This window comes from Ascaphus truei, chromosome 2, assembly GCF_040206685.1.
Source record: "Ascaphus truei isolate aAscTru1 chromosome 2, aAscTru1.hap1, whole genome shotgun sequence".
NCBI classification, from domain to species: Eukaryota; Metazoa; Chordata; class Amphibia; order Anura; family Ascaphidae; genus Ascaphus; species Ascaphus truei.
Window position 1 is genome coordinate 378,552,374 of NC_134484.1, and position 72,089 is coordinate 378,624,462.

The window sequence follows — 72,089 nt, forward strand, 5'->3', positions numbered from 1 at the left end:
CAAAGCACCCAAGCCCTGTAGGCCAATAGGAGGCTGTGACGTCATCAGGTTTAGCTTCCTGTTGGCCCATGTGACTGGGGGGCTCACTTTGGGAGGTAAGTATATCCAGAAGCAGGGGGTTCCCGGAGCTGAAATTAATGGGGTTCAGCTATGGAGACCCCCCACTTCAATATGGTATTTTAAAAAACCAAGTAGAAAAACTGCTTTATTGCTCCTTTAAAAAAAATTTTTTTTTAAAAAGAGCCAAGTACAGTAATAGTTAAACCATTGCATTTCATATTCAAGGATTCTATTTCCACAGGCTCAGTACCACAAGACTGGCATAAAGCAGACTACATTTAGCTCTGCTCCTATCAGTGACAGATTTGTGGAGCTCCAACAAAAGCAGCTGTCATAGTCCTCACGGGCTAATGATCTGTGTCAAAATGCAAGAACATGAATTGGTTTCCATGCTGAGGAGGGCCATGTTTCCAAAGCCTTTTGGTTACATTATATTCACATAAGTATTAGCCACTAACGCTCACTCATTGGAATGGCTGGTCATTGTTAATGAATGATAATTACTATCAGACGTTGCAGAATATACCCCATAGACTCAATTGTTCTGAACTAAAATAAAAAGAAATCTGGCAAAATAGCATTGTTCCCCATTTTAGATATTTTTTTTTTTAATAAAAAAAATATATATATATAAGGAAGGCGACAAAAATAAAATTTAACTACAAATAGACCCAGAACAACGCTCAAGCTCAATGTGCCCCAAGCCATTATGCAAAATATGTGGATACTCTTTTCTAGACCATCGTCAGATGGATTTGCCTAACCAATTGTCAATCATAATAACATAGAGAAACTTTCCATTTTCAAATACAGATTATTGAAGTCTCTCATGGCGCTTTAGTAGTTATTATTATTATTAATAGCATGTTCTTGTATGCTGCTAGTTTTACGTAGCGCTTTGCAGAGACAGTGCCAGTCAGTATCTTTACTCACTGAGCCACCCCTTGAGAAAATCAGGAGATAAATCAGATCTTTATGGACCAAAAGACCTGAAACTTCTCCTAAAAGTGGCTATTATCTGGTGATAAGCCACATCCCAATAAAAAAATTAAAAAACAAAGATTTTAAGATCCTATTATAAAACCTACGGAATACATTTCCAGTCAACAATAATAACAAAACCAGATTGTTCAGGCTTTGCACTTCATCAGCATCACTAAAATCCACTATTGATACGTACGTAGCCTCATGGACCAAATTTCTGAGCAATAAATATTGACTTTTAGTAACCTACATTTTGAAGGCTGACTTAATCACATCATCAAAACAGAGGGGGAAGGGGGGAAATCTTTACATTTACATGCTTTGTAAACAAGCCCCTATATAAATGCAGTTGTCTTGATAAACTAGTCATTTCCAGAAGGAATTCTGCGTTTGGCATGCTGTAGATACCAATGTTCTATGCTACAAAATACATTTTAAAAATAGTCTGAACACTCGGTAACAACCTAGAATTTTACCTTAACCAGATGACTAATATTTACAAAGAATAATTAACTTGTCTTTCACTTTAATAACAACTGCACAAAAAAATTCACCTTGTAAATCTAGCCGTTCTTCTGATGTACACATTGTTTTTATAATGTGTAGTGTAAACTTGGATATGTATCAAGCACCCAAACTGGTCGTTCTCAATGCATCCGAGTATCTTGCTTTTGTTGCATCAGCATGCAATAGGAGGAGTGATTTCACGAGGCAATAGGAACAGTAAACGAAGAGACACATAATAAAGAACACGCACTGACACTTATCTGCCCCTGTATGTCATTAATGGAGTTCACTTGTTTGTACATTTTTATAGCTCCAACCAAGTCCATAATGCTTAATTTTTAGAAAATAGAAATACCACTTGTGGTACATTTGCATGTCTCAGACAGGTCTGCAACCCTGTCTTTCGTCATTATCGCTTAGCAAATAGTGCTTCAACTGCAGCCAGGGATTCTGGGTAATGACATGCAGATGAGCACAGTGTCACTAACAATTTTTACAAACATTATGATTTCAGTACAGGGAATGTAATATTGCAGAAGGGATAATAAATGCATCATTGGTAGAAATTAGTCCCTTCCCCAAAGAGCTTACAATCTTATTGATGCAGTGTGATATACATTTGCTTAGATACAAAAAAAAGTGTATGTCTAAAGGCACTAGTCTATTAATAAATGCAGAGCACTTGAGAAGGATCAAGCACTGGCCTTTAATTTCACAATGAAAAATTACTTATCCCAAGTACAGCTAGTAAAATGAATAGTGAGTTCAATCAGGAATACAAGAGCAAAGCCATAATTTAAAAGATTGACACTTGCAGTGGAGTTCATTTAGTTCCATGTCACCGTGAGACTTGGTTTATTCCTGGTTTTCCCATAGTGTGGAGGACCCCAATAGACTGGCATCAAATGGAATCGGAACCTCATAATACTGTACCCAAGTTTAGTGATTAACTCAAACTGAAACACTTAGCTGCATTAAATAAAGGCAGCATATGTTTGGACTGGCACATGTAATCACTTGGTCCTTTATAAGCAAGTCATTTTCCTGCACCTCGGACACAAAAATAGATTGTAAGCTCTTGGGAGAGGAATTATATGTTTAAAGGCTCTTAGATCTAGCACTAATACCACTATACAATAGACAGTTTTGTTTTGAGTGAGGTAATACACACAAGTGCCATTTCTAAATGTGCAGGAATGAGTAAATTAAAGATAACATCACAGCTTTTGAAGTGGGTGAACGGGACTGGCCACGTCTGGTGACCTTGGTAAAGTCACTTTCTCTCATTGTGCCTCAGGACCAAAAAGTCATTGCAAGGTACAAAGGACAGGTGCACTGTCAGTGCTATGCAAGAGAAGAGGTTTCATTATTAAACTATACTTTGAAGTATACAAGATTGATGCTTAGTCAATGAGAAAAATGCATCCAAATTGCCAATTTAGCAAATCGTGTTATTCATCTGATCTTTAATGAGGGGATTACATTCCAGAAAACACCAGGGTGCAAATTTAAAAAAAGTGAAATGATATAAACGGCGATACACCTGGATGAAGAGCCGTGCTCAGACCGAAACGTCGGTTTTGGTACATTAATAGTTTTTTTTATTTTAGAGTGCACAACTTGACATGTAACTTATAAATCATATAAACAAACATAAAATTAGATGGTGTTCTTGACTGAGAATGATCTTATATTAAATTGAGGTGATATGAGACAAAACACACACAAAATAAGTTAGTTATGGAAAGTGCACAACGTGCAGCTTTGTTTTGATGTCTGTACCAAGTAACAGAAAACTCCCCCAAATCAGCATCGCATTTGGAAGACCCCCCCCTCCTCTTTCCAAACATCCCTTTTACCTGATGACTCAAAACCCCTTCAATGCAAGAAGATCAGCAAATCTCTGGCAGGCATCCCCAACATTACATGGGGAAGGGTTTTCCTTCCTGGCTGCCCTGGGAAGGTGTCCTTACTTGCCTTCTTTCTCTGGGTGTTGCCCTCAGACTGCCTCTTCCTGACATGTCTGTGTCACTGCTCCAAGTGTTGCTGCTCCACTGTATCTGTGCCTGCTCCTAAACACACCACGCTGAACAATGACAAGAACATTGCTCATAAGCTGATAAGAGAGCCTCTTCCTGGGGAAGCGATGAAAGCTGCTTTGCGATTGGTTTTACTGCCCAGCCTTAGAGAGTTACATTTGTATGGCCCCTTGCAATTGGGCAATACTTATCTCCCCCCCTCCACAGCGCCTCTACTCTTCCTGTTCGTGAATGCGAGTACTATAACTATATGACCTGGGTTCTACTGCCCGATAGAAAGAATTGCATATGATCCATGGATAAGGCTTATACACCCCTTCTTTAAAAAGAAAGCCCTGGTATGGGGGTGACTGGTTTGGGGAGAGAAGTACACAACAAAATACATTTTGCCATATCAGTTGGTATATGTGCGATGATTTACATTCATTTTGATTTACTTCCTACATGAACCTTTTCCATTTATTAGCATATTAGTGTGATCACTTGTCTCTGTCATCAAGAAAGGCTTCATTTTTCAGAGGATACAAATGAGTAGGTATGATTGAATCTTAAGGATGTCAATTACATTGATAAGTTGCTTAATTTTGTTGTTTGCCTACTATATGGAAATGCCCGTTTCAAACACCACCACACTGTTAAAGCAGCTAACTACTTTTTGTTGGCCCCTTTTTTATATACCATGGGAACCAATTTATTTAAAAAATATTTTACCAGGAAGTAATACATTGAGAGTTACCTCTCGTTTTCAAGTATGTCCTGGGCACAGAGTTAAGACAAATAATACATGGTTACAGATACAGTTACATAAATGAGCAGGTTATACATTATATACAAGACATTGCGTGCACAGTTAAAGATAATAAATATTATGGGCGTATGAAACAGTTACAGACCAGGTTAAAATGTGTGACAGCCTTAGATTTGAAAGAACTTAAACTGGTGGTGGATGTGAGAGTCTGGTAGGTTGTTCCAGTTTTGGGGTGCACGGTAAGAGAAGGAGGAACGTCCGGATACCTTTGTTGAGCCTTCGGACCATGAACAGTCTTTTGGAGTCTGATCTCCTCTGGGGTCCTCTGCTGCTGAATCCACTGTTACCTGGGGTTGTTGTGCTGCTCACCTACTAGGCTTACAGGATACCGAGTGTCGTAGTGGGGACGAACAGGACAGGCTTTAGGGTTCTCCTCAGATCTTTCCAGCAGAACTGGGTGCAGTCCCTGCAGGAAAACCCTCCGGTACTCACCCTGATTAACTGCACTCTCAGGCAGGAGTATAAAACAGGAACAGTTCTTTATTTCTTTAACTGCACACAGCATACAACAGGTACACTTCTTCAAAGGTCCCTGGAATCAACTCCTAGGGCTTGAGGCCCTAAAGGTCTATCCTTAGCTCCCTTATTCCCTGGTGGAATATGGGGTAGTATCCCACTCCCCTGAGGGAGGGGAAGGAAGGTGAACCAGAGCCCTGGCTCCACACTTCCAACACAACTCAGAACTTCCAGAACCATTACATTTAGACTCTGCAGTCCCTTATGTACCCAAGGGGAAGCCTTAAGTATGAACCCCTGATTGGGCAGAACACAGACCCTAAGCCCACCCTGCCTTGTTAATCAAGGGAGCTGCTTACTGCAGGTGAAATCCCAGATTAACCCTAACACTGCCTGAACTGGTATCAGGGTTTATGTTTTAGGCAGGGCAGATTAGTAGCTTAGGGGATACATGGCTACACATGTAACCTATCCAGAGAATAGAGGAGAAATAAGTTAACAATAAACTGATTCTAGGCAATACACTACAAATTATTGCTTTACCGTTAAATACCAAGACATATTTTTACCCTCCCTATTTGAGGAACACTAAATTAGTACTTACACACAAGAGTCTATCCAAATTGAGGGACTGTAGTGGTTAACAATATAGGTTAATTATATATTGCTTTTTAGAAGCTAGGAATCAAGTTAGAGGTTGATTTCTAATTGAATGTGTTTACACCATAATGCTATAGATCTCTGTATATGCTTTACTATTTACTTGGTGGTATTAGAATTAATTGTCTTTAACTGTTTGAATCAACATAAATACAATTCCTAATAGAGGACTTTTTGTTGCATAGTACAATTATCAAGTATAATTAATATGTGAATCCTGCAATTCTTCAATTTACTGGGCAGCCAGTCATGTAATGGAGGAGGGTATTTATACCCAGGATTAGGGACAGATAGTGAGATCAGCCCCTGACGAAGCCGAAAGGAGAAACGCGTAGGGCGTGGTTTTGAGACAACTGAGAGTGAACACAGGACATTCGGGAGTAACAGACAGCAGTTAACAGCTGTTTGGCAGTGATTTGTACCGGTATACTTCCACGGTACATGTTTTTATCAAGGAGGATTGGGACGCAGATCCACACAGTGAGCCGGGGGATTTGGACGTAAATCTCGCGAGACGGAGTGACGTCATCACGCCATCACGTGCTGCCGGACGGCCACGGAGGACGAGAGCAGCCAGAGGAGCGGGGAAGTCCACAGACGGTCGGGACTGACATCAACAGAAGGGGAAATAATACTCTGTACCCCTGAAGTAGCGTGAGTACTACTGGCACATTAGGTGCAGTTAAAGAGACGCACGGCCCCTTACTACGGGTCTCAAAACAACGGAGCTAATACCCTGCCCTTAGAGGCTTTGGACAGTATTTGGAGTGCACTGTAAAAGTGTATCTTTACCTCTGGCAGCCGGCCATAACACCATAAGTGGTCAAAAGGACATCGTATAGGAAAACAACAAAGACTGTTTATAGATCCACGGATACCCACCCTTGAGTGTGAGATGCTCTAAATTCTAAAAAGTTTTTATGATAACTCACAAAGTGTGAGTATTTTACCTATTGTCATTTTTTATCTAATTTTACAATAAACTGTGTTACACTATGTGTGTGTCCCACTTCTCTTCCTACATGTGACACTACGCACGAGAATACGCTTCCTGCGGATGAGATGCTGCTGGATGTTCCAGACTCTTCATAATTGTTCCAGATCCCAGAGTGGATACAAGGCCTGATTATATCTGACACACTGTAAGTGCATATCTTACCCTCTGGCGGTGAAATTGCTAGAACGTATTACCCTATGTTTGTTTTTCTTGTCTTCACTTGCGCCTAGGTCATTCTTGTTGGGATATCTTTCTGTTACCAGCCCGTGGAGCGGTAGACCTTTTGGCTGCAGACTAAGTCAGGGAAAGTTAGATTGTGAGGTAATATACCCTCCAGTATATGTGGTAATTATATCATTTGTTAATCTTTGTGTGATTGCGCTTATTGTATTTTTCTGTTTTATATATTTTTAGAGCTTAAAAAATAAGCACCCAGCAGTATGCCAACGTCTGCTCAGATTTCCCCAGACTTGGGTGCTGTGTTTTACTATATTAAAAGACTTCTCAAAATATTTGCACTATGATCAACCTTTTATATTCAATCATTTAGCATGCTCAATCCTTGTGTTCTTGGTATGCAATAAAAACAGAAATGTGTGTACAGTCGCATGTAATCCCATGGTCCCCAATCAATGAGGAGCCCTGGTAATGATATGCAATTGAGTAAAATGAGTGTGTCACGTTTTGCAACCCACCGTGTATCTGCTTTGTTCTGTTACGGCAGTAGTAGGCAACATGCTATACTTCAAAGGAGCTGCACATTGCCCACATATATATATATATATATGGTGCAGAGGCAGAAGGGATGTTGTAGCCATTGGTAGGACCTTCTACCCACCCCCTCCAGTCAGTTTCTTAATACCGACATACTTAGGAACACTGTCCCTCACCCTGCACTGGGAACAAGTGATGAGCACGGTCATTAGGCAGCTGAGAGAGCAGGAAGACGCCACGATTCACAGCATCAACATCTCCACTCCCTCTGCACAGGAGAGAGGGAGAGTGGATTGCTGGGGTGGAAGCGGCCACATGCGACCCCTGGCTGCCTGGTGCCCACCAATGCATTATGGGTTCTGTGTTTTCCGGGCAAGGTTACTTATTTAAAGGGCCCCCACATTTTTGTTTTTACAAGGACACATTAACATTCCTTTACATGGGTAAAGTCCCCCTAGTTTGCTTTCCTTTTTCCATTTTTGTGATTTTTTTCCTTTTCTTTCATGTTTTTTTCCCCTTCTCCTCCTTTCCCCTCTACCCCCTTTAATTTTTGATTTTCTCTATGGTGATATTTATTCTTGCATTGGCGTATTGGCTATTGTTGCTATATTTTCAGTTTATTATTAGTGTCATTAAATTATTCATATTCCCTACACTGGTATTTGCCTATATCTATAGCTGTGAGACAGAGAGTGCTGGTACTATCTTTTGGTTTGTTAGTACTTCTGAAGGGAATTAGGGTCCCTTCCTGTTCCGTGCACCCTGCAACCTTGCTGAGTCATTTTGTCAGAGTGCTGTCTATCACTGGTATTTGCCTATATCTATAGCTGTGAGATATTTAAAACAATGGTTTCAGGCACAACCCTACTGTGGAAGTGACAAGAAATTTGTAAAACCATACAAAACCGTTGGTATGTTGCGTATGCTGCTATAGTGACAGAGTGGCTCAGCCCTCCCAAGAACTAGAGACAAAAGACAAAAAACAAGCGCAAAACGCAAATGGTGAAGTATATCAAAACATATTTAGTGTTAAAAAAGGGTAAGTATTCTGCGTACATCAAAACAATAGAACATAAGCATTTCGTGTATCAATACATGAGTTACCACACAGCTGACATCAGGGTAGGCGATTGAAGGAGATTCTCCAGGTAAGTGGACCTCAGCACTCTCCAGATGTCATCTGACTCCGTGGCTGTAGTTCGTCACCAGCGTCCAGGTCGTCTCCAGGTCACGTGTTACAGGAACTCCGTTGCCGTCTCCGTGGTAGTAGTGAAGAAGTTCTTACTCCAATAAGACACACTATGTGTGCATCGGGACAGAGTTTCTAAGTCCACTCAACAGAGTAGCAATGCTACAAGATACAGTTGCGTCTTTAGACGTCTGTGCCTGAGAGTCCGTCAGCTGACAGTGACGTTCCGCTACGCGCATACGTGTGACGTCACACAAGGGGCGTACCTCCAACGGGAGACACCCGAGCGGTATAGCATAGATGCACGACAGAAAAAAGTGTAGCTCGATAACTAACCAACACAACTGTTAAAGGATAAAGATAATAGGCATAAAAGGTACCAATAAAAGCAATAATCCAAAGCGTTTCGTAGCTAGATGCTACTTCTTCAGGGATAAATTCATTACCATTACCCATGAGCACTATATACAGGCACATCTTCCCTCATTGGTCAGCTAATTAAGACCAGGATCCAATCAAGTATACTGAAATAGTGACCGGGGTATGGTATTGAATTACATGGAAATACAACTGATTACATAACATATCTTTATTAAAATACAAACAAAATCTGTGGAAAAAGAAGAGAAAGAACATAATATTAAATATATAAACTTATCAAAATCAACCACTTGCTAAATGACAATATTAGATCGCTATGCTTGTTCAATGGAACTAAATAGCCAAAAAGGCCAGGAACTATACCACATTCCACATACAACTTAATAGAAAGCCCAGACATCCAGGTCTTCATTTAACCCCTTAGGGGCCATGCAATCTAATTTATGAATCCAATATGATTCTTGAGCAGATAAATCCTTAATTCTATCCCCTCCTCTTCTATTACAAGGAATATGTTTTATACCCTTGAATGTTAATGAAGAGGGATCTTTTTGGTGATATTTCAAAAAATGTCGTGACACACTATGATTCTCATAGCCGTTCTTAATATTACGGACATGTTCTTGAGAGAAGCCGTACGATTAAGAGTTTAGAGAAAGATATTCTTGAGACCATTGAAACTCTAGAGCCACTAGTTGTGGATAATGATTGTTCAGAGTTAGAACATGATCTCAAGAGTAAACTTGAAAATGAAGAAGAAGAACTTCTGAAAGCAAAGCATAGGAAATTTATGCGTGACAAGAGTGACTATATAAATAATAGACAGAGGGACTGGGCTAAAAAAGAAGATAGAGGGAGGGTAGTGGGTCATGCCTACATCCCCAAGACAAGAGATAAATCCATGAAATGCGTAGGATTATTGCTTTTATTGGTACCTTTTATGCCTATTATCTTTATCCTTTAACAGTTGTGTTGGTTAGTTATCGAGCTACACTTTTTTCTGCCGTGCATCTATGTTATACCGCTCGGGTGTCTCCCGTTGGAGGTACGCCCCTTGTGTGATGTCACACGTATGCGCGTAGCGGAACGTCACTGTCAGCTGACGGACTCTCAGGCACAGACGTCTAAAGACGCAACTGTATCTTGTAGCATTGCTACTCTGTTGAGTGGACTTAGAAACTCTGTCCCGATGCACACATAGTGTGTCTTATTGGAGTAAGAACTTCTTCACTACTACCACGGAGGCGGCAACGGAGTTCCTGTAACACGTGACCTGGAGACGACCTGGACGCTGGTGACGAACTACAGCCACGGAGTCAGATGACATCTGGAGAGTGCTGAGGTCCACTTACCTGGAGAATCTCCTTCTATCGCCTACCCTGATGTCAGCTGTGTGGTAACTCGTGTATTGATACACGAAATGCTTATGTTCTATTGTTTTGATGTACGCAGAATACTTACCCTTTTTTAACACTAAATATGTTTTGATATACTTCACCATTTGCGTTTTGCGCTTGTTTTTTGTCTTTTAGCACACATATGGATATACTGAAGCTGGATGAGGCTTGCGAAACTACCCAGACTGTGGGACGGATCACACGGCCCCAATACTGAGAGTCAGTCGAGTTCGTCCTCTACAACCAGCTAAGGACTTTTTCTATTTGATGTCTTTGCACCCGCTCCCTACAGTGTTCATTCTCATGATCTCACATTAAGTTTTATCTGCTTTTAACTTGTTTTAAATGACCTTTATACTGATACTAGTTGTGCTTGTCTATTTTTTTCTTTCTTATCTTTATTCAAGGATCCCCTGCCTGGGGGAAGAAGGACATTAGTACCCAAGTTCACACAGACTGAGCACACCAGTTATCTTTTTGTGGCATTATTCCAATAAGGAAGTTAAGTAGAGCACGGTTATAGCTTTTTATGGATTACCTTGACTCAGGGTGCTGGATTCAGGCGGCTGGGTAATGAGGAAGTGTCACGCTGCGCTCACCACAAACAAGACTAGACCGCGGCGCTGAGGTGGGGATGTATATAACCGCCGCACTACAACCACGGGGCCGGGTCCGGAGTGCGTAGTCAGAGTCGGGAAGCTGGGTCAGGGTAGTAGAGTTCGGGTATGTCGTGGTACTTGCCGTGGTCCGGGGTTGGAGAGAGAAGAACGGTTGATATCCGTAAACCGTGGTCAGGGAGAGGAGAGAGCAGGAATCCAAAGACAAGCTGAAGTTCCAGATTAGAGAAGAGACGGGTCCGGGTACAAGCAAGGGTCAAGGCACATGTTCAGACAAAGCACTGGAACAGACAGACAGACTTAAAGCAGCGAGCACAGCACATAAGCCTCACTTTATGCTTAGCAAAGGGCAAGGAAAACAGGAAGGCATTTAAAGGGTGTGACAGAAACCAGGGGATGGTAATAAATTCCGTATATAGGGCTCCCAGGATACTAGACAGTTTCTATCCTGTTTGGCCTGGGAGTGCAGCCTTATAATACATACACTCCATCCCACAGTTTGGCAAGCGCTGGAACTGAGGGATGAGAGATCCAGACCAGAGTTTGTCTGCTGCCTGATTTCTGTCACCTGTCATGCTAATTAGGAATCAGGTATGAAAGACTGATTTCCTGTTTGCTCTGGTCTCCCCACAAGAGCCAGGAGGCTGGAAGGCTGCTGAACTACAGAGGGGAGAAGCCTCTTCCCCAAACAGGTTCAATCTTTCTGTTCATTTGTGTAAGACTGCAAAAGTACCGTGTTTTGATGTTGGAAGTGGAAAAGCCACTTCCAACCCTGAGTCAGGGATATCTAAGTTAAGTTATCGCTCAGGTGAGCAGCTTTTGTTTTGATCTGTTTTCTGTTGTATGCACTGTGGCAGTCTCAGTGCCTGGGACTGAATAAACCAGGCATAGCCTGTTTAAAGGAACAGTACGTGACGCCTCATCATTTAACCTACCCTAAAAGACCGTGTTCTAAACAGTCCCGGACAAACGACGGAGCCCCGGAGTAAGCCGTTTGTCACAAGGGGAAAGCACCAATCAGGAGGGGTAGACAGAATGACATCACCGGATAGCAGGAGACTGATAGGATGAGCCAGGATTGGACTCAGGTGAGAGGCAGCCGATGATCCTCCTCTGTTTGGTTGTCGCGCGGGCGTAGGTGGTGCGCAGCGTGGAGCAGGCACGTCATTGATGGATGTGGACGCAGCACGACCGCGCCACGGGTGCGCTACCCCAGATACCCTCCTCCGCACGCATGGAGGTTGAGTGGCGCACGCACCGCTGACGTTGTCGCGTGACGCGTCCAAGGGGCGGAGCCTAGCGGCGATCCTCACAGGTAGCAAGGATGTATAAAAACAGGCGCCATGAACTTTTGTAATACAACTGTCATTTACCCGTATCCCCAAACACAGGAACCGCTCATACACATCGACAATGTTGTACTGTATTTTATAGTAGACATACATGAATACAGCTATTCCATCAGTGCCCAATCTTACACTCTAATGGAGGTACATTGACTTAGTTGTGCTCAGGGTCGCAGACAGATTTTCTGGGGACCAAGACTACAGTTCTGACGGCCCCGTTGGCAGTGTTGCTAGCCACATTTCACACCTCAAAAACCCCCTCTTATTTCCCTCCCCCTTCCCATGTATTCCTCTTCCCTCTGTCTCACATCTCACTCTCCCCCCTCCATCAATTACCCCACTCTCACTTAATCCCTGCCCCCTCGTCTCACATGTCTTACTCTTACTCCCTCTTTTCTTCACTCACCCATCGCTTCTGTCACTCTCCACCCCCTCCATCAATTACCCCACTCTCACTCAATCCCCCTCACACAATTCCCCCCCCCCACAAAATATATATATATATATATAATAAAAAAACCACCCCCTATGCAAAAAACTTGCCACCCCCAAATACATACAATGAAAAATCCCCACCCCCAAATATATACAACCCCCCCAAATACATACAAAAAAAACCCACCAATACATATAAGAAAAAAACAATACGTATGTGTTGCAGCGTACATGCAACTACACACGCGGGTTCTTTGGATAAGGCTTATTTATTTTAGCCTTAAAACATACAACACACCAAAACAAATAGCTTCTCATCAGCAAACAAAAGAAAAATGTCTTTTTCTTCAGCAGACAAAACAAAATAGTTTCTCTTTAGCAGACAGAGTAAAAATAAGGCAGCTACTCTTTTCTATGCAGGAGACAGACAGTTCATAAACCATGTACTTTGTTAACAGACCTTGTATCAAGCTGTTCTCTCCAGAGTTTCAGGGGATTTCCCTGCTTCAGACAGCATACAAAAAGACAGACCTTCTATCAGTAATCTCCTCTCTCCTGAACAGCTAGGCAGCATGTGTCTACAGCCTGGGGTTTTAACACACCTTGATTAGGCAGCTGGGATCCAACTAATTGTCCTAAGGTTCCCAGCTAAAGTTAACCTAGTCACTGCTGCACTGCAGACTAAACATATGTCTGCCAGGCATATAGCTGGTGGCTTTTATTTACCCTGTCACATTCCTCCCCTGTTAGTGTGTGGCTGGGGCTACGCACGGCTGAAGCCCGACCATCCACCCCTTCTCTAGAAAAGAAGTCAGCATTTGCGTTCTCTTTTCCCGGCCTGTGCTGAATCTCAAATGAGAAGGGTTGGAGGGCCATATATCACCTAGTCAATCTAGCATTGGAATCCTTCATACTATTTAACCACTTCAGTAGAGCATGGTCCGTCACAAAGTAAAATGGACTGCCAGGTAATGCCTCAAAGCCTCGATTACCCACTTTACTGCGAGGCACTCCTTCTCAATCACTGAGTAGTTTTTTTTCCCTCAGGAACAATTTCCTACTCAGGAAAAGGATAGGGTGTTCAACTCCCTCAAACTGTTGTGACAACACTGCCCCTAGCCCTATCTCTGATGCATCTGTTTGCACTACAAAAGGGCTGTTTAAGTCCGGGCTTTTAAGGATGGGACCCTCTGATAGACACCTTTTTATGTCCTCCAAGGCTCTCTGACAATCCCTTGACCATACCACTTGTGTAGGGGCACACTTTTTAGTGAGGTCCGTTAAAGGGGCTGCCACTTCCGAATAGTTGGGGATGAACCGCCGGTAGTACCCTGCTAAACCCAGCAGAGAGCGTACCTGCGTTTTTGTTTGGGGGGTCGGAACTTCTTTCAGGGCAACTACCTTGTCGGCTAGTGGCCTTACTTTTCCACCTCCCACTGCATACCCTAAGTATTTGGTTTCCGCCTTACCCAAGGCACATTTCTTAGGGTTGGCTGTGAGCCCTGCCTCTCTTAGAGATTTGAGGACTGCTTTCAGCCTATTTAGCTGGGCCCGCCAGTGTTTACTATAAATGACAATGTCATCTAGGTAGGCTGCAGCATAAGTCCTATGGGTTCTCAGTACCTTATCCATGAGTCTCTGAAATGTGGCTGGAGCTCCATGCAGTCCAAATGGCATTGTCACAAACTGGTATAAACCCATGGGAGTGGCAAAGGCTGTTTTGCACTTGGACTTTTCCTCTAAGGGTATTTGCCAGTATCCTTTTGTCAAGTCCAGCGTGGATATATATTTTGCGTTACCAAGGGCGTCAATTAATTCATCCACCCTTGGCATCGGATATGCGTCAAACTTGGATACCGCATTGACCTTTCGGAGGTCCACACAAAATCTTACCTTCCCATCGGGTTTAGGGACCATGAATAGTGGACTACACCACTCACTGCATGATTCCTCAATCACTCCTAAGTGTAACATTTCTTGTACCTCCTTCTCTACCAGAGCCCTACGACTTTCAGGCAACCTATAAGGACGGGAACGTACTTTTACCCCAGATGCTGTCTCGATCGCATGTGAAATTAAGTTAGTTTGCCCTGGTAAATCAGAAAAAACATCATGGAATTGTGTAATTATTGCTAACAAGTCCCCTTTTTGTTCAGAGGACAACTGTTTACCCATTGGGATTTTATCGTTACTCGCGATGTTCTCCCGTGGAGGCTGAGGACCCAAGTCCGTTTCCTCCTCTACCGGGTGGATGAATAGAGACCGCTGCATCTTCTAGGGTTTCAGCAAGTTCACATGGTAAATTTGTTTACCCTTCCTGGACCCTGGTTGAGCGATCTTGTAATCCACATCACCCGTATGGCGGAGTACTTCGAATGGGCCCTGCCATTTGGCCAAGAGTTTACTCTCGCAACTGGGTAACAATAACATCACCTGGTCTCCTGGGTCAAACACTCTCATGCGAGCATTCTGATTGTAATGTCTCTCCTGACTGTCCTGGGCTGATCTAAGATTCTCCCTAGCAAAATGGCCGACCACATCTAGGCGCTTCCTAAGGTCTAGTACATATTGCAGGTATTCTTAGAAGGGGACCGCTGTTCCTCCCAGGACTCCTTTAGGAGGTCTAGGATACCCCGGACTTGGCGGCCATAGAGCAATTCAAATGGAGAGAATCCCGTGGAGGCCTGGGGAACTTCCCGCACTGCAAACAGCAGAAAAGGGAGAAGTTCATCCCAGGCTCTCTTCTCTGAATCTCCAAATTTCCTCAGCATCCCTTTTAGAGTTCGGTTAAATCTTTCCACCAATCCGTTAGTCTGTGGATGGTAGACCGATGTCCGAACAGACTTGACCTCTAGTAACTTTAAGACATCCTGCATCAGTTTAGCCATGAAATTTGTACCTTGGTCTGTCAACATAACCTGGGGAAGTCCAACCCGTGAAAACAGCTCCAACAATTTGTTGGCTACTTGCTTCGCCTTTGCTGTTCTCAGGGGGAACGCCTCAGGATATCTTGTTGCATAATCAACTATTACAAGAATAAACCTGTGTCCTTTCGCAGAAGGTTCTAGAGGTCCTACCAAGTCTACCCCAATCCTCTCAAAGGGAACTGACACCGAGGGTAGAGGAAACAAAGGGTCTGGTTTTTGTCCTTTTGGACTAGTTAGCTGTCACTCCGGACATGCCGCACATAGCTTAGCAATATCACTATGCATCCCTGGCCAATAGAATCGGGATGAAATACGATCCAATGTTTTATCCCTGCCCAGGTGACCACCCCAAGGGACAGTATGGGCTAGAGTGAACACAGATTTAACAAACGCCTTGGGAACCAATATCTGTCTGGTGACCTCCCCTGTTTGTGTCTGCCTATTCACCCTATACAGGATATCATTTGATAGCTCAAAATGGGGGAATACTATCACCCACTGTGCATTTAAAATCTGCTCATCAATTTTCACCACCTTGTCATACTGTCTCGCAAGAACTGGGTCTTCCCTTTGCTTCTGGTGAAAGTCAGGGAGGTACAGGTCTGGTAAATCTCCAGAGCCCATATCCCCCTCCCTCTGGCCATCCCCAGCCATCACTTGTGACCTCTGACTACTAGAATGGTCACCTTGAGACCCAGATTTCTGCAACTAGTCCTGTTTGTCAGAGCGTCTTTGCTTCCGAGTCTTTTGAACCCGGTGTCTACTGGGAAAAAGGTCTGCCGAGAAGGGGAACAGTTTGCCAGGGTTCTCCTGAGCCTTAGAATGAGGCTCCTCATGAGAGACTGGAGCCATTAGGTCCGAAAAGAAAGGCCAGTCCCGGCCGAGCACAACGGGGGCAGGGAGCCAAGGAGCGACTCCTACTTCGAGGTAAGCCTCCTGACCTTTTACCTGTAGCCAGATTTTGGCTGTCGGATAGCGTTTTACATCGCCGTGTATACATTCTATACTCCATGGGGAGTCAAAAGAACACACGTAGGCGGTAACAATTACCTGGAGGACCAGAGTTTTTCCAGAGCCTGAATCTAGAATGGCCTGGGCGTTTTTTCCCCCAATCAGGGCTGGAAGTAGCCAGGGCTTGTAATTTTCTCCAGTGAAGGCCGAGGCGACGGTCCTGCTGAATGAACACTCCATCAGTGGACAGTCCACGTGCCGGTGGCCTTGTTCTCCGCAGGCGGAACATGGAGAGGGTTCCCTCGCAGGACGGGGCTGTGGATAGCGCTCCGCTGGACCGGATACTGGAGACCAGGCATCTGGTGGGTCCTGTGGGCGACGTCCTCGGAAGTTCCTCTCAATTTGCGATGAGCCGACATCAGGAAGGAGATGAGGGTCTCGGCGGGGACCAGCATTTGGACTCCGCCCTTGCTGGAACGACTGCTCCTTCCGTTGGACTTGGCGGTTGCGTATGGATGGGCCGTAGGTTCCCCGTTGATCCGATCTCCCTCTTTGGGCGTAAGCAAGTGCCAGTGGAGTCGGGTCCAGGACACTCGCCTGCTGCTCAGCCCCAAGGAAGTTCTCCACGAGTCGGACCGCCAAAGCTAGGGTTTTAGCAGCGTGGCGTTTTACCAACGAGCGTGCGGAAGGGGGTATTATTTGTAGAAATTATTCCAAAACTACCTGCTCAAGAATTGCCTCCTTAGTGCACTCTTTGGGTTGTATCCAGCGCGTACACAAGTCCAATAACCGCTGAGCGAGGACCCGGGGTCTCATCTTAGCGGTGTACTTCATATTCCGGAACTGCTGCCGGTAGGTCTCTGGGGTCAGACCTAAGTGATCCAGTATGGCGGCTTTTACTTGTCGGTAGTCCATTGCCTGATCTGCAGGGAGGCCCTGATATGAGGCCTGGGCTTCTCCTATGAAGAGTGGGGCCAAAGCAGTTGCTCAGCGATCTGCAGCCCAGCCCTGAGCTTCGGCAACCCTTTCAAATGTCAGTAAAAAAGCCTCTGGATCTTCGTTCGGAGCCATTTTCCTCAGGAGTATCGGGGGTTTGTTTGCAAGTTCTGGACTGGCAGACCCCTGGAATTGGGTCAGCAGCTTGACCATCCGCTCCTCCTGTGCTGAATGCTGCTGGGCTAGGAGCTGGGTTTGCTGCTGCAATAGTCTTTCATCTCTCTCTGCTTGTAGCCGGGCCTGCTCCTGCATTAACTGTCCCTGCTGTCTGGTCTGCTCGCACAGAAACTCTTTAAAAAATTCTTCCATTTTTTCCATTCTTGTGTGTGTGTGTGTGTGTGTGTGTGTGGCCCTTTAACTGCAGGGGCCTTTCAAAATCCCGGCACTTCTTGACACCATATGTTGCAGCGTACATGCAACTACACACGCGGATTCTTTGGATAAGGCTTATTTATTTTAGCCTTAAAACATACAACACACCAAAACAAATAGCTTCTCATCAGCAAACAAAAGAAAAAATTATTTTTCTTCAGCAGACAAAACAAAATAGTTTCTCTTTAGCAGACAGAGTAAAAATAACTCAGCTACTCTTTTCTATGCAGGAGACAGACAGTTCATAAACCATGTACTTTGTTAACAGACCTTGTATCAAGCTTTTCTCTCTCCAGAGTTTCAGGGGATTTCCCTGCTTCAGAGAGCATACAAAAAGACAGGCCTTCTATCAGTAATCTCCTCTCTCCTGAACAGCTAGGCACCATGTGTCTACAGCCTGGGGTTTTTAACACACCTTGATTAGGCAGCTGGGATCCAACTAATTGTCCTGAGGTTCCCAGCTGAAGTTAACCTAGTCACTGCTGCACTGCAGACTAAACATATGTCTGCCAGGCATATAGCTGGTGGATTTTATTTACCCTGTCACAGTATGACACCCCAATACATATATAAAAAAACTATATATATGTATATATATATATATATATATATATATATATATATATATATATATATATATATATATATATATATATATATATATATATGGAAAATTAAGAAAGAGTAAAAGACAGCGCCTTTCTCAGACAACACCCAAATTGCTGCAACTCTGATCCAATAAAGCAAGATTACACACCCAGCACAGATGCCTAATAGCAATAAGAAGTATAAAAATACTGGTGGTTAGGAACAGGTGGTAATATAATACCTCATGTATGAATAACAATTGTGCCAAAATGAATATTAAAAAATGGTGAAAAAGTGTGTGACAAAAAATATGTTAAAAGTGAAAAAAGAAGGTAAAACAGTTGTATGATCACAAAAAACAATGTGATGACATATGGAACAAAAAAAATAAAAAAATATAAAAATAAAGAAAAAAATAAATTTTATATATAAAAAATGAAAAAATAAATGAACACCATAAAATATGAATGAATCAATACTTAAGTCCACATGCATCCTTTTGTGTGACAAATAGAAGGTCCGGGCAGCTTCTTCTTGGGCTCACCAACCTCCCAACGAACCTAATAGAAAAGATAAAGAAAAAGCGCCCGATCCTTGTATAAAATCAGATATATAAGGTTTAATATTCCATGGACAGACAAATGCACACTCACACTTTGTCAATAAAATAAAGGCATGTTATGGGACCAGCCCATGCACCAGATGGACGTGAGAATTCACAGCCGTCCTTCGTTTGAATGCGGTGGAAGTAACTGCAAATAGATGTTGCTGCTGCTATAGTCACCGAAAAGGGCTTTTTCCTTTCAAACCGGAACACCTCTGTTCAGTGCGGCCGCCATTTGCCTCTCACAACTCAGGGACCAGGGAAATCCTTCACTGACGTCCTCACTCTGGCGTCTGGGCTGCTCGACCACCGTAGTTCCTATGCCACGTGACCCTACGCGTTTCATCCGTCTCAGCGGATTTCATCAGGGGATGAACTCCAATTGGATTGACTTGTAATTTATAGTCCCATAGTCCAATAGATCGTGCAATACAAGAATGGGTTCAATTCAATTAGAGTCCTAAAGGTCATCTGTGCTAGATGTGGCTGATTGTTATAATGAATAAATAAATGATTAAGAATAAAATAAATAATTAATTAAGGATAAAAGGACAGTATTGGGATTAGCAGTAATAGTGTAATGAATACTTGAAATAAATCAATACACACAAAACAATAAATACATAATTACATAATTAGCACTATAAATAAATGGTAAATAAATGGAATCTCATTGCATTTGTGGATGCTTGATCACATACAGATAATTACAAAGCTGTACCACCTGTGGCTAGTAAAAATAAAGTAGATTCTTAACATAAGTTAACATGATACCTCTATTCAATATCAATGCTTCATATTATAAAAATCATCAATGTTAACAATTAACTATATCAATGTATGTATAATAATGAATGCAATGGATCTAACTAGATGTTACAATTACACTACTAAAACAAATATCAAATATATGGAATTAAAAATGAATTATGATTATAACAACCTTGAAGTAATCACACAGAGTCCAAAATTAAATTGCGCTCTGTGTGATTTGAGGAAGAGATGAGGCTATGATCTATCATAGTGTGTTTGGAGAATCAACTCCTAAATGGACTGACAATGCTGAATAGGGATGGGAAACGATACAATATAATTACTTGTATATACCATCCTGAATAAATTACACAGATAAATAGTACCTTTCCTGTCAATATGGAAATGATGCAGAGACAGATGCAAAACATCACACTATTCATCACGAATTGATGATAGGTACTAAGTGTAACATATACACCTGAATTGTTTATAACCAAAAAAATTGAAATGAATAAGAAATACAAAAATGATCAAAATTGTATAAGGAAAAATTGCGTGAAAAAATATATATAAAAAAACATATAGAATAAAATAAAATAAAATGAAAATACCATGTGAGGTCTTATCTCAAAAAATAATGAGAGTACCCTGTGAGGACATAAACCAAAGAGTTAGGAAAAAATATTGTATATAGTATACATACTGTAGGTATATGGTAGATACAAACTCCACAGTGAAGGGAGAGATAAATATAGCGAGCAACCCTGAAGAGAAAGGGTTTGTATCTTGAGACGTAATGTCAGAGAGCCAGCAATCCATGATTGTGAAAATATTATTAATAATGATGTGCTAGTGTGTATAACACAAAGTATGTGTTGTAATAAAAGTGATTGTTTGGTTGTGCTAAAATTGTGTTAGACTAAATGTGAAAATGTGAATTAAATATTATGTGAATGGATGGCTAGTGTGTATGTTGACACTATGTGTCAATCAAAAAATTATGTTGTGAATATAAATGTGTGCTGTTATAATCAAAATAAATGTTGTGTAAATACATGTGTGATTACTTATGCATACAGTGTGTATTATAATTATTATAAAATACTTAAATGCAATCCCGACCAGGGGTCCCTCACTAAGTCCACCACCTGGGAAACAGAGGGAACATGCTACACACGTTCAACCCAGACCTCTGAGATCCCACCGGTGAGCTAGAAAGAGAAGGCTATACAATAGTACTAGTATCGATACAGTCATTGAGATCACCCGGGCTCAATGTATCCAACATGTATATCCAGTAGGTCTCTCTTAAATTCAGTCTCTTGACTCTATCACCACTGAGTAATGTTGAAGGTACTATTTCTAGACCCATCACCACCAGGGAAGATGGATCCTTGTTGTGCTTTTCCAAAAAGTGTCGAGACAGGTTATGAGTAGTGATTCCATGAATGATATTTCGTCTGTGCTCCAAAAACCTTGTGCTCAAAGTCCGTGTAGTACTCCCCACATACTGATAACCACACGGACATGTGATGATATAGATGACAAATGTAGATAAACAGTTGATCTGACCTTTTATTGTATGAATGGATTTGTTATGGTAGGAGATAACTTGGTTACCCTTACTTATGTGTCTACATGTTAGGCATCTATTGCGTCCACAGGTAGAATTGCCCTTTTCTGTTATCCTAGATGTGGGAAAACCAATAGTCTGCTTTAGGCGACTGGGGGCCAACAGAGTTTTTAAATTTCTAGCTTTCTTGTAGATGATAGGAATATTAGGTGGCAACTTCTGACCAATAATAGGATCCCTTAACATAATGCTCCAATGTTTGTTTAAAATGGATGCAATACCCTTCGCTGAGTTGTTATATGTAGTAATGAATAAGGGTGATTTGACAGATCTACCTATTGTGTCAACATTGGCCGGTCTATCTTTCAAATAGTTTTTCTTAGATTTGTTGAGCAAAGCCACACGATCCAAAGCACTCACTTGTCTGAATATCTCCAAAATGGTATGAATGTTATAACCTTTGGCTAAAAACCTTTTGACCAATAATTCCCCCTGGGCCAAAAAGTCAGAATCAAGAGAACAATTTCTCCTGATTCTGAGAAATTGGCCCCTGGGGATATTGTCCAACCATCTTTTGTAATGGTTACTTCTTTTGTGCAAATAACTGTTTGTTGCGACCGTTTTGAAATGAGTTTTGGTGATGATCTCACCATTGTCACTAGCCTCCAAATCTAAATCCAGAAACACTATACTTTTTTTGTTGAGATTAAATGTGAATTTTAGATCCATGTCATTATCGTTGAAAGAATTTAATTTACTCTCCAAATGTTCCAAATGTCCATCCCAAATTAGAATAATGTCGTCTATGTAACGGCCATAGAACACCAGGACAGCCCCAAGATCTGCATTACCCCAAACATGGAGTTCCTCCCACAAACCCATGTAGAGGTTCGCATAGCTGGGGGCGAACCTGGTGGCCATGGCCGTCCCACAGACCTGTAAATAATAAGAGTTCTCAAACAAAAAATAATTGTGCTCTAGAATGAAAGAAATAGCCTGTAAAATAAAAGTGGATTGTAAATTGCATATGTTAACTTCCATGTCCAAAAAATGTTTAATAGCCTGTACACCCTTACTATGCTTGATACATGTGTATAGGGATATTATATCACATGTGGCCCAAATGTATGTGGGCTTCCATTTAATTCCAGAGATGGAGTCAAGGACATGCAGCGTGTCCCTGAGATAAGATTTTAATTTGCTCACTAAAGGTTGTAAAAAATAGTCCACATATTGGGACACGCTGGATGTCATCGACTCCACCCCTGAAACAATGGGTCTACCAGGAGGAGTAGAAATATGTTTATGCAGTTTAGGGATATGATAAAATATTGGAGTTCTGGGAGAACGTATGAAAAGAAAGCCAAACTCTGCTTTACTAATAATATTCATAACAAGGGCCTTAGTGAGAAAGTCCTTATATTGAACATGGAAATCTTCCATAGGATCTTTACCCAGAACAAGATAGGAGGTATGATCGCCTAATAATCGATAGGCTTCAGTGAGATAATCAGCTCTATCTTTCAGGACTATGCCCCCTCCCTTGTCTGCTTGTCTGATGACAAGATTATTCATATTGCTCAGTTCTTTAAGTGCAATATTCTCCTCTTTTGATAGATTCCTATTTTGTATAGTGGTGGTATTTTGACACATGGATTCAAAATCTTTAAGTACCATAGCATAAAATGTTTCTATAAATGCTCCTTTTGATTGGTATGGAAAAAATGTGGACTTAGCTGAAAATGGGGAATGTACTATTCTTTCATTGTTAGTTTTGTGAAAAGCGTAAATAAAAAACACAGTCTGAGGTTATTTTGAAAACAGAATAACACGTGAATTTATTCAAGTCAAGTGCACAACAGAGACAGCTTCAAAACAAAAGCTCTCCCCACAATAAACATGGTATGCCATATGAAGTCTGTGTAGGGAGATGGTGGAGCACTGCAAAGAATTAGGGCTGGAGGCAAATCCGTGAAAAGTAAAAATGCTTTATTCCAGATGCATGGTAGCAACAGCTACATTAAAAAGGGTCCTCTAACGCGTTTCGCGCTATGACAGCGCTTTATCAAAGAGTGACTCCTGTCTCCCCTGATCCCCCTTATATGCTGTTCCCCACGGAGGTGATTTCGCGCCAAAAATCAGTCAAAACTCTGACTGAAGCTGAAACCACGTAAGAAACTACGGTGGCCTCATAGGGTAAAAACACCTCCGTGCTGAAAAAGCAAAGGCGGAAATACAAAAAACTGCATACATAGCCAGATTGATAAGTCTGGTGACAACACATAATACAGACATTATACAAGAGTAAAAAAATGAGATAAATGGATTATAACATACTGAATAAGGAGATGTAAAGTACATAAAGTAAAAAAGCAGCACATATAAAGAAATATAAAATAAATATTTAACTCTCATTAGATAACTGGGAACATGAAGAAATATACCCATCAATAGACCCATCACTCTGATAATAGTGTATCTATTATCACTAAATATAATAATAAACATGAATGTTTAGGTTAACTCAAAATAAATAAATAAACTAGTCTCAATACAAAAATAATGGCAATAATAATAAAGTTAAAGAGATACATATGTATAGTTATCATCTTAAAACAGAAAATTTGAAAAATACATTTATAAAGATCATAATGCTGTTATCACCTAGTAATAGGCTATTGGATTAACTTCATCCTATCAGAGTCACGGATATCAGAAAAAAACTAAGAATAAAGTATATTGATACAAATATTGATTCAATAGAAAAATATATTAGATTGAAATGTATATAATATTAATCATTTCTGTACCTTATAATGAACATATATATTATTGATAAGAGATTAATATGAAAAAATGGAGGTAAAGTCAGTACATATAATGGTTTTATAAAAAATGATTTTATAAAAAATGTATCAGTTCCCAATCTTGATTGATCCCATTTGGGTATAGGGAATCCATGGTGAAGATCCAGAACATCTCACGTCTATTGAGCATGTTCAATCTGTCACCACCACGAATGGGTGGAGGAACATGCTCAATAGCCGAAAAAGAGAAGTTCTGGATACCTCCATGTGGGCAATGGGCAAAATGACGTGACACCGGATGTGTGGTAGTAAGATTTTTTATAGCTCTGACATGCTCCATTATCCTAATTTTCAGAGGTCTTATAGTGCGTCCAATGTAGTGTTTACCACACCCACACTTAAGTATGTACACAATGAAGCTGGAATTACAATTAATAAATGTGGATATTTTTATCGTTTTTTTGGGTTTTAAAGCATTGATGCATTTGAGTGGCGTTGCATATTGACAGACCACACAATGGGCACATTTAAAAAAACCTTTAGGTATATTAGAAATGTGATGTGGACGATCGGAGTGAAACAGGCTTGGTGACAGAAAACCTGCCAATGACTTCGCTTTTTTGAAAACAAATTTTGGTCCCTCTTTAACTACATTTTGCAAATCTTTGTCCAATTTAAGGGTATCCCAATGTTTGTAAATGATGCGTCTAATGGAGTCTGCCTGTTTACACTGTTGCGTTACAAAAAAAGGGGGCCTATTGTCCATTTCCTTTGTCATCATGGTTCTTTTATCCTTATTTTTATAATTCTTACCACTAGTGAAGAGATCTGTGCGATCTAGAGTTTTTACAACATCAAGGGATTCCAAAATATGAACTTTATTATATCCTCTCTTGAGGAACCTCTGAACCAGATCCTCAGATTGTGTATTAAAGGATTCCTCAGTAGAGCAAAGCCTTCTCAGTCGCAAAAATTGCCCTTTCAAAATCCCCTTTTTGAGAGGCCTGGAGTGATTGCTGCTTGCCATCAAGAACGCATTGCGTGAATTGGGCTTCCTATGGACGTCCGTCTGAATAACTTTATTGACATCTATGTACAACACCATGTCCAAATATGCAATGTGTTGAATATTAAAATCATAAGTGAATTTGAGATTGTATTGGTTAATATTAAGAGTGTTAAAGAAAGCTTCAAATAAAAGAAAATCACCATCCCAAATAAAGAACAGATCGTCGATATAACGCCTGTAAAAGATAATGTGCTCTCTAAAAGGGTTCTGATCACTAAAAATAAAAATAGATTCCCAGAAACCCATGAACAAATTAGCATAAGATGGTGCAAATGAAGTCCCCATAGCGGTGCCCTTAAGTTGTAAGAAAAATTGTGAATCAAACGTAAAATAATTGTGTGTTAATAAAAATGTGATACATTCAATCAGAAACGTGCAAAGTGTAATAGGTAGTTTGGATAGATGAAGATAATGTTGTACAGCAGAAATCCCTTGGTTGTGTTGTATAATGCTATAAAGTGACGTGACGTCCATAGTAGCCCAACTGTAAGAGGTTTTGTGACGTCACGTCACTTTATAGCATTATACAACACAACCAAGGGATTTCTGCTGTACAACATTATCTTCATCTATCCAAACTACCTATTACACTTTGCACGTTTCTGATTGAATGTATCACATTTTTATTAACACACAATTATTTTACGTTTGATTCACAATTTTTCTTACAACTTAAGGGCACCGCTATGGGGACTTCATTTGCACCATCTTATGCTAATTTGTTCATGGGTTTCTGGGAATCTATTTTTATTTTTAGTGATCAGAACCCTTTTAGAGAGCACATTATCTTTTACAGGCGTTATATCGACGATCTGTTCTTTATTTGGGATGGTGATTTTCTTTTATTTGAAGCTTTCTTTAACACTCTTAATATTAACCAATACAATCTCAAATTCACTTATGATTTTAATATTCAACACATTACATATTTGGACATGGTGTTGTACATAGATGTCAATAAAGTTATTCAGACGGACGTCCATAGGAAGCCCAATTCACGCAATGCGTTCTTGATGGCAAGCAGCAATCACTCCAGGCCTCTCAAAAAGGGGATTTTGAAAGGGCAATTTTTGCGACTGAGAAGGCTTTGCTCTACTGAGGAATCCTTTAATACACAATCTGAGGATCTGGTTCAGAGGTTCCTCAAGAGAGGATATAATAAAGTTCATATTTTGGAATCCCTTGATGTTGTAAAAACTCTAGATCGCACAGATCTCTTCACTAGTGGTAAGAATTATAAAAATAAGGATAAAAGAACCATGATGACAAAGGAAATGGACAATAGGCCCCCTTTTTTTGTAACGCAACAGTGTAAACAGGCAGACTCCATTAGACGCATCATTTACAAACATTGGGATACCCTTAAATTGGACAAAGATTTGCAAAATGTAGTTAAAGAGGGACCAAAATTTGTTTTCAAAAAAGCGAAGTCATTGGCAGGTTTTCTGTCACCAAGCCTGTTTCACTCCGATCGTCCACATCACATTTCTAATATACCTAAAGGTTTTTTTAAATGTGCCCATTGTGTGGTCTGTCAATATGCAACGCCACTCAAATGCATCAATGCTTTAAAACCCAAAAAAACGATAAAAATATCCACATTTATTAATTGTAATTCCAGCTTCATTGTGTACATACTTAAGTGTGGGTGTGGTAAACACTACATTGGACGCACTATAAGACCTCTGAAAATTAGGATAATGGAGCATGTCAGAGCTATAAAAAATCTTACTACCACACATCCGGTGTCACGTCATTTTGCCCATTGCCCACATGGAGGTATCCAGAACTTCTCTTTTTCGGCTATTGAGCATGTTCCTCCACCCATTCGTGGTGGTGACAGATTGAACATGCTCAATAGACGTGAGATGTTCTGGATCTTCACCATGGATTCCCTATACCCAAATGGGATCAATCAAGATTGGGAACTGATACATTTTTTATAAAATCATTTTTTATAAAACCATTATATGTACTGACTTTACCTCCATTTTTTCATATTAATCTCTTATCAATAATATATATGTTCATTATAAGGTACAGAAATGATTAATATTATATACATTTCAATCTAATATATTTTTCTATTGAATCAATATTTGTATCAATATACTTTATTCTTAGGTTTTTTCTGATATCCGTGACTCTGATAGGATGAAGTTAATCCAATAGCCTATTACTAGGTGATAACAGCATTATGATCTTTATAAATGTATTTTTCAAATTTTCTGTTTTAAGATGATAACTATACATATGTATCTCTTTAACTTTATTATTATTGCCATTATTTTTGTATTGAGACTAGTTTATTTATTTATTTTGAGTTAACCTAAACATTCATGTTTATTATTATATTTAGTGATAATAGATACACTATTATCAGAGTGATGGGTCTATTGATGGGTATATTTCTTCATGTTCCCAGTTATCTAATGAGAGTTAAATATTTATTTTATATTTCTTTATATGTGCTGCTTTTTTACTTTATGTACTTTACATCTCCTTATTCAGTATGTTATAATCCATTTATCTCATTTTTTTACTCTTGTATAATGTCTGTATTATGTGTTGTCACCAGACTTATCAATCTGGCTATGTATGCAGTTTTTTGTATTTCCGCCTTTGCTTTTTCAGCACGGAGGTGTTTTTACCCTATGAGGCCACCGTAGTTTCTTACGTGGTTTCAGCTTCAGTCAGAGTTTTGACTGATTTTTGGCGCGAAATCACCTCCGTGGGGAACAGCATATAAGGGGGATCAGGGGAGACAGGAGTCACTCTTTGATAAAGCGCTGTCATAGCGCGAAACGCGTTAGAGGACCCTTTTTAATGTAGCTGTTGCTACCATGCATCTGGAATAAAGCATTTTTACTTTTCACGGATTTGCCTCCAGCCCTAATTCTTTGCAGTGCTCCACCATCTCCCTACACAGACTTCATCTACAAAACGGAACGGATGCACGCAGTTATGGAGCAGAAGGGGTTAATAAGTGAGTGACTTACTATTTTTTATAGCTATTGTGACTATAGGGTATGTGCAGGGCTCCAGCCTATGATACAGGATATGATTATCCACATAGTGATTGCACTGGGAGTTTCTTTATATAGGGGCTTCCTTGTGGTTTCACTTTTAAAGTGGTTAGGTTTACTCTGTCCATGTTAAGCTTCATATGGTGAGCCATATACCCTGTCACACATTCATAAATTTATATTATTCATATACCCCGGACTCCTAGGCATTATGGCCAACATTGCACAATCTTGGATTTAGAAGCACCATCAGGAGATTCACTTCTCATTTTTTGCTGATGGTATGCCATATATTTATACCCTAAATCCTAAAGCTCCACCCCATTATGGGGGGGCTTGCACGTCACTAAACATTACCTCATTTTGTAATACATAACAATACTAAAGCTGATGTCATTTTGTAATACATAACAATACTGGATAACTGTCTGTCAGCTAAAAATCATTATGGGGTTAAATGTGATGTCAGTTCTGCCACTTGGCACACTGTGTGAGAAACAGTTTATCTTAGACTACTAACAAGGCTTTCTCATAATATCTAGCCTGTTTACACTTTTAATTTGAAGCTGATTGGATGAGGAAGGGTCAATAAATTCAGCTAGGAGCGAAAATATTCCCTTCTCTGCTTCACACATTTGTTTATACAGAAATGAAACACAGAAATTAAGACTCACAGAGACAAGACAAGATGGCGGATTGAAATATTCACACAAAATGGCTTCATCCTAAATGCTGTTATGTTGTTATGCCAGACCCCCTAATATCTCATCTTTGTCAGTCCCTCCTCTGATTCTTTAAAACATTGTTTTTTTAGAATTATTGGTATGATGTTAGTCCAGAAACACGTTGGGAGGCACAAGGGTGCTCCATCATCTCATAATGCTGCTTGAGGGGATAGGACAGTGCACGAGGGTGCCTGCCAAATGTAGTCATAGTCTCGTATGGCGTTGCAGCCAAATTCTTTTCCAGAGTTAGAACATTGTACTTGGCATCTTCTTTCTTCAAGGGACTGCTGTAGATTGGTTCTGCAAACAATGGCATTATGTCTGCAGATGGGGTTGCATATTTGTGGATCATGCCTTTGACAAACGTAACACAAACATGGATGACAACGAGTATCACAATCACACACATTACTGCATTCAAAAATTTCGCTCCTAGTGATCCTACCAATCCAGTCAGCCCCAAAGGGTCCCAGTCTGTGAACTTCTCTTCCTAAGTCTTTCTTGAATTTCTCCTATCTTATCTAACTCATGTTGTACCTTGCCACTCTGATCTTGGATGAAAACACAACATTGTTCTTTAATTAGGGCACATACACCTCCTTTTGATGCTAAAATGTAATCTAAAGCCATTCTGTTTTGTAAGGCCATAAGCCTGATCTGAACCTGTTCTTGGTTTAATGACGAAATTAAAAACTGCAAAATTAAGGCCACATCCTTCCTGTAAATTGTTATCTGACTGAACATACATTTTTACACAGGTTTCATTGGTTGGTGGAGACACTTGACCCATAAATTGATTCTTGTTCCTAGTGTGTGATACACCCTTTAAAGAGGTTCCCTTAAAAAATGGAAAAATACATACATTATACACATAATACTAAAAACCTTATTTTATGCAAGCAACCTTTCTTTGGATATGCAGTTGCTAGATAAAGGAAATGGCATCTATCTCTATCATCATATATTTTCAGCTATTACTGAGAATTGAAGGGGTTTGGTATCTGTGGAAGCAAAATGCATGATCCTCACCCCTGCATGCATTATATACATCATTCACTCAGAATATCAGAACAGACAATGTCTGCGATGGTCAACATGGCTGACTTATGATCCTTTCCTTGTGGCTGACACACCCCCTGGGTGACCTCCTCCTCTCGTTGGAGGTGCAACACACTTCTGGATCAAAGTTTTGCTGCATATGACACATACATAGAGAGTGATGGGTACTGCCAAAACACATACAAGAGCTTTCACAAGCCACGCTTCCAGGAAACCAATCCTCCCATCAAGGCTCAATTGTACATACACCTTAAATTTCTAACTTAAACACACTCTAAAGAATAAAAAATATTGAGTCTCTGAAAAATAAAATGTTCTGATAGAAATCAGGAATATTGAGTCTCTGAAAAAATAGAATGTTTTGAGTCTTTGAAAAAATGAAATGTTCCTGATAAGATCAGGCCTCTGCCTGGTATCTTATTTTCTTCGTTGGTTAACGGTCAAAGTTTATGTCTCGTCAAAACGTTAACTTGATGCGGCTGTGCTTTAGGTGCCTTTGGTCTTTGGTGGAGCTGGAATGAGCTTTACTGTACTTTGGGTCCAGGGAAAGAACTCTTCCACTTTAATTGCTGTATTGGTGGTTAGTACGGGCCCTTTCATCTGGGATGAGGAGCATGCTTGTTTAGGAACTACTTGACCTTTAACTCCGTCTCGTGTAGGTGCACTTTTATCATACCTTATGCCTAGAGACTCAAAAAATGTATTAGTGGCATACAATACTTATTAATTGTTTTATTACCAATAGATGGTCCTTAATTTGTTCCTTTGAACTACTGATAGTCATAAGTCATCCCATAAGTGTCTCATAGGGAGATAATTTATACCCAAGAACAAATTCTTGTATCAATGTGTTTACTACTGTCTTAACATCCGCATATAGACAGAGGTATCTCCTATTAATGCTCCTCATATTTAAAACTAAGCAGCTAATGTGGACTTGACTGTACTACAATCTAAGTTCCTAAGGCTTTGGGCCTCAGCCATTGTCAAATCAATTGCTTCCATAATCAACTCTATCCTGTTTACAGGCCATGCCCCTAAGACCTGGAAAACTACCAGAGCTGTGCCAATCTTCAAAAGTGGGGACAAAAACACTGTCTCAAACTACAGACCAATCTCTCTTCTCCCCATACACACTTGCTCTCATTCATGCCTCACTGTCATCTCCTCTGATGCAAATGGTATCAACCTTTTCATAAAATACTAACTAACCTTAAAACTTGCCCCACAAATTAAACATCCCAATAGCCTGCACTCATGGCTATTATTTCACACACAGTCACTCCTACCACACCCATTGTGGCCAAGCACTACCATCTACAGCACTTATTCCCTCACCTGCTATCTCTGTAAATTTCCCTTAAACCTTAGATTGTAAGCTCTTAAGAGCAGGGATTTATTTTCCTATTGTCTGATTTTGCTGCACTTACTATTCTATTATAATTCCCTCTACTGTATTCTTTATGAAGTGCTGAGAACATTTTTGACGCTATATATATAAAGTCATACACTGCAATACACTACTATCCAAAGTCATGGACAAAAATGTGTTCACTCCCAATTAAATAATTACTATACTAAGACAAATGCCCCAAGCCAATTCCAGTCAGGCCTCCACCCCAAACACTTCATTGTAACTATTCTGCAAAAAATGTGAAATGCCTTGCATATAATATATACCCTGCTCACTTATGTAACTGTATTTGCCACTATATATTACCTGTCCTTTAACTCTATACCTAAAACATATCCAAAAACGAGAGGTGACTCCCAATGCACCATTTTGGCAAAACATTCTACAAATATTTTAACAATAACTACTGCTTATAATAAAATTGTACACCTATGGAAAAAATAAATGGTTAGAAGTTATAAAATACATCACATATTCATATAATAGTCAAATGCTTTTGTATAGGACTTCACACTAAATTTCTTGTAATATAAGCTCTTTGCACAGTGCCGTACACACTGACAGCGTTATTTTTTTAAAGACACTCAGAGAAAAATTTCAGAGCTTGTTTATCTTGGGCAGTTTGCCAGCCCGGGCGTTTCGCCAAAAAAGACCTTGAAAGTGCAAAACAGATAACAAAACAGTTTCTCCGTCTTCTAAATATTAATTACTGGATTGAAACTTCAGCTCAAAGTTAAAAATGGAGCTCTCTACACAGTAATAAAACCGAAAAAATGTATGGCCTCTCAAAAATAAAAATATGGCCTCTCAAAAATAAAAATATGGCCTCTCAAAAATAAAAATATGGCCTCTCAAAAATAAAAAATATGACCTTTCAAAAAAATAAAAAATGGGACAATGAACTAAACTGAGGTTAGATCAACTTATGAACACACCCTATATAATTTAAACAATACGTGCAAGCTTAAAATCTCTCCAACATATCCTAATCCTATAGAAATGCAATTGACATGTTTTTACTGGTTTACACACAATACAGAAACCACAATACAGACACACAAAGAACATAGACACAAACTTCTCTCCTACACAGCGAATCAGCTTCTCATATAAATAACCTGCTTTTATTCTCTTTCTAGTTGCCATTAGAACAGAAGGAAAAAGAATATTATCTGGTTCAAAAGACCTATTCGTGTGGCCAGTACGAACAAACCTTTTAAATTCCATTCTTTTTCTTCTACTGTCTCTCTTAGGGCTGCTCTGCAATTACTGGCAACATGTCCTACCTTTTTACACTTATAACACGTTATGTCCCTTCCAAACAATATACACACAGTCTCTAATTTTATCCCAATTTCTGCCTATAAACCTGTCATAAAAATAACCCTCAATATCTACTTCCTCAACAACACATATGCCTTAATTATCTATCGGCAAATTCACTTGCTATTTCTTTCCTATTCACTTTCTTTTTCACTTGTTATTATATTAACTTCTGTCCTGGCAATGGTAAAAATTAATGCAGCGGGACCCTTCTGTCCCTCAACATAATTCTTTTGACCCATATTAACGTAAGGTATGTTTCCCTGTGGGATTCAAAAACACACGAGACGGCGCTCCCTGAGCTTATCAATCCCACAGAAAAAGACCCCTCTTTCATTTAAACATCTGCGCAATTAGTTGATAATAGTACAAACAGTGCCATTCACTGGCCAACAAAATATATTTATATTGTCTCTTTTCGTTCTCTGTATTCATTCTTTATTATCTTTGTCTGCAGACACACAATCCTTTGAGAATTTTTGGTTTCCCATTATTCCCTGTTACAGAAATCAAATTTAATTGACCTGTACAATACTTCTTCGGTTACAGAAATCAAATTTAATTGACCTGTACAATACTTCGGCTACAGCAATCAACTGTTAATTGACCTGTACAATTTAGCGTTACAATAATCAGTGCAAGCTGATTACGTACAACTCTTTTGGCATGTTATTGTTCTGAATAGTGTAAATATGCAGATAAGGACCTGTCACAAGACTGTTCCCCAATCACATTTTCTCACCATAACTATACCAAAGAAAAACTTGAATCACTTCAGCGGGTCCAACCCAGTCCTGATAAACCTTATACTTTTATAACATGGATACAGATAAGACTTTCTAACCAGATATCCATGAACTCACTTGGTATGTAAATGCTAAAACAGAGCAAATGTACAATCAGGGACCCGTCCTGCTCAGACAACAAAAATATTTTATCATAACCCAGGACGGTCTGAAAACAATCACTTTAAGCATACAAACACTCACTTTCATCACCAAAACACCAAAATTTTTAACGGGACTCTTACCTTAGCCCCTACAACTCTTAACAACTCTTACACTTTAAAATGAATACAGGAACAGAGAATAATAAATTCACGTGAAACTGCTAGGGATTCTTACTCGTCACATCAGATAAGACACCGTTCAAAAATCAGCTCCACGCACCACTCAAAACAATTTAATCAGGCTGTTTGTCTAAAAAATGCAGGTAGCCTTACCTTGATTCATATGAGCGCTCAGGTTTGAGTGATGGAGGAGTGATTCATCCGGGTGCTCGATTCCGATGATATTGAGTCCCTATGAGGATTGCGCCATCTGTGAAAAGCGTAAATAAAAAACACAGTCTGAGGTTATTTTGAAAACAGAATAACACGTGAATTTATTCAAGTCAAGTGCACAACGGAGACAGCTTCAAAACAAAAGCTCTCCCCACAATAAACATGGTATGCCATATATTTATACCCTAAATCCTAAAGCTCCACCCCATTATGGGGGGGCTTGCACGTCACTAAACATTACCTCATTTTGTAATACATAACAATACTGGATAACTGTCTGTCAGCTAAAAATCATTATGGGGTTAAATGTGATGTCAGTTCTGCCACTTGGCACACTGTGTGAGAAACAGTTTATCTTAGACTACTAACAAGGCTTTCTCATAATATCTAGCCTGTTTACACTTTTAATTTGAAGCTGATTGGATGAGGAAGGGTCAATAAATTCAGCTAGGAGCGAAAATATTCCCTTCTCTGCTTCACACATTTGTTTATACAGAAATGAAACACAGAAATTAAGACTCACAGAGACAAGACAAGATGGCGGATTGAAATATTCACACAAAATGGCTTCATCCTAAATGCTGTTATGTTGTTATGCCAGACCCCCTAATATCTCATCTTTGTCAGTTTGAGCAACATCAAATGGACTCTGGAAAGTGTCTTCAATTGCTCGATTTGAAGTTGTCACCAATTGTGATGCAACATGGTCATTATTAATATTGGATGGCACTAGACAGTCCGACTCATAGGTTGATAATTGGCTTAGATTTTGTAAGTGTGTTAAATTATCCGCCTGTGTGTTTTCCATAAGCAATGCAGTCATTGCATCAATACAAGCAATTTCTCGTGCATTGAATACATCATGTTGTTCTCTATTCTGCATTGAGAAATGTCTCATTAATGTAATCTTCCTAATATACTTATTCAGATCTACAAATTGATCAAATCTATTAGGAAGACTACTAGGTGCAAATGAAAGGCCCCTGGTCACGAGCGATATGTGATTACTAGATAAAATAAACGTGGATAGATTGAATATACCGTGTGCTTCTGGAATGCTGACTCTTAACTTACTCTCCTTCTTTCTTTGCTCGCGCCTCCCTCCCCGGGTTCCTCGCTGCTTCTCTTTCTTCGTTGAGGGGTGTTTGAATGATACGTTGGTTTCCGATCCCACAGAGGATAAGATTTCTCCCTCTCTCTTTTTTCTTGTTGTGTCACTAGCTCTAAAAAAGAAGCAGTATGAGATTTTGTAGTGGAAGCATTACTATCTGAATTGTTTTTGATAGAATCTCTATTTTGGGTTTTTGGTATAGTACCACGACTTTTATCCATTTCTTTCTTTTCTACCAAAACCTCCTCACATGGTTCCCCCCTGTCTTGTAAGACCTCAAATTTGTTTTCTGTAGGACAAGAGAACTGAGATTTATGTGTTTTCTTTTCAGTTCTGTTGGTATTTTTGTCCTTTTCATTGGGTGTCAAATAAGTATTTCCATGATCTCTACTATTGTCTCTGTATCTATCAGTTTTGTTTTTCTTGTAGTATTTGTTAGGAGTATAATGTTTTGATCTGTCTCTCCTATCGTGTCGTCTCCAGTCTCTAACTTTATCTGTAGCATAATCAGTTTGATCTCTCACATACTTATTGCTCTTACGTTCACTAATATCTTTCTCATATTTGAGTACCCTAGAGTCAACCAATTTGTCTAGTTCTAAAAATTCCTCACTCTCTACAAATGGACTCATTGTATGTTGTATTTCCTCTATTTCCTTTGCAATATCATTCAATTTGTCTTCCCTATAGGTGATTAGTAGCTTTATTAGAGTGAATGAACAAGATTCCATTGCATCATTCCATTTTGTTTTAAAATCAATATTTGTGTCAAATGTGTTTTTTTTGTAAACCTCAATCCTCTAGGGACTATTTTAGCGTCTAGATAATTTTGTAGTGATAAAAGATCAAGCCAATGCTTCATATCTTCCTTTGCCAACCTCTCAAGCTTAAAAAAGTTGGTCTTTAGATCAATACTGTCCTCATTAAGTTCTGACATATCTATTTCTGCAGATTCAGCATATTGTTGTCTCCTAATGAGCCTTTCCTTACTAGTTTTCATCATCTTGCTGAATGAACCAGAGCAACAATTGCAGGATGGGTGTAGACGAAATTAGGTAGCTATCAGGTTAGGATGAATGGATATTAAGAAAGAGTAAAAGACAGCGCCTTTCTCAGACAACACCCAAATTGCTGCAACCCTGATCCAATAAAGCAAGATGACACACCCAGCACAGATGCCTAATAGCAATAAGAAGTATAAAAATACTGGTGGTTATATAATACCTCATGTATGAATAAAAATTGTGCCAAAATGAATATTAAAAAATGGTGAAAAAGTGTGTGTGTGACAAAAAATATGTTAAAAGTGAAAAAAGAAGGTAAAACAGTTGTATGATCACAAAAAACAATGTGATGACATATGGAACAAGAAAAAATAAAAAAATATAAAAATAAAGAAAAAAATTAATTTTATATAAAAAAATGAAAAAATAAATGAACACCATAAAATATGAATGAATCAATACTTAAGTCCATATGCGTCCTTTTGTGTGACAAATAGAAGGTCCAGGCAGCTTCTTCTTGGGCTCACCAACCTCCCAACGAACCTAATAGAAAAGATAAAGAAAAAGCGCCCGATCCTTGTATAAAATCAGATATATAAGGTTTAATATTCCATGGACAGACAAATGCACACTCACACTTTGTCAATAAAATAAAGGCATGTTATGGGACCAGCCCATGCACAAGATGGACGTGAGAATTCACAGCCGTCCTCCGTTTGAATGCGGTGGAAGTAACTGCAAATAGATGTTGCTGCTGCTGTAGTCACCGAAAAGGGCTTTTTCCTTTCAAACCGGAACACCTCTGTTCAGTGCGGCCGCCATTTGCCTCTCACAACTCAGGGACCAGGGAAATCCTTCACTGACGTCCTCACTCTGGCGTCTGGACTGCTCGACCACCGTAGTTCCTATGCCACGTGACCTTACGCGTTTCATCCGTCTCAGCGGAATTCATCAGGGGATGAACTCCAATTGGATTGACTTGTAATTTATAGTCCCATAGTCCAATAGATCGTGCAATACAAGAATGGGTTCAATTCAATTAGAGTCCTGAAGGTCATCTGTGCTAGATGTGTCTGATTGTTATAATGAATGCTGCTGGGCTAGGAGCTGGGTTTGCTGCTGCAATAGTCTTTCATCTCTCTCTGCTTGTAGCCGGGCCTGCTCCTGCATTAACTGTCCCTGCTGTCTGGACTGCTCTTTAAAAAATTCTTCCATTTTTTCCATTCTTGTGTGTGTGTGTGTGTGTGTGTGTGTGTGTGTGTGTGTGTGTGTGTGTGTGTGTGTGTGTCCCTTTAACTGCAGGGGCCTTTCAAAATCCCGGCACTTCTTGACACCATATGTTGCAGCGTACATGCAACTACACACGCGGGTTCTTTGGATAAGGCTTATTTATTTTAGCCTTAAAACATACAACACACCAAAACAAATAGCTTCTCATCAGCAAACAAAAGAAAAATGTCTTTTTCTTCAGCAGACAAAACAAAATAATTTCTCTTTAGCAGACAGAGTAAAAATAAGACAGCTACTCTTTTCTATGCAGGAGACAGACAGTTCATAAACCATGTACTTTGTTAACAGACCTTGTATCAAGCTGTTCTCTCTCCAGAGTTTCAGGGGATTTCCCTGCTTCAGACAGCATACAAAAAGACAGACCTTCTATCAGTAATCTCCTCTCTCCTGAACAGCTAGGCAGCATGTGTCTACAGCCTGGGGTTTTTAACACACCTTGATTAGGCAACTGGGATCCAACTAATTGTCCTGAGGTTCCCAGCTGAAGTTAGCCTAGTCACTGCTGCACTGCAGACTAAACATATGTCTGCCAGGCATATAGCTGGTGGCTTTTATTTACCCTGTCACAGTATGACACCCCAATACATATAAAAAAAACTATATATATATATATATATATATATATATATATAAACCCACCCCCAATACATACATAAAAACAATACATATAAAACCAACTCAAATACATAGAACCCCCCCCAATACATATTAAAAAAACAATACATATAAATAATACCCCAATACATGTAAAAAAAAGACCCCAATGCATACAAATACACCTCAATGCATATATAAAAATATATATATTTAAAAAAAACAATACATATCAAAAAGACACCCAATACATATAAAAAAAAAAGACCCAATGGCATATAAAAACAACAATACATATAAAAAAGCCCCGATACATATATATAAAAAAAATAATGCAATATAATTTATTCTGCTGGGGAGAGGTCAGGCCCAACTGCTTTGTCTGGCCGCCGGGCTCCCCACAGCCCAGACAGGGACTTAGCTGTCCCCTCCAGGCGGCCTTGGTTGCGCTAAGAAGGTGTGGGACCCGGCCCCCTTCGTTGCTCGGGATCATCATCAGCAGGTCTCGACAAATTAGGGCAAAACCCAATTGCCTTCCCCCCACCAAAGTAACTCCCCCCCCCCCCAAAGTAACTCCCTCACGACTTTTACCTGTGCGGGGTCCGGCGTGGGATCCGGCGGCGTGGTGCGGTGATCTAACCTGCAAATTGTAATGTTTCCTCTGAAGGTCCTGAAAAAATGGCCACGCGGGGTCAAATGACACTGCGTTGCCATGACAAAGGGATGCCGTGAAGTCATGCAACGTGGCGCCGCGGGATGTCACAGTGTCACGTAGCGTTCCATTGCCAAGGCAACGCGGCGTCATTTGGCACCACGGCCATTTTTTCAGTTACTGCAGGGGAAACATTACAATTTGTAGGGGAGAAGACGGAGATTGCCGCACCACGCCGGACCCCGCCGCAGGTCAGCACTCAACAGCGGCCAAAATGCTCCTGCGTGTGGCCTGCAGGCAAATGCATTTGTCGAGCCCTGATCATCAGTATTAATCCGATTACTCTAGGCCCCTACGAGAATCCTGCTGGGCCTTTTGTAACGTGACCCAATACATTTGACCTTTAATTGGAACTGCCACTTCCATACAGACTGATGAGGAATATTTATGCTGATCTGCTGACACCCGGGAGCCTTCTTTCCTGAGGTCCTACATGGCGTGCCTTACATCTTTTCCTTTAGTATTTAGGATTCCATTCCTTCTTTTGGGGATCCTAACTTAAAGGGTAATTTCTCTATCTACAATATAATAAACAGGAGGGCCTGGTCTATGGTATTAGGCTGTGCTTATAGTGCCGGCGACAGTGACGCAACAAATGCATTACCGCCGTCGCGTGCGCTTATAGTAAGCACGGCGCGACGGATTGGTCGCGATCGCTGGAAGTCATCTCTATTTGATTTTCCAGCGACCATCGCGTCGCCAGCACTGTACTTTATAAACATTACTTATCTACTCTCCCCAAGGCTCCTCTACTCTTGTCCTTCTGGAACTTAACCTTCTCGAATCTTCTCCCTGATTTAAATACTCTACCATGATATCAGAATCCCCATGGCAACACAGGGTGTGGCCTGACATATACTAACCTGCTAGTAACCCTCTAGGAGGGGAGTTACACTAACATAACACAAACTCTTGATTGTAGCAAAATGACAGTTTGGTTTATATTAATAAATTGTTTAATTCGCGTTTACCAATATATTTTAAAATGATTACTCTTTGATATGATTGATCGGATAAAGACATGCAGTTTTTATTTTTATGGTTTTAAGCATTTTATTTGAGTCCAAACAGGAAAAAGCTAAAAACTGGGACATTTGAAAGATTTGGAGAATATATAGTGACATAGTCCCAGGATAGTGGGCAGCTTTCTGTCGGATTTATAGAAGAAAGTGCAGACTTAGTATGGAAGTGATCCGCTCCACAGATTCACAGTCACTAAGGCTGGTGGATAGGAAATCCATACCTAACTTTACAATGGTTCTGGTTTCCCTCACCTGCTCTCCTAATTGAGGAAAAGGATATATATTGCAGTTAGGTTTGCTGCTTCACTCTCTCTCTCTCTTAGCGCCTGGAGGCTGGGAGGACGCTGCTCCCCAGGATCCAGTTTGGTGTAGACTGCCCCCCCATGTGTTGCAGCATTGCAGATAGGGATATGCATGTGAGTTACTCCTGACAGGAGTAGATATTTGTTTTTATGATTTATTTTGTTTCTTAAAGTGACGGTGTTTAAAATAAACTGCTGAAGGGTGCGTGCCCCCTGTGTATATACACGTGTTCATCCCCCTTTTCTACAAATTAAACCCTAGAAGACTGTGTCGTAAAGAGTCTGGGCAAACGGCAGCGCTGCATAAAGGGAGCCATTTGCCACATATGGTGGAGAGTGCGGGCAGACACAGAAAGGTCTGTGGGTTTGAGAAAAAACGTGGGGATTTAAAATGGCCACCCGGCCACAGTAAAGTGCAGACTCTGCGAGTGAAGTCTGTCTCACTGTGTATGACCACTTGTACTTACAACATACACAGAGAATGTGTGAAGTGTGGATGCAATAGCACCCAGAGGCCAGTAAATGAAGATATGTTAATGCCCTGAACCCAAGCTGAAAAACAAAATTTTTGCTGAAGTGAAAATTGTATCTAGCAAGTGCTGAGTGTAATGTCTGCTCTGTCGGGTATGAAAAGATTGCTGTGCTGTGTAAAGCTAATGCCATAAGCAAAGTGCTGAGTGTCAAGTTTTCTCTGCCGGGTTTTTTAAATGGCCGACATGAAATGTTTGCTTTGTAATGTACATAACCATGCAAAACAGTGTCCCTCAGGCCATACGATGATGACGATGATGATGATGACTCATATGTGGCCCTGGGAAGAGAGCCGTACCCGCAGAGGGAAGCTGCAAAAGTGACCAGCGTCCAGAGCGCAGGACCCCATAACCTTGGAGACAGTGACAAGAATTCGGAGCCGTGCCGGCTAGAAGAAAAACAGGAGATTTTCAAAAGGAGCCAGTATGCTGGGCCTGTCATGAACCAGGTCACATGGGAGAAGTGAGTCCCTAAATGTTCAAATACAAACAGTGGCAACAGGAGCAGCACAAGGAATACTGCCTCCCACAGCTGCAAAAGCAAGCAACGCGTTATGAGTGCATGCAAGAAGGTGGCAAAGAAAAAGGAGGAGCAAAGGGAAGCTGAATCCTTGATCCAGGATAAGGAGGCCTTCATTTCTGCACTCCAAACTGCCCGCCATGATTATGATGTCCTGCAGAAACGATTGAATAAGGAGCGAGAGATTAACGTCCAGTTGCAGGAGGCTAACGTTGCTTTACAGAGGAATATACTCCCAGCTTTACATGAGTATGACGCTTTGAAGAAAACAGAGCGTCTCTTTCAGAGTGAGTTGGAGGAGGTGACGACTAGTCTGAAAAAGGCCAACACCGCAATTGCTACCATATGAGGAAAGCAGAACAAGTCTGACGGACTAATTGCTAACCTGAAACAGAAATATGGGAGGTTCTGCAAGAGATTCGCAATTGCCGTAGGGAGTTGGAAGTCTCTCAGAAGGAGGTTCACGCTCGCAGCACAGAGCTGGAACACACTCGCCAAGAGGGCCATGGTCTCAACACAGAGCTGTGTATATTGAAGGAAGCCTATGAGAATGCCTGAGTAAAGAGAGAAATGTAAGTCTGAAAGAAGAAAATTCAGATTTGTCTGACCAGGCTTGTGAAGGAAAGGAGAAGCTTCACCAAGCAGAAAAAGTGACGGAAAAATTGTCCCAGGAAAGTTTAGAAGTACAGGCAGCACTGCAAAATGCAGAGAGAATGCTGGAACAGCATACACAAGCACAGCATATACTGCAGAGCCAGCTGCAAGAGCTGCGTGCACATCTACAGGAGGCCAAGGAGAAGCAGTGGGTCCTGCAGGAAGAATTTATCCAGGCTGCTAACAAAGTAAACGCTCTGCAGGAGCATCTGAGTACCCAGTGTGTCCCCACAGAGCAGCATGAGCAGCTGAAGGTCACATTGAGCTTCACAAGTGCATCGCTGGAGGCGTAGCTCAGATGCCAGGTGACTCTGTATGAGAGGGAGCACGAGAAGGTCCAGAAACTAGAGCGAGAGATGGAGAAGCGGAGAGGCTGCTCCATCCACAAAAATCAGTACACTCAGGAGAAAGAGGTGTGGAAATCGCAAGCAGCAGCAACCCTGGCGATGAAATCTGCAGAGCTCCAAAATATGTAGGATGCGCTCATGCAAACTCCGAGCAAGCACAATGAAGACGTGAAAGCCTTGAGAGGAGGCTTGCAGAATCAAATTGCAGATTGCTGAGATCAAGGTACAGCTCACCAAGAGAGGGATGAGGTGTCCGTCAAGTGACCGACCTGACACGGCCCTATGAGGCCAAAATGGTCGATGCCTGCGGCTTGCGGGACCACACGGCCAATGAGAGGGCCTGGCTGCAGCTAGAGCTGGACAAGGTCCGGGAGGAGCATCGGCAGCTGCAGGTAAGAAATAAAGAAAAGGAAACATATTTAAGCCTGGCTCTGAGTCAGCTGGGAGATGTGGTATTGCGACTCAACTCCTGTAACCACCGCCGCAGCCCCTGCCGGATTCCGCCTGGCTGACACGTCACACAGCAGAGCCACGCACACGCGCACGGCCAAGCCGGTGCGTGCACGCTCTGAAGGGTGCCGTCTGGGCCTCCCACAGGGAGGAATCTCGGCCGCACGTCCGCGTGACGTCAGCGCTCTGTGCCGCGCATCGCGCACGCGCGCAGGTCGCCCGGAACCCAATTAGAATTACCAGGGATGTCTCACCTGTAGGCTGTTCAGCCACTTACCTCCCTGGCGCCATTGGAGGACCTGATCACACCCCTGCAAGGTAATTGGATCCTTCCTCCATATATACCTACTCCTGTCTGTCCTCCCCTGCTGAGTATAAACTCCTGTTTATGCATTGTGCTCACTGCTGCTGTTTCGTTGTGTCTTGATCCTTGCTTGCCTTTGACCTATCTGTTCTCTCCTGTCCTGACCTTTGGCTGTTCTACGTATTCCTACACTCTCCAACGCTTTGACCCCGGCTTCGTCCCTTGACTATTCTACCTTCTCTGACCCTGGACCTTGGCTACGGACATCTACCATCCTCCACTCTCCTACTCAGAACTACGGCAAGTACCCTGATTACTCTGACCTATCCAACCATTCTACGCTGTACGACTTGGACTACGCATTCCGGACCGGACTGCGTGATTGTGGGTTGGTGTCTTTCCATCCCCACCTCAGCCCCACGGTCTTCATTCCTGTTTGTGGTGAGCGCAGCGTGACAATATGCTCACCCCAGCAAACATGGACGCCGCTGAGGTGGCCCAACGTTTAGGCACACATGAGGAATGCTTCCGGCAACTTACCGGATCATTCACACTTAAGGAACAACTAGTCTCCCAACTCAAACAAGACGTTGATACCCTTACCGAGCAAGTTAGACGCCTGACATTGTCAACAGCCAACACCGACCTACGCGCAACCGCTCCCGTCCCCACGACGCCTACCTCTGAGCCACGACTGCCTACGCCCAATCGGTATGCAGGGGATCCCACCGGTTGTCGGGGGTTTCTGAACCAGTGTTCTATACAGTTTGTAGTAGTAGAGTAGAGCAAAGGTGCACTGCAACTGGAAAAAATCTTGAAGAAATGAGGTCACGGGCAAACTCCAAAAATAAAAATGAGGATGTTAAATATATAAGGTAGGCAAATGGTGAACAGACGGCGGTCACTGCTCCACTGAAAAAACTCTCCAACCAGGCGTGTAAAACAAAAAAACTTTAATGAATCAAAACGAACAACCTCATGTCAGTGACACTCTGACGCGTTTCGTTCTGGGAACAGAACTTTATCAAAGAGTGCCTTCTACTCCGTACTCCCCCCTGTATATAGACCATAAATGATCCTCACTGGCTGAACAACGTCACGTGTAAACACTCCCACCAGTGAATTAAGTGCCACTTAGATTTGAGACACATCCGCAATCCTAGGGGGGGCGTAAGGATACTAACAATAAACAAATAGTGCAACAATGTAAACTTATTGCTGATACAACATATTACAAAATAGAAACATACTGATTAATGACAAACGGAGTTAAAAGCAAGAAGACATGTGGGTCTTAAAGGGCAGTTGCCACAATGTATATCCTGCCTGGGCACCAATAACTTAATACTATAATATACAGCTATTACTACATATATAGAAAGCTATTACAGCTACAAATATCATAATCATTTATTAGAGGAGTCAAAACTACTCTTGATTCTGTAAGTGCACAGGACTAACATACAAAGTAACATCTACCCTAAATGCATAATGGACTAATTAACATCTAAATCACGTTTATAAAAACAGGTTGAACCATGGACAGGACACAGAAACTATCTCTAATTTAAATGTAATGTTTTGAGGATACTGATATGAATTATCTGAACAAGCTATCCATTCACATCACTATTAATTAAAGCATCATTTACTAAGTGTAAATGTAACCCTTAGGAAATAAAGAAAGAAAGCTACGTAGTCAGAAAATGTTTTAGCTCCCAATCTATATTTATACCTGTGGGATAAAGTGTGCCTAAGGTGTGGATCCAAAACATCTCCTGTCTATTGAGTCTATTAACCCTACATTTCTTGATAAGCCTCACATGTTCTGTGATAGTGTTCATCCAGTTCCCAGACATTTCAGCCTTTGTCCTAAGGGAGGTATAGCGAACTTTTCATTCTGTGGAATTGAACATGTACCGTGTCACCCGAGAGGAGGCGATAGGGTTAATAGACTCAATAGACAGGAGATGTTTTGGATCCACACCTTAGGCACACTTTATCCCACAGGTATAAATATAGATTGGGAGCTAAAACATTTTCTGACTACGTAGCTTTCTTTCATATTTCCTAAGGGTTACATTTACACTTAGTAAATGATGCTTTAATTAATAGTGATGTGAATGGATAGCTTGTTCAGATAATTCATATCAGTATCCTCAAAACATTACATTTAAATTAGAGATAGTTTCTGTGTCCTGTCCATGGTTCAACCTGTTTTTATAAACGTGATTTAGATGTTAATTAGTCCATTATGCATTTAGGGTAGATGTTACTTTGTATGTTAGTCCTGTGCACTTACAGAATCAAGAGTAGTTTTGACTCCTCTAATAAATGATTATGATATTTGTAGCTGTAATAGCTTTCTATATATGTAGTAATAGCTGTATATTATAGTATTAAGTTATTGGTGCCCAGGCAGGATATACATTGTGGCAACTGCCCTTTAAGACCCACATGTCTTCTTGCTTTTAACTCCGTTTGTCATTAATCAGTATGTTTCTATTTTGTAATATGTTGTATCAGCAATAAGTTTACATTGTTGCACTATTTGTTTATTGTTAGTATCCTTACGCCCCCCCTAGGATTGCGGATGTGTCTCAAATCTAAGTGGCACTTAATTCACTGGTGGGAGTGTTTACACGTGACGTTGTTCAGCCAGTGAGGATCATTTATGGTCTATATACAGGGGGGAGTACGGAGTAGAAGGCACTCTTTGATAAAGTTCTGTTCCCAGAACGAAACGCGTCAGAGTGTCACTGACATGAGGTTGTTCGTTTTGATTCATTAAAGTTTTTTTGTTTTACACGCCTGGTTGGAGAGTTTTTTCAGTGGAGCAGTGACCGCCGTCTGTTCACCATTTGCCTACCTCTCTACACCATTTGCGAGCAGGAGCACACCACCGCATCACACAGCAACAAGCAACGCTCCTTCACAGCAGCACCCGGCAGTTCTTCAGTTCAAGGAATGAAGTATACTGGCAGGATTTACCTCTCGATCACAAGATGCAGGTGAGGCTAGCAGTAGCTGGATTTGTGATTTACTCCTGAGTTCTGTCCAGATAGGGCTCCGGGGTATCTCTACCAGCCGTGCTTTAAACGCCCCCCATCAATGATAGAGGTCTACAATCATATGTTAATGGACTTATTGATTATCTTGTTGCTGCGGTGGTTTCTTACTGACTCTCTCCACTTGTCCACACTATACCTACAAAGTTGTAGCATCAGTCCCATGGGGACATCCCTTATTTTTCCTATCTGTTAAATATATAAACTCACAAGAAGATGAACATGACAAACGCACCAACGTGTTTCATCCCGTAGGACTTTATCACCTTGATAAAGTCCTACGGGATGAAACGCGTTGGTTCGTTTGTCATGTTCATCTTCTTGTGAGTTTATATATTAAACATCCTCATTTTTATTTTTGGAGTTTGCCCGTGACCTCATTTCTTCAACATTTTTTCCAGTTGCAGTGCACCTTTGCTCTACTCTACTACTATTGCTTCTACACTTCAGGATTGCACGCAGAGGAACTACTACCCCTTATTGGTGTTCTGGACTTCAGTATACCCCCAGGGCAGGTAATGGGTAATAGCCCTTATTTTATTACATCTGACCCTTAATGGGGATGTTTATACCTTAAGAGGGGTGTGCATTTCTGACCATTTCTACGGTAGTCGTGTAGACTGACCGCTAGGTCTTTATTTTGCCCCCCCTTTAATGGTTATTGTATATATGAGCCTATGGATATAATATAGTGTTCCGATTGTTGGACTATTTCTTCAAGAAGATGTTCTTATGTACACACGAATATTGAGCGTCACTCTAAAAAGTACTTTTTTCTATACAGTTTGAGCTGCTTTCCTTTCACTTCCCTTCCTCACGATCAATGGTGGCGTACATACTCTCCTTGCTGACTAACGCCACTCTGGCGTGGGCCTCTCCCATCTGGGAGCAACGCCCCAATCTGACGTCAGATCTCGCCCTCTTCATCGCCGAGTTCAGAAGGGTGTTTGCCACCCCGGGGCATATGGTTACCGCCGCATCTACTCTGCTTAATAGTTCCCAGGGAGACCGTACTGTGGCTCGCTATGCCCTGGAATTTCGGACGGTGGCTACGGAGACCGGCTGGAACGATGAGGCCCTATCCGCAGTATTCTGGCAGGGCCTGTCCGAACGTTTGAAGGACGAATTGGCACCCCTCGATCGCCCCGCTGGATTTGAGGACCTGGTAACCCTGTGCATCCGCATGGATCAGCGTCTCAAAGAGAGAACCACTTGTTCGCGAATCTCGAGAAATGTCATTTCCACCCAAGATCTACCTCCTTTCTCGGCTACATCATATCTGATACCGGTCTCGCTATGGACCCTACCAAGGTCAAAGCTGTACTCGAGTGGCCCTGTCCTCTCTCCCTCAAGGCTATCCAAAGGTTTCTTGGCTTCGCCAACTATTACCGGAGGTTCATTCAGGGATTCTCATCGGTTGTAGCACCCATCACGGCGCTGACCCAGAAGGGAGCTGACCCTACGAATTGGTCCAACGAGGCTCTCCAGGCCTTCGAGAGGATAAAGAAGGCATTTGCCTCAGCACCCATCTTGGTACACCCAGACCCTACATTACCATTTTCTTTGGAGGTTGATGCCTCCGTGTAGGAGCAGGAGCTATCTCAAAGAAAGAATCCTCAAGCTCCACTCCACCCCTATACGTAATTCTCTAAGAGATTTTCCTCCGCCCAAAGGAATTACGATGTAGGAAACCGTGAGCTCCTCGCGATCAAGATGGCCATAGAGGAGTGGAGACACTTACTGGAGAGTACGGAGACGCCAGTCATGATATTAACAGACCATAAAAATCTGCTATACATTGAGGGAGCACGGCGACTCGGGTCTCGCCAGGCAAGATGGTCCCTATTTTTTACACGCTTCAACTTCCTTATCTCCTATATCCCAGGGTCTAAGAACTTAAAAGCCGACGCTTTGTCTCGACAATTCCTGGTAGAGGATAACAAGGTGGAACAGCAGGAGACCATTCTCCCATCCACTTGCATTGTGGCAGCCAATGCTTTCAGTGCATTACCTGAGATTACCAGGGCCCAGAGCAACATCCCAGCAGGACTCAAGGTTCCGGAGGACCGTTTGTTCACTCCCCTTCTATATCAGAGGAGTGTCATGGAGTGGGGACATTCGTCCAAGACAGCTGGTCATCCTGGCACCATGAGAACTACCGAGCTCATAGAACGCACCTTCTGGTGGCCCAACATGCGGAGAGACATACAAGGTTTCGTAGCTACATGCACCACATGTGCACGGAACAAAACTCCACGCAACAGACCTGCGGGTCTCCTACAACCTTTACCCATCCCGGAACGTCCAGGGACACATATATCTATGGACTTTATCGTTGAGTTGCCTAAATCTAGAGGCATGGATACCATCCTTGTAGTGGTGGACAGGTTTTCTAAGCAGGCACACTTCATCCCGATGAAAGGTCTACCCACCTCGCCCATGTTGTCCGACGTTTTCATCAGGGAAATCTTCAGGTTACATGGGACACCCCAGGTCATAGTATCCGACAGAGGATCCCAATTCATCTCCCGGTTCTGGAGGGCGTTTTATAAGAGTCTGGATGTCACACTGCACTTTTCGTCAGGCTATCACCCTCAGACCAATGGGCAAACTGAACGCACCAATCAGTCTCTGGGACAATTTTTAAGGTGTTTTATTGCTGATACTCAAGACGACTGGGCAGAACTTTTTCTGTGGGCAGAATTCTCCCATAATAATCTTCGGAATGAATCGTCCCAACTGTCGCCATTCATGGTCAATTATGGCTTCCATCCTTCTGCGCTCCGTTCTCTTATCTCGAAGTCTGGAGTCCCGGCCGCAGAGGACAGGATCCTACACTTACAAGACTTGTGGCAGAAAATCCAACTGAACCTATGGCACGCTGGTAAACTACAGAAGAGACAAGCAGATCGTCACTGTAGAGAGGTCCCAGGGTACTCTGTAGGACAAAGGGTCTTGTTATCCACAAAAAACATTCGTTTAAAGGTAACCTCACCCAAACTGGCACCGCGCTTTATCGGACCATTCCGTATCACAGAAAGGATCAACCCGGTAGCCTACCGGCTACAACTGCCCAAAAATATGAGGATTCCCTCCGTCTTCCACTCCTCCCTTCTGAAACCCTGTCTACAAGACTCATTCTCCAAAGGACAACCTAAACCTCCGCAACCCATACTGGTGGAGGGCCAACAAGAATATGAGATACAAGCCATTCTCAACTCCATAATGTCCAGAGGAGGATTGCAGTATCTCGTACACTGGAAGGACTTTGGCCCGAAGGAGAGAGAGTGGATTCCTCATCGACAGGTACATGCTAACCGTCTAATTCATGCCTTCCACCGTAGTCATCCTAATAAACCATCCATGTGTCGCCCGGAGGTCTCCCCTCAAGGGGGGATACTGTAACCACCGCCGCAGCCCGTGGCGAATTCCGCCCGGCTGACGCGTCACACGGCAGAGCCACGCAACTGCGCACGGCCAAGGGTGCCGTCGGCACCTCCCACAGGGAGGAATCTCGGCCGCACGTCCACGTGACGTCAGCTCTCTGCGTCGCGCAACGCACACGCGCGCAGGTCGCCCGGAACCCAATTAGAATTACCAGGGATGTCTCACCTTTAGGCTGTTCAGCCACTTACCTCCCTGGCGCCATTGGAGGACCTGATCACACCTCTGCAAGGTAATTGGATCCTTCCTCCATATATACCTACTCCTGTCTATGCTCAGCAGGGGAGGACAAACTCCTGTTTATACATTGTGCTCACTGCTGCTGTTTCGTTGTGTCTTGATCCTTGCTTGACTTTGACCTGTCTGTTCTCTCCTGTCCTGACCTTTGGCTGTTCTATGGATTCCTACACTCTCCAACGCTTTGACCCCGGCTTCGTCCCTTGACTATTCTACCTTCTCTGACCCTGGACCTTGGCTACGGACATCTACCATCCTCCACTCTCCTACTCAGAACTACGGCAAGTACCCTGATTACTCTGACCTATCCAACCATTCTACGCTGTACGACTTGGACTATGCATTCCGGACCGGACTGCATGGTTGTGGGTCGGTGTCTTTCCATCCCCACCTCAGCCCCGCGGTCATCAGTCCTGTTTGTGGTGAGCGCAGCATGACAACTCCAAAGAAGCTGAACTGGCAACTGCGTTGAGTGGGAAAAGAAGTGCAGGACAACTTCATGAGATGAAAATTCAAATAGCTGGTCTTGAATGCTCTTTAAGTGATGCCACGAAATGGCACAAGACTAGGAAAGCAGAAATAGATTCTGGACATCACACAGAGTTCAAAAGCAAGCTGGTAGGGGTTTTGCAAGACCTGAGCAAGGGTTACAAGGAATGAACATTTAGTACTAAATTGGAGAAAGATATTCCAATGCTAAAAGAAATATGTTTGTCGCAAAAGGAGACCATGGAAAGTGAACTTAATGCCCTCACTGATGACAAAGAGGAAGGAGAAACAGTTGATTTTGATTGTGCTGCTATTCCAGAAGCAGATAGGCACCCTCTGGAGAATGAACTCCCTGATTTGGGATTTAAAAATCCAGAGCCTCAATTTCATTTGCTGTATATAGATGATTATCAAACTAGTGAAGACACCCAGGCCACCACAGAAGATGTTTTAGCCAAGAGGGTGGCAGTTCCGGCAGATACAAAGTGGAAGGAAAATCCTGATGAAGTTAATATTGACTTTGTGCAAGATACAGCAAGCGTTAAAATGAAGTCTGTGGATGTAAGGGACTGGGAGTCAAAGAAAAAAAAATGTGTTGAAACTAACCGATTAGGTTACACGTGCGGAATATGTCAGGGACACTTAACCTTGCAACATAATTCGCTTGTGCAATTATATCGTATATTATGTCTCTAGAGTATGCAGTATGTGAATATTGCAATATTGTAATTTTTCTCTCTTCTCTGAAAATGTAGGTAAGGCTACAAATTAGTATACAGGGTTGACAACCCTTAATAAGATAAGATTTGTATCTTCTAAAAGTATTGGTAGCTTATAGTGTAGTACAAAAAGTTAGGTAGTGGCCTTTTCTTTTCGTAAAATATATCCATGGTCGCTCACCCCAGATGGTGTAAGCTTTGGGGGGAGGATATGTGACATAGTCCCAGGATAGTGGGCAGCTTTCTGTCTGATTTATAGAAGAAAGTGCAGACTTAGTATGGAAGTGATCCGCTCCACAGATTCACAGTCACTAAGGCTGGTGGATAGAAAATCCATACCAGACTTTACAATGGTTCTGGTTTCCCTCACCTGCTCTCCTAATTGAGGAACAGGAATATATTGGAGTGAGGTTTGCTGCTTCACTCTCTCTTAGCCGGCGTCCATGGTATGGACGACCACGCGGACGCGTCCGCACGCTGAGCGATCAGACTGCCTAAAGACAGTGATCGCGTCTATACGGCGTGGGGGCGCGTGCGCACGGAAGCAGGAGGGGGTGCGTGTTGCACAAGAAATCAGTTAAAACTGATTTCTTGGTGCGACAGGTCGGTCACGTGAGCGGTTCACCCAATGAGGGTGAACCAGCTGTGTGACATCACTGGCACGCCCCTAGACACGCCCACAGACGGCCTGCGTACCATGGCCAGGGAAAGCACCCGCTTTCCCTCAGCCTCCGTGCGCCTCTCCATGGGCGAAGTGTCTATGGACGCAGCCTTAGAGCCTGGAGACTGGGAGGATGCTGCTCCCCAGGATCCAGTTCAGGGTAGATGGCCCCCCCACGTGTTGCAGCATCTGAGGATCTATTGGGACACTGTCCCCATCTGACATTTAAGGACTCAATGTTATATCTGTGTCTTATTTAAAGTTGGTAACTGGCTTACCCAGCCAACATTGCAGATAGGGATATGCTGTGAGCTAGACTCCTGACAGGAGTAGATGTTTGTTTTTATGATTTATTTTGTGTCTTAAAGTGACGGTGTTTAAAATGTTTAGTGTCCCTAATGGAAAAATAAACTGCTGAAGGTTGGGGGCTGAGTGCCTCTTGTGTGTATACATGTGTCCCCTTTTTCTACAAATCAAACGCTAGAAGACTGTGTCGTGAAGAGCCTGGGCAAACGGCAGCGCTACATAAAGGGAGCCATTTGCCACAATGTTTATATATATATATTTATTTTGAATGTTCAAGCTGTTTTTGATTTGTATTTTAATTTAAAAGGGTCCAAAGCCTGCAGTAAAGTGATCCAATGACAATTCTTGCTTTTTATTATCACTTTCTCCACTCCGCCACGCAGCACAGAGTTTTCATGCAGACTACAAAGAATATTATCGGAAAACATTTCTTATCCTAATCTTTTCAAATAAGATTTGAGGTCTACTAAAAGACATCCTGCTGTATAGTTTTGTGAAGAAATATGATTTTTTTTTTTTTTTTAAATTAAGCATGCTGGTAAGCGTCAATAGTTGTTGTTGTTGTTCTGAACCAGGATTTGCGAGTTTGTCTGCATACTACACTTTACCTGTGTTATTTGTAAAACAAAGCGATGACTCAATTTGCCCTGGGTTGTGCTGTTTGCTTTTCAGAACAAAGAGATAAGGAGTACAGCAGAGGGTACATTTGGACACAACAAGGCCACAGTGCACACAAATAGTTGCAATGCTTCAGCTGACCGAGTGTCACAATGCCTTGGACATCCTTTGTGCACCTAGAACACCATATGTGCCCTGTAAATGGACAAGAATTGCTTTAAAAATTGGACATTGGTGGGCTATGCAGATGTCAGGAGTAAATGTGTGTCGCTATAACTGCTCCTGTTCTTTTTCATTATACAGATCTGTGTGTTATATTTCTATGCATTCTTTGGCCTTATTTTTACATTTTGTGTCAGTTTTGCACTCATAGCGCAATGCACTACTAATTGCACATTATGTCATTGTAGTTACAAAGGTTATTCATTTGGTAAAATAAAATGGAAGATGTGCCAACGATCTGTAAATTAGTTTCCTTCAAGAAATCTGAAATTCATCTTCTGTATCACAATAAACTTCAGTGTGAAAGCAAATTATCTGGAACAACAACTTATGACTGGTCTTCCACTTCATATCCTGATGTCAATCTAGATGCAAACTGAGTGTGCTGTTTAAATGTGAAATGACTTCAATTTTTTAATAATCTGACTTCTTAGGTGTCCATGATTTAGTCTGAGAACTGTTATAATGCCACCTGACCACATTTCATTTGTATATACAACATGGCTGGTCCAGATTGCCTCTCTGCCCTTGTCACATAAGTCCTGATAGTGCTGCAGGCTGTGACAAGCTATTCCAAGGGGCATTGAACCCCCCTCATGCTACTCTCTGAGTGACAGGAGAGGAGGTGACATGGTGTTTGTGTACAGCCAAAAGTGGTACAGACACTATGCCCTCACCTTCCAGATCTTAGAGAGGAAGTGCCAAACTGTTAGTCAGTTCTGGTCTGGAGCCTGGAGAGACGGGAAGGGCTGTGAGTCTCTCCCATCCAGGATGAGCGTGCCCCCCAGCCCCTAGGGGGCTGGGAGAACACCTAAATTCTACAGAGGCCTCAATACTACCTGAGGTCCTGCACCATCCAGAGGCCTGGGATCCTCTAACATTCATCTGCTACGCTGTAAAGAACAACTGCAGTGATTGCATGCAATAAAGCCCTTTGTTTTATATACTCCTGTCTGAGATTGCAGTGTATTGGGCAGGGGTATCTTCCATGTGATACTCGGACGTGTCCTTAAAAATTCTGTTCTGTGCTTTGAGGGGATCTATCTCTGGGCATCCTGGAGCTCCCTGAAGCAGGAGGCGCAGACACCCTGAGCTGAACATCATGAACCACAAAAGCCTGTCCTGGTCCTATACCAACAGGGACATCTCAGCTCTCCTGGACCCTCACAGGTACGCCACAGCACCACAACACATTTAGCAGCAGTAACATCTCCCAGAGGGCGGGGGGGGGGGAACAGTGCTACATATAAATAACTATAGTTTAATGTATTTGTCTTTACAGATGTAGCCCTGGTAAGAAATAGGGCTATATGTCTATCCTCTTACTGGTATAAGCCCTGCTAAGGGCAGGCTGCCAGTAGTTATCATGGGTTTCCCCACTTCAAGTCCTGCCCTGAGTGGTGGATGTAGGCCACGTGACTCTGTGTCTAAGGCAAGAGACACAGGGGAGGGGCCTGCCAAAGTCATAAAGGGCAGTGCACAGTCTATTTAGTGTGTCAGTTCTGAGTGTCAGTTCTGAGTGAGAGAGTTCCTGTTAGTGTGATACAGTTGGAGGAGATCAGGCAGGCCCTGATTAGAGCTGATAGAGCTATGGTGGACCAGTGCCTCTCACCCTGCCTAAGGGGTGAGGGAAGAGCTAGCCCCACCCTGAGCGCCCGCGGCTTGGGGTGGTGGCAGGGATACAGTGAGCACCCTGAGACTATCCTGAGGGTGTGCAGTCTGGAGGGAGAGAAGATCCTGTACCTGATACCAGCGTGTTACTGTGATTACTGCTACTGCTGTGTGCTGCTGACAATAAAGAGAACTGCTGCTGCTTTTAACAAAGACTGACTGAGACTGGAATCTCTCATCCCTGTGTGGGAATTCTTTGTAAGGCCTCTGCCATGTTACTTGCTTGCTCGCTGAAGCGTGCTGACGCTCGCTCATGCTTGCCACTGAGCCCCTACAGCCGCAACTAGAGCGGCTTTAATAGGGGCTCGCCTACGGTTCCGCAAGCGCGCGGAAGCGTAGGTCTTAGGCAATTTTAAAAATCAAGCGCTTGAGGGAGCGCAGGGCCGGTCACGTGAGCGGTTCGCCCAATGAGTGCGAACCAGCTCCGTGACGTCACTGGCCCGCCCCCATCCCGTCCCCGTCCTGCCCCCTGACGGCACGCAGGGCAAGCAACTGCAAGGCCAGAGAAAGCACCCACTTTCCCTGCGCCTCAGCACGCAAGCGAAGAGCCTGGCCGAGGCCTAAGGGTTCCACCCCATATCCCTGGGGCTTCACAGAGATGGAGGAGTTGCACCATTGAGATCAGATGAAGGCAAGAACCCCAGAAACCTGGTCCTGTCCTCCCCCACACCATCGCGGGATACTCAGGCCCTCCTGTTGCCCACAGGTATGCACCACCTAGACACATGTAGCCAGACCTTAGTACACCCTAGGGGGTCCGATCTGCGACCGGGGGGGGGGGGTGGGTGGGGGGGGGGGGGGTCTGAGGGCTACACAGATATTCAATTAATTCTGCCAAACCTATGTAAGACTAAAACATTAATAATTGTGTTTGAAAATATATTTTGCATAGGAACTTGCAATTGTATTTGTCTTTCTTAATCCTAGAAATATACCCTTCAGAAAATGTACTTAAGACAAAATGCTTATTGGCTTTGAAGATATATATTTTTTCCTGTAATTACTGTATCTAACATTGCATAACATGCACTTCTTCAACCCAGGCCCTGTTAGAAAGCTGTGTAAAACTGCAATAAGCTTAACGGGATCCATGTTAAAATGGATAAGAAGCAAAACGTGACAGTGTCAGTGCTCATATTTGCATGTTATTACCCAGAATCCCTGGCTGCAGTGGAAGCATTTTATTGTTAAGTGATAACGGGCAAAGGCAGATTTGGGGATCTGTCTAAGTTATGCGAATGTGTGTGTATAATTGAAAAACAAAAATCTTTGCTACCCAAATAATAACATTTATAATTACTCATCGTGCACTCACATATGTATTTCAATGCAGAATTTACTCTTTATGAACTCTGGGAATACTGTAAATGCAGGCTTTTGGTTATAAATGGTAGCAACTAGAATAATAGTTGTCTCAAAAATGCTGAAAATAAGACCTTGAGTTGAAGAGGAAATCCTCCTCTAATGATCTGATTATATCTCTGGCCCTCAGAGACACATGGTCTCAGTCTGTCTCTATACAAGTGTAGCCCTGCTTCCTAGCGAACACAGGCAACTACCATATGCTGTATTACCTGTAGGCTCACAGGGTCTGAGCCTCTGCCACGGAGAGCCTGGGGCACACACAATATCTAGAACTTGGTGCAGCGCCTCCACCTGCGACAGCTTCCGCCCGAGGGGAAGTGGGTCTTCGCAGGACTTATATACATAACACACACACACAGCAATATCCCTTAACCAATTAACTTTACTTGCATTAACCATATATGTTATACCAACAGGTGTCCCTCCCTAGAGGAGACACTATACTCGGCGTCTCGTTGAACGCTCACCCTCCCTTCTCCCTTCACCGGGTGATCCCACCCCGTGTCCAGTTCCCCTTGGGAATAGTTCTCCCACCCTCACTGAGTCAATGAATGTGTACGAGTGTGACTGCGCAGCCACTGTGTCCTGAATGAAGAATGGTACCGTTGGTGCACTTTAGAATTACCTGCCGGGCACTCCAGTACCCGGTGCGGCTACAATCTTCACAAAGGGTTAGCGAGATGTAGATGACGTCACCCGTAGGTATCTGTCTAGGGCGATCCCACCCAGACACGCTGCGGCTCGATAGAGGGGTCTGCGCCCAGACCCCCCGCCAACTTAGAACTGTCCCAGCGGTGATAATGTGGCAATAAGGGAACCGGAACCTAACTATGGCCAGTCCCTAGCTCTGCTTGTCTCTATGGGGACTCAGGGCCTAACTGGGCCTGGGGCATGCGGCGTAAGTAGGGGCGGTCTGCCTCCCCACACCGAAGCTCCTTCTCCTCTCCTCTCCAACCAACTCTGAACTCACGTGCGCGCAAAACACTTCCTTTTCCTTCTGGTCTCGTACCTCATTGGCCCAGGTGCATCACGGGGACCCGCGGGGGCTGCTGGGACCCGTCATGCTCTACCTCCTTCGCGGGCTCTCACCTTCGCTCTGCGCAAGCGCAACCTCTACTAGGCTAAGTCTGTGCTGGCGCCAACCACAACATGGCGGCTCCCTTGCGCGGAACCTCCGTTATCGGAGTGTTCCTTAACTGCAACATACCCACCCATAACAACAAAAGGGTGGAAAAGGGGGTCCCGGCTTCACAAGTATAGCATAGCCTCCCATCCGCTACTTCTTTTTCCTGGGCCCTTCCAGTGTCAGTCCTGCTAGGAGCAGGCAGTGGAGGGGTTAATTCCTTCTTTAGGCTCTGTGTGTGTATTGCAGATTTGGATACATTTCAGGGATCCAAGGACAGGCCTAGCAACCACCAGAGAGTGTCAGCCTGAGAGATGGATACTGATTGGTGATCACTACTTTTGGATGAACCAATCAGTATTCAACCTGTTATGATATGGGGCAGAGTTTCAACCCCCAATCTCAGGTTATAAATTCTGACACTCTCCTAAATTCTAGAGTTAAGAAGAGTTCAGTTGTTCCTGGTTCAACTTTCTCCTCCACGTGTGGAGCGAGGAGCCTCTTCCTCCATCCCACCAGGGGATGGGAGGAAAGTGTAACAGGCCTGAAAGGGGCCAAATGCCGGAGTCAGGGCTCTGACCAGCATGGGAGACAAGAGAGAAAAGGGATACCTCTGTGCTTGCTGTATTATTACCATCTGCCTGCAATAAAGCCAGTTGTATCAGAAACAGTGTGATTACTGTCTGCTGCTGGCTGCTGTGAAGGAAGACAAGGTGTCAGTATGGAACATCCCCTGCCCCTGCAGAGAATCTGTGCTGACTGGAGGCGCTGCACCAATGAAGAATAAAGGTAAGCTGCACCCCTGTTCAGGCTCTCCCCACACCATCGCGGAGCACTCAGCCCTCCTGCTTACCCCAGGTACACAGCATCATACCTTGATAGAAATAGCTTGAAGAAGACCCCCAAATATCACTTAGGGTGGGGGCAGAAGGGCTACACAAGTAAACTGAATGGTGATATTAAAGACCACTAGCATTGTAGACCTTGTAATATCTAGTGAATGTCATCAGGACATGCTAAAGGCAAATAAGCTCAATACTGGTTCTGATATGATGCTAGATAGAGCTCAATGAATGATCTGGGCAGAATCTTAGTGAAAACACTGGTTCTTCTCTTCTGAAAGTCTTGTGCAGGTACATAACAAATGCTGGAATTCTCCAAGCTCCGATGCTGGGAATCGCACCTGATCCACACCAACTGTCCTTCAAGTCAATGGCAGTTAGTGCTAGATTGGGGTGGGTTCTCTGCATTGGAGTTTGGTAAATCTCCTAAAAAGCCACTACATTGTGCACCACAAAACTGTTTCAACTCTGGTTCCTATGTGTTGAATGGCCACAAGATGGTGCTAAGTTAATCAACAGCACATCCATTTGCAAAAGCAAATTCAAAAAGATTGGGAACCACAGCACATTTTGTTATGTGTAGTGTTTGTTTTTTTATTTTATTTTATTAATAAAACATTTTACAGGAAGTAAAACCCTGATGAAGGTGCCTGTTGCACCGAAACGTTGGATGCTGTTATGACTCTTTGTAGTCATTAAATCACTTTTTTGATTGATCTTTTTTTGGTGTGCTTGATAACCTTGTTCATGTTACCGGGAAGTAATATATTGAGAGTTAGCTCTCGTTTTCAAGTATGTCCTGGGCACAGAGCTATAACAATACATGGTTACATTAAAAGAACAGGGTTATACAGTCAATTCACAGACATTTCATGGACAGGTAGAGTTGGACAATTGGGTACAGCGGGATAAAAGGGCTGGTGAGTTTCAGATTTAAATAGAGAAGCTTTAACATCAGCAAACGGCAGCAAAGGCTCACACCCTTTAGCTGCCCATCTGCTGCGCCAAGGCTGTCCGCTTTTGGGGCGATGCAGATGTGCACTGAAGGGGCGCAGATTGAATGCAGCAGTGGATTCCTTTGTTTTCCTGGCTCATTAACATTCCAGTGGGTGGAGTTGATGTTCCAGATAGTACAAGCAAATGTTAACCCTTAGCACGCTGGTTCTGTGCAGAGGGGAGAAGCTCTTGGGGAACCCCATCGGCGCTACAGATGCACACTGTGCTGACCATGTGCTTTGAACTCACCCCTGCCAGAGGGGCCGATCATAGCTTTGCAATGAATTGCAAAAGGGTTAACTGATGGATTCTTTTTTGAAGGGAAACTTCTATGCTGTCACCTACTGAATGAAACATTTTCCTTGGAGTAAATCTCCTTGTTGGAGACGGAAGTGAAGTCCCCGGAAGTGACGTCACTGCTGGCAGAAGAGGCCGTTATGGCACCTGGCGCGCATGCAGAGGCCGCTCACACTGGGCGCACATGCGCAGGAGCCGTTCCAGATGTCATGTGCGCACCTGTACACCAGGCGACTTGGGGCGCACCCGCACCTCCTGTGGGGCGCCTGTGTAGTACGCGCCGTGTCCGACCACGCCTGTGCAGTAAGTGCCGCGGCCGGGCGCACCTGCGCAGTAGGCACCATGTGGCACTCCTGCGCATTAGGCGTCGGCAGGGCTCGCCTGCACAGTAGCCGCTGGCACTGCTGGCACCGTGCGCACGCACCACAGGTACAGGCGCAACACACACATACAGTTACAGAGGCCCCGCGAACTTCCCAAAAGCATTTTAATTAAATGCTGCAGCAAAGGCCTCTGTAACTTCACTTAGCTTGGCTCAGACGACTTCTGGCAATATTGTTATGGCAACGTGACGTCAGAACGCCGGAGCCAAGGTAAGTCAAAAGGAGTGCTACTGAGCGTGGCAAATGTATACAACAAAAGACAGGCACCCCTGTATGATGTGGTGGGTTTTGGAGTTTGAGCTTACTGGGAATGTGTGTGTTAATTTAATTTCCAACTGGCAACAGTTATTTGCCCAGAGCTCAGAGCTCACCCCTCCCCACCTTTTTAACTTGGGAGGTTCTCTCATTTTGCTGAATGGACAGGACCCACTGAGGTTGTTTCCCCTCATACAGAGGTAAAAGAAAGGGTTCAAAGTTTAGTGTTAGGACCTGCAAGTTTGGTTATACCTTGACGTGGTATGCAGGCTTATGACACTTTGGCCAAAGGGTTTAACTAAATAACCAAGAAAATATTATTATTTAAGTATTTGTACGTTATACTTATTACCATATATGTTTTGTCAATTGGATTTAGCATTGGGCACCCCTGTATTTTGCTAAAAATAAGATGCCTCGCATCAGACCCACAGGCCTGCTCCAACCTCTTCCTATCCCAGATCGTCCATGGACTCATTTATCCATGGACTTCATCGTAGAACTCCCTGTATCCAAAGGGATGAATACCATTCTGGTAGTTGTGGATCGGTTCTCCAAGCAAGCTCACTGTATCTCTCTCAAAGGCCTGCCGAATTCATCCAAGATGTCCAAAATTTTCATCAAGGAAATTTTTCGTCTCCATGGGGTACCTCAGGTTATCGTCTTTGACCGGGGGTCCCAATTTATTTCTAAATGTTGGCGTTCCTTTTGTCAGCAACTGGGGATCTCTCCATTTTTCTTCTGGTTATCACCCCCAGACCAACGGTCAAACTGAACGAACTAACCAATCGTTAGAACAATTTATTTGTTGTTTCATATCCGACACCCTGGACAATTGCATCAGGAGAAATGGGGACACCACTTCCCTCAGCAACGCTACTCAGACTAGATCAGGCACAAATACAATATTGGGACGTATATACAGCGCAATGTAAGAGAAATCCCACGTAGCCACACTGTATAACCTCTTCACTGAGGAACACTTTGCAAGAAGAAACCGGAACATATCAATGCATGATTCACTGTTGGTGTGTGGGATCCTGTCGGCGTGCTCCTACCGAGGTGCTTGTGAAAACAAATGGAGAGAAGGCGGTGCAGCTGCCTACGTCAGTAAAACAGACTGGGACTCCTCTGGATCAGCAAACTATACATTTATTGGCACATTAATCAGCAAAAAATGTCCGCTCTGACATGTTTCGTGCGAGGGATCGCACTTTATCAAAGAGCATTGATCTCTTTGATAAAGTGCAATCCTTCGCACGAAACATGTCAGAGTGGACATTTTTTGCTGTTTAATGTGCCAATAAATTTATAGTTTGCCGATCCAGAGGAGTCCCGGTCTGTTTTACTGACGTACCCAGGACAATTGGACTGATCTTCTATCCTGGGTGGAATTTTCGCATAACAATTTACGGAACAAATCTACGAGTCACCATTTTTCATAAATTACGGCTTTCACCCATCAATCCTTCCTATCACAGGATCCAGAGCCGGGGTACCAGCAGCGGATAGCAGGATCCAACAATTATCGAACTCATGGGAGAGGATTCAGGGGAATCTCAGGAAAGCAACTTTTCTACAGAAAAAACAGGCGGACCGAAATCGAGGAAGTACTCCAGCGTACAATCCGGGAGGCAAAGTTTGGCTTTCCACCAACAATATTCGGCTAAAGGTGCCCACAGCAAAGTTAGCACCAAGATACATTGGCCCATTTGCCATTTCCGAGAGGATCAATCCGGTCGCCTAAAGCCTACAACTACCCACTTCCATGCGCATCCCTTCCGTTTTTCACACCTCCCTTTTGAAACCATGCGTACAGGACTCTCATTCCTTTGCTCCAGTTCTTCCATCAGAACCCCTCTGTAACAGGAGACTTATCCCTGTTCAGTAATGTGCCTTTAATCTAGCAGTGTGGTAGTTAATTACTAAACACCCCCTGCCTGATTAGATTGTTTACAAAAGCCTGCCTTTGAGACAGGAAGTGACTCCTTAGCTCTGACTGAGAGCTGACCTTTGGAGACAGCACATGTCTTGAGCTCTGCCCAGCATAGCTGATTGCAAGACACCAAACAAGACTTCTAAACCTGGATGCTGATATTTTCTGTGCACGCACGGGTGCGGTTCCAGGAGAGCAGAGAAGCTTACTCTACAGAAGCTAAAAGATAAGACTTTCATTATTAAGAGACTGCTTATATCTGCTTATTTGCATGCTATGTGTTTGGGGTTGGGAGAAATGCTTAACTAATGGAGATGTGAACTAATTGCATAGGATTTCACTAGAAATACTCCCAAGTGAATGGAAGCTTTGTTCCCCCCCCCCCCCCCCTGTGTTTGGATAATTTCCTCATGAAAAGGAACAGGCACAATAAAGCCTATTATAATTTCACATTATAAAGCCTCCTAATTGTGTACCTCTGTGAACGTCCGTCTACATATGGTGTCCGAGGTGGGACAAGAGGTGTCCTTGTAGTTAAAAAGGACTGGAGCTTTTTATGTGAAAAATTTTTTTTGATGCTTTTTGCCTACAAACAGTCTGAGAAAAAAAAATAAAAAAAAACCCTCATGCAGCAGAAATCAGAGTTAAAGGGACACACCACTGAAACTTACACTGCATTGAAACTTACAAAACCACAGATGGACTCTTTGCCCCAATCCCAAGAGGAGAGAGACTGCTGAAGCAGCTAAAACTTTATTTGTCTATCACTAAGCGTAATATGGTCATTGAAATAGGGGTGTTGCCTTCCAGCCATAGTAAGGGTTCAAGAAGTGAGTCAGCCCTTAAAAGGGATAGGTGTTTGTTGTTTTCAAAAGTTTCGCTGAAGCAGTGAATACAGATGGTGACCCACGAGTGGTACTGATTTTGCAAATAAAGGTTGCCACACCACATAGGGCTACCAGCTGTGAATGGAGTATATGCAGAAAAGTGTGAAAATTGATACAAGACTGTGCTGAAGCAGGGGAATTTTCAAAGCCAATTGCTGAGTGTTGAGTCCACTGCAAAGAATGTTTTTTTTTCTGCAAGTAAAAAAGTGTAGAATTGAAGATCATCAGGAAGCGCAAACCATGTAAAACAGAAGAAATACTCTGATGGTGCAATAAATGTGATAGACGTGTGAATAAATATTCAAGGCGCAGTGTGCTAAATACTCACAAGTGTAGAGTGAGTGTTGTTCCCATAAAGGTATCTTGGAATGGCAGCCCATCAAATAGATTAATCTCAATGGAAAGATAAATGCTGGAGACCTTAAGTGAATAACATAAGAACGGACATAGTGCAGACTGTATGGAGAATTTTATAAAAAGGTAAGTGTAACACGATGCACTCACATGGTACTAAAAGAATAAAAGCATTTAGATCACACAAATCGGATCTCAGCAGTGCAGCGGGTGATCGCTCTGCCCCCCCTCCGCCTCAGCGTGTGCGTGTCACTGGTGCATCTCACCCAAACCGGAAACCGGAAGTGATGTCATCCGCTCAAGGGGGCTCCGATCGTGTGTGAATCTTTACTGGTCAGCGTCACTCTACGCGTTTCTCCGCATTCGGTTTCTTCAGGAGTAACTTCAGGCGGAGGGGGGGCAGAGCGATCACCCGCTGCACTGCTGAGATCCGATCCAATTGAAGCTCACTCCCTCCCACATTTAAATGGTTAAAAGCTCACTCCATGACATCTCCAACTATCAGGGGAACTTGCCTGCATGCAGTGTGATTGTGACAAATCTATTACAGAGTGCTTTTCATGGTAATGTACAGGTTAATAAAAGCTTCAATCAGACTTAGAACTTTTGCAACTTATATTGACAGATTTATTATAAATCATTCATCCTGGCAATGCACAGGTTATTAAGAATCTATATTAGTGTAGGGACCCTTGAAACGTGGTCTGCCGTGTAGTTGGCTCAAGGGCTTACAACAATTTGGCCAAAATGTTAAACTAAAAGACCATTTTATTTATTAGTTATCTATACATGTATATTTAGGCACTGTACCGTATATAAGTTTTTCTGGATGTGCACTGAGCTTTGTCTGTGTTTTATGTTACTGCTGCGGCCAAGTTTATTCGAGCATTTGCCCGTTCTTGGCCGCAGCAGTAGCCTGGCGCGCGCCCGAGAGTGACGGGCGCGCGCCGAAGCAGCGGAAGAGCGCCCTCCGATCGGGGCGCTCTCCCTACCGCTGCCGGGTCCGCCGGGTCCCCCGGAACCCCCTGCCGCTGTCCCGCGATCGCGGGACACCAGGGCTCCCTCGGGGAGCCCCTGGACGCGCGTGCAGGGGGCGCACGCTCCCGAAGACGCGTGACCGCGCGTCTATGACGCGCGGCACGCCGAGGGGCGGCCACTAGCAAGCCGGGAAATCTCCCGGCTTGCGGTACCGGCCACACTTTAATAAAGTGTGTCGGTAGTGTATGTCTCTGGTTTTAAATATAAATTGCCATGCTCAGTAGCACTCCTCTGTGAAACTCATATGCTTATATATATGTTGTGGGTATTTTGGGGGTTCAATTTGAGCTTGTAGGTGTTCTGTATGTTTTATAATTCTTGTGCAGCTAGTCTTGGCTGTTTTGGAGGGTGGCAACCTCCTATCCAATTGAAGCTCACTCCCTCCCACATTTAAATGGTTAAAAGCTCACTCCATGGCATCTCCAACTATCAGGGGAACTTGCCTGCATGCAGTGTGATTGTGACAAATCTATTACAGAGTGCTTTTCCTGGTAATGTACAGGTAAATAAAAGCTTCAATCAGACTTAGAACTTTTGCAACTCATATTGACAGATTTATTATAAATCATTCTTCCTGGCAATGCACAGGTTATTAAGAATTTATATTAGTGTAGGGACCCTTGAAACGTGGTCTGCCGTGAAGTTTGGCTCAAGGGCTTACAACAATTTGGCCAAAATGTTAAACTAAAAGACCATTTTATTTATTAGTTATTTATACATGTATATTTAGGCACTGTACCGTATATAAGTTTTTCTGGATGTGCACTGAGCTTTGTCTGTGTTTTATGTTATGTCTCTGGTTTTAAATATAAATTGCCATGCTCAGTAGCACTCCTCTGTGAAACTCATATGCTTATATATATGTTGTGGGTATTTTGGGGGTTCAATTTGAGCTTGAAGGTGTTCTGTATGTTAGCTAAAGCAGCTGCAAGAAAAGCCTGGCGTATATAATGAAGCTGCTAAAATTTCAAATGAAGATGGAGACCCCAATATCCCTGAAGGGACGGTGTCATCCAAATCAAAAAGGCGGAAAAAGAAAAAGAAAAGCAGTTCTTCACTTACCGTGGAAGGAACAGACACGTCCGCAGATCCTGTGGAGGAAAAGGGGGACCGAGTTGCCCTGCAGCCTAGAGAAAATGGAGAATTCGTCCCGCGGGTAACCGAATATCCAGAGGGCCCAAGGCAGAAGTCGTGTACCCCAAAGAAGTGTCTGTCTGGTGCCAACAGTGAGGAACCCTCGGCCAACCATCCCAGGGAAGTGGAGTCGGAGCCAGTGAGTGACGATCCCTTGACCAGCCCTGAAGATGCACTGCAAGCTACTCTGTGAAGAATTGGAAAGGGAGAGAAAAAATAATGCTGAGCTACAGAAGACTGTGCTCGCAATTTACTCTGCGGCCAAGACCGAATTGGAGGATCTCAAGACTGAGCTAGATACTGCAAAGGCTACTATTTCCGTCATGGAGGAAAAGCAGAGCCAATCTGATAAAATGGTGGCTACGCTAAAGCGGAAGTATGAGGAGGCACTGAAGCAGATGACAGTCTTCCAGCAAGAGGTTCACACTCTTCGCATAGAGCTGAATGCCTCACAACAGGAGGTCAACAGTGTCCGGATAGAGGTGGACGTATCTCAGAAAGAGGTTCAGACACTCCGCAGAGCACTGGATGCCTCACATCATGAGACCAACAGCTGCCGCACAGACCTGGAAGTTTCCAGAAAGGAACTACACAGTCTCACTGAGGAGCTGGACATTGCTAAAGAAACTATTGGTAATCTTGAAACAGATCTCAAAGTCTCTCAGAAGGAGCTTCAGACCCTCAACCTAGAGAAGGAAGTCTCATGCCAGGAGATTGTCATTCTCAAAGCAGATGTGCGTAAATGGAAGGAGGACTGCAAAGAGGCTCTGAAGAATACAGAGACTGAAAAAGGAGAAAATTCAAGATTAAAAAGAGAGAACTTAAAACTGAAAGAAGAAAATTTTCAGTTAACAGAAGAAGTCAAGGAAAAGTTTGACGCAGAGCACCGACTGCAGAACCAACTGCAAGGTCTGCGTACACACCTCCAGTATGCTGAGGAGAAGCAGCAAACACTACAGGAAGAAAAACTGCAGGCTGCTAAAGAGGTACAAGCACTGCAGGAACGTCTGAATACCCAGTACATCCCCACAGAGCAGTATGAGGAGCTAAAGGCCACGCTGCATGTCTTCAGAGCATCGTTGGAAGCGGAGCTTCGATACCAGGTGACTCTGTATGAGAGGGAGCATGAGAAGGCTCAGAAACTGGAGCAAGAGCAGGAGAGACAGAGAGACTGTTCCATTCCCTTGAGTCAGTACACCAAGGAGAAAACAGACGCAGCGGCAACCTTGACGACAAAAATTACAGAGCTCCAGAATATGAAGGAGACTCTGATACAGATTCCTCCAATACGGAAAAAGGTATTGGCTCTGCCCAAGCACCAGTATCCCACAGTAACTAATGCCCGTAAGGACAAGGGTACAGTGAGAGTTGGGGACTCCACGCAACTTCAAAACAAAATTACGAAGTTTGAGCCACCAAAGAAAGCAGTAGCCAAACCTACAGCTGCCCAACAGGCAACAAACAGAGGTAGGAGTGCAGAATCAAAGCCAGAAGAATCCTTAGCTGAAGAAGCTGAACTGGCGACTCCGTGGTGTGGAGAAGCTGCAGAAAGACCACTTCAAGAGCAGAAAACTCTAAGGGCTAGTCCTAACTGCTCTACAACTGTTGCCATACACTTTGTCTACAAAAAGAGGAGTGCCCGACGCAACAGAAATCTCAAGACCGCGCACGCGATAAAAAGACTTTACGTGGAAAAAGTCCTCCTCGAGCGACTGAGGAGTGCTGATCTCAAGCATCTTCGGGAGGAGACAAAAATAAACTGGAGAAAGGGCACAAATCCCAGCGGGACAGAGGGTTCTCTTCCTCCATCCACTCTCATTCAAGTCACAGAGATATCTTGAATGAGAGTGGAAGGATGGGCTTTGGCCGTGGTAAGCCCGAGCTTCCCACAAACAGGGGAGGTATGTAACAGGGTACTTATCCCTGTTCAGTAATGTGCCTTTAATCTAGCAGTGTGGTAGTTAATTACTAAACACCACCTGCCTGATTAGATTGTTTACAAAAGCCTGCATTTGAGACAGGAAGTGACTCCTTAGCTCTGACTGAGAGCTGACCTTTGGAGACAGCACATGTCTTGAGCTCTGCCTAGCATAGCTGATTGCAAGACACCAAACAAGACTTCTAAACCTGGATGCTGATATTTTCTGTGCACGCACGGGTGCGGTTCCAGGAGAGCAGAGAAGCTTACTCTACAGAAGCTAACAGATAAGACTTTCATTATTAAGAGAAATGCTTAACTAATGGAGATGTGAACTAATTGCATAGGATTTCACTAGAAATACTCCCAAGTGAATGGAAGCTTTGTTCCCCCCCCTGTGTTTGGATAATTTCCTGATGAAAAGGAACAGGCACAATAAAGCCTATTATAATTTCACATTATAAAGCCTCCTAATTGTGTACCTCTGTGAACGTCCATCTACACCCTCCTTGTAGATGGTTAGCAGGAATTCGAGGTACAGTCGGTGCTAGACCCCAGGATGTCTAGGGAAGGCCTTCAATATCTTGTTCACTGGAGGGGCTTTGGCCCTGAAGAGCGATCCTGGTTATCTCGGCATCAACTGCATGCCCCCAGGGTCGTCCGGGCCTTCCAGTCTAATTATCCTCATACACCATCCCTGAGACACCCAGAGGTCGCTCCTGAAGGGGAAAGCGGGGGTACTGTGAGGATCACCGGGAAGACCCGCCTCCGTCACTCATCCTGCTTCGTCAACCATGACGTCGCGGGATGAGTGACGGAGGCGGGGCGCGCCAATCACAATCTCTGCACAGGCGCCGCACCGTTAGGAGAGGAGACACCGCAAGGCCCGCCTCCAGGCTCTGCCCCCATGACGACATGAGCAGCACTCAGCACGCTCCAAATACGCGCAGACGCCGCACGAACACAGGCACTCAAGTGGTTAATGTTATCCATTATCCCACAGCTGCAAGTGATTCCGCCCCTGCATATCGGTACACAGCATACCTGTGATTACTCCTTACCCTGCAGCTGTGGGCTGCCCTGCATTCATTACTCTGCAGCGGTGTTCTGTCTTTCCATTGGCTGCCTGCTCTTCAAATGCTCAGTCAGCCCTCCTCCAAACTGGCTGAGCATAAACTCTTGTCAGTGTGTGCTTACCTCAAGCTTCCTGGTCTCCTGCCTTGCTTTGTCTTGCTTCCAGTTCCTTTGACCCCTGCTTGCGCCCAGTCTCCTGACTTCTCTGACCCCTGGACCACGGCTACAGACTCGACTATTCTTATCTCTCTCCCTGGATCCCGGCACCGCATCAACGACCATCCGACATACTCCTCTCCTTGCCCACGGCAAGTACAACTACCCTGACCTGGCTTCACGACTACCACTTTGCAGTCCGGATGTGTCTGCTCGGTTGTTGGTCGGTGACTATCAATAACCCCACCTCAGCCTCGCGGTCCCGTCTTGTTTGTGGTGAGCACTCGTGACAGTGTGCCTGCCTCTGTGTGTGTGTCTGCCTGTGTTTGGGTGCCTGTGTCTCCCAAGTGCCTAGTCCGATCACCACTGCGCATGTGCACCAGACTCCGGCCGCCACTGCACATGTGCGCCAGAGTCTGGTCGCCATTGCACATGTGCGGCAAGACCCGGCAGTGTTTTTTTGCACAACGGCAACATGTGACGGGCGCGAGCGCAATGGCGCGCGCCTATTAGTATTGTGATGTCACTTGTCTTATGGTTTTTCATTACAACGCAAGGATTTTTCCCCATGAAAACCCTGTTAAGAGTTGGGGCCCCAGAATACAGCCTTGCAGGACACCACAGGTGATATCCAAGGGGTTGGAGTTAGAGCCTGAGATGGACACATGTTGGGATCCACCTGATAAGTAGGAATGAAACCCGTTTAAAGCATGCTTGCCTATTCCAGAGCACTGGAGTTTGTTAAGCAGGATAACATGATCAACAGTATCAAAAGCCTTTGCAAAATCTAGGAATATTGCACCAGTGAGTTGTCCCTGTTCCATTCCACACTGGATTTAATTGCAAACTTTTAGCAGGGTAGTTACGGTGGAGTGTTTGGGGCGAAAGCCAGATTGGAATTGGCTAGGGAAATTTGTCTTTGTATAGCAATCACTTAATTGGGAGTGAACACATTTTTCCATGACTTTGGATAGTATTGGGAGAAGAGAGATTGACCTGTAGTTTGAGACAGTGTTTTTGTCCCCACTTTTGAAGATTGGGATAACTCTGGCAGTTTTCCAGGTCTTGGGGATATGGCATGGGATAGTTGACTATGGAAGCAATTAGTTTGACAATGGCTGGGGCACCAAGTCTTAGGAACTAAGGCTGCGGTCCCAGTGAGTTCTGTAGCACACGTAGGAGGGGGTGAGGCTATAGGGGTACTCCCAGGATGAGATTCAGGTTTGTGGTGCGTTTCACTAATATGTTAGTAGCACACCCCACAAAGTAGTCATTGAATGCATTTGCAATGTCAGTGGGATTTTGTCAGAGTAATATCCTGCTTAGTGATATTACTTGGCTGTTGATGGTTAGAAGGCTGGAATATGTTGTTGATAACATTCCAGAAGTTAGCTGGGTTTGATGTATTCTGGAGAAGATTGTCAGAGTAATATTGTGCTTTTGATTGTCTTGTTTGCCTTGTGCACATGTATATATGTTAGTGGTTTAGGAGAGATCCTTTTTGTAGACCACGATGCCTGTCTTCATTACACTAGGGCAGAGCTGTACTATTAATCCTATTTGCATGCTGTGCTATTAAACATAATCTACTTTGTGAAATGTCTTCATACAGTATCAGACTCACCTTCCTTCATGATGCATTTCTCCTTTGGTCCTAGGAGGAATTGTCCCTTCCAATGACATATACAGTGCAGTTGTACCTTTAAAGGGGCAATCCTTCATAAGACCAAAGTGAACTATTGCCAGTGATATGTTAAAGGGGTTATGTCTGGGTGACCCCCTTTATACCAAAATCTGACCCCTATAAGTATCTTTAAAGCTATTTTTAATTTGTACTTCGAGAAGAAATCACTTCATTGTGCACTACTACCGGAGTAAAGATATGTGGTAGATAGATAAAATATCAGATTTTATTTGGCATAGTTAAAATAAAATCAGGATACAGAATAAACATGTGCTCTAAAATACAGTGAGTTATAAAAAGGGTGTATATTCCTTATATGCGATACCAGATACGCAGCAAAAATTGAAATCAAAATATAAAAATGTACATGTACTGTATGCACACACTAGTATATTATGGAGGGCAAAAAATAGTTTGTAGCATCAATGCTCAGCCTAAATAAAGACTCCTAAGTGTACAGTATATCTGGTATATATCTCCTATGATATAGCCTCAGTTTTGAGCCAATATACTGGTCAATATCAAATATATTGTTTCTGCAGTTCGAAACAGTAGGTCTGTTAGTAGGGCTTCCCTAGTGATAGGGTAGATTAAAAAACCCTTCTTAGGTGTAAGAGGTGGTCTATCCTTTTGGTGGCACCCTTATTGATAGTGTGGGAAGACTGTTATTTGTATCTCACTGTAAGGGATCGGGGAACACGTCCTTTGTGACGTGTTCCCTCCTTACCTAGTGCTGCTGCTGCCACTGCTCCGCTCATGCGCGCAACCCCGCTGATTGGAGCGCGCGCACCCGCAGCTCTTCAGCCCCTGCCATGGAGCTTGGCTCCGCCCCCCTCGCGCACGAGACGACGTGCAACGTGCAATGATCCCCAGCTGTGTGTCAAGCATCATTTGTGCCTCTTGTCTCCTGCAGCCTATCCCAGCTTCCGCTGGGGCCGCTCCTCCGCTCCACCCCCAGTCTGCCTACATATACCCTGTTCCTGCTCTCAGTCAGTGCTCAGCATAATTCGGTGTAACCTCCCTGCTTCCTACAGTTGTGCCTTGCCTTGTTCCAGTCTTGTCTTTCAGATTAACCTCTTGTGTTCCGACCCGGCTTGTAAGTGAACCCCTCTAGATATTGACCTCGACTACGGCGACTTCTCCAACCCATGATCACGGCTAACAGACCTGGACTATCCTACCATCTATAATCCTAGACAACGGCTAACGGACGTCTACGATTCTACTCTCCAATCCCAGGACCTGCAAGTATACCGATTAACCCTCTCTCTCCAACCCAGACACGGCAACGCTAGACAATCCGCCTTCCAGGCACGCTTCCGCTGCTGTGGGTGTGTGGCTTTGTACCTTCTCACCTCAGTCCCGGGGTCTTGCCTTGTTTGTGGGTAGCGCGAGCGTTACACTCACACGCCGATTACGCCTCACAGGATCCAAAAACAGGTCTCTGTATGGCCTGAAGAAGTCACGTGTTGTGATAAAACGCGTTGGGCCACGTCACAAGGTCATCACGAGGCTTATTCGCGCTGCAGCCTCCTGCACACAGCTGATTCTGTTACGTAATACAGAGACCTGTTTGCCAGTTTTGATCGTGTGAGGCATAATCAGCATGTGAGATACACTGGATCCCCCATACAACCAGGAGGGACATTATCAGTCCTGCATCTTGCTGAGACCTGTAACTACTCCTCTTCATCTGTTGGAACCGGCTGGTGACTATTGTCTACCTAATTGCTTTTAAACTTACATACAATGGGTCACATGCATCAAGTGCTGGTAGTGAATGAGTTAGTGCCGGAACAGGTACGATAACCATCTTCCCCCCTTCCTTAATCTTTATTGGCTCTCTTTAAAGGTAAAGAAAACTGTTGATTGGCAAACACCTCCCCATTCATAGGCTCCTCAGTATTACAATTGTTTTATTAACCACACCAAAAAAATTAAAGGTTGTGTTCTGGCTAGCTACGTGGAAAAGTACTGTATCATTAAAAGGGCAATTCCTCCTTTGACCAAAGTGAACTAATTCCACTGACATAATTTGAGAGGTCTCATCTGGGTAATTGCTAAAAATATTTTTACCCAAATCTGACATCCTAAGTATTTATTTTGAAGTGAAACTTCATTGCTGGCACTTACAGAGTTTTGATGGGAAAAATATCTTTGCTGGTGACGAAAATGCATCACGAAAGTGACGTCATGGCCTGGAGATGGCCACACATGCGCAGAAGCAGCCGCCGCACCCTGCGCAGAAGGGCCCGCCCGACTCCGCACATACGCAGAAGGGGACACACCCCTTTTTGAGCCCTGCCCTCT

The 72,089-nt window shown here is 43.1% G+C and overlaps 1 long non-coding RNA gene across 1 annotated transcript; it reads left to right on the forward strand.

Annotated features, from left to right (window-relative positions):
* Positions 1-27,397: 27,397 nt before the first annotated feature.
* LOC142487579 (uncharacterized) lies at positions 27,398-53,254 on the forward strand. Its single transcript, XR_012799258.1, has 3 exons — positions 27,398-28,219; positions 40,119-40,211; positions 52,499-53,254. It is a non-coding gene; the product is annotated as an uncharacterized LOC142487579 (long non-coding RNA).
* Positions 53,255-72,089: the final 18,835 nt, after the last annotated feature.